The sequence below is a fragment of the Pan paniscus genome, chromosome 13, assembly GCF_029289425.2.
Source record: "Pan paniscus chromosome 13, NHGRI_mPanPan1-v2.0_pri, whole genome shotgun sequence".
NCBI lineage: Eukaryota > Metazoa > Chordata > Mammalia > Primates > Hominidae > Pan > Pan paniscus.
In genome coordinates this window covers 47,317,290-47,387,887 of record NC_073262.2, presented here as the reverse complement: position 1 = coordinate 47,387,887, position 70,598 = coordinate 47,317,290, and the positions used below count along the sequence as shown (strand labels likewise).

The window sequence follows — 70,598 nt, the reverse complement described above, 5'->3', positions numbered from 1 at the left end:
GCATATGAAAAAGTGTTTAACATCATTACTTATTTGAGTAATAAAAATTAAAAACTAGAATGAAATTCCACTATGCAATTAGAATGACTAAAATGGAAAAGATTGGCATCAACAAAGGTTGACAAGGATGTGGAGCAATGGAAACTCTCATCCACTGTCTACACAGGTAAATCAGTTCCAACACTTTGGAAAACTACAAATTTGGTGTAAAGTTAAAATTCACTTTTATATGGCCCAGAAATCGTATTCTTTGGTGTTTACACAAAAGGAATAAAAAGATAGGTCTACAGAGAGAATTTAATGTCAACTTTATTTATAAGTAGGTAAAAACTCAAAAGAACCCTATGTCCAATAACAGGAGAATGGGTAAACAAATTACGGTACATTCATATATGACACAGATTAAAAAAACAGCAAAGGTCCCTTGCTGCTAGCCAGGCCCTGGCCAGGCCCAGCTAGTAGCACCAGCTGTCCTGACCCCTGAAAGGCTCTGGGCCTGGCCTAGGATCTTGTAGCAGCATCTTGGCAGGCAGAGTTGAGCCGGAGGGAGCTCAGAGTTGGAGATGGTGCAGCCTGTAGCAGCCAATGGCACCTCTTCTAGGGAGACTGGACTTAGCCAGCTAGCGTCTGTGAGGAGTCACATGCAATACACACGGTGCCCAACATGAATAGCATGAAACATATATAGCATGTAGTATATGCTGCATATAACATATATAGCATGCATACATGCATAGCATGTAACACACATACATGTGCAACACTAGTACACAATATATACAGCATATATAACACAAGCTGCATGACATGTAACAGACATAGCATGTGTACATGTATGGCATGCAACATGCATAGTAAACAACATGTACACTACATAACTCACAGCATACATATAGAATGCATAACAGACACATGCATGTTTAACATATAACACACAAGCATATAATATGTATGGCAAATAACACACATACTGCATAATAGGTATAACATGTATATAGCGTGCACCACATGCAGCAGACACCATGGATAGCATGTCACAGATATAGCACGTATACATGGATGGCACATACCATGCATAGCATAGAACCTTGGCCTGTGGTTTGTTCTTCCATGAGGAACATCCCCTCCCCTGGTTGGACTGGCCTGAGGGTGGGAATAGCTCTTCCCAGCAGGCATAATTAGGCTTGTTTTGCCCCACCCTTCACCCTCCACCCTTTATTTCCTTCTTGGGACATGGCCTGAATAAGCTGGGATAAAGAAGGGGCCTTTTGTAATGTGGCTGTGAGTGGAGAACAGCCCAGGAGGCTCTTTTCTATACCGGCCCCTGGAGTCACTAGAAGAGGTCACTTGGCTGCACCAGGCCTCTGGCTGCCTTGCAGCCAGGCCCCCAGGCTGAGGGTGTGAAGAAGGCTGGCTTCCTTCTCAGTCCTTCCATGCTTCTGTCAAGGGAGAAGCAACTTGGCAAGAGGGCTTCTGGTGACTGCCCTGAAATCAGGGTGTCTTGGTTTGTGTTCCCCCAGGAGCAGACTCAGCAAGGCTTCAATTGCGGGTGGCTTATTCAGGAGGTCATCTCAGGAACCTCCAGTATGCAAATGGGGAAGTGAGGGAGGACAAAGCAGGCGTCTTATCACGCAGGCTCCACCAGGCAAGTGGGGTCAATCCCTGTGGGGATCTTGGAGACTTATCCTTGTCTGTCATGGAGCCACCAGTTCTCAAGGAGTGATCTACTCCCAGCCCTCATTTTGCAGTACAAAGTTTTGATGAAAAGAGCCTAACTCAGCAGGGTGCAGCGGCTCATGCCTGTAATCCCAGCACTTTGGGAGGCCAAGGCAGGTGGATCACCTGAGGTCAGGAGTTCAAGACCAGCCTGGCCAATATGGTGAAACCCCATCTCTACTAAAAATACAAAAATTAGCTGGGCATGGTGGCAGGCACCTGTAATCCCAGCTACTCGGGAGGCTGAGGCAGGAGAATCACTTGAACCCAGGAGGCAGAAGTTGCAGTGAGCCGAGGTTGCACCATTGCACTCCAGCCCAGGCAACAAGAGCAAAACTCCATCTCAAAAAAAAAAAGAGTCAAACTCTGTAAAATATTTGAAGATATTTATACAAGCAGAGCCAAATATGAGTGACCATGGCCCATGACACAGCCCTCAGGAGGTCCTGAGAGCATGTGCCCAAGGTGGTCAGAGCACAGCTTGGTTTTATACATTTTAGGGAGGCATGAGATATCAATCGAATACATTTAAGAATTACATTGGTTTGCTCCAGAAAGGTGGGACAACTCCAAATGAGGGGGCTTCCAGGCTATAGGTAATTTTTTTTTTTTTTTTTTTTTTTTTTTGAGACGGAGTCTCACTCTGTCACCCAGGCTGGAGTGCCGTGGCTTGATCTTGGCTCACTGCAACCTCTGCCTCCCAGGTTCAAACGATTCTCCTGCCTCAGCCACCGTAGCTGGGATTACAGGTGCCTGCCACCACGTCTGGCTAATTTTTGTATTTTTAGTAGAGATGGGTTTCACCATGTTGGACAGGCTGGTCTCGAACTCCTGGCCTCCAGTGATCCACCTACCCCAGCCTCCCAAAGTGCTGGGATTACAGGCATGAGCCACTGTGCCCAGCCGGCTATAGGTAAATTTAAACATTTTCCGGATGACGATTGGTTGAGTTTGTCTGAAGACCTGGGATCAGTAGAAAGGAATGTCTGGGTTGCCATAAGAGGTGGTGGAGAGCAAAGTTTTACTATGCAAATGAGACTTTTTTTTTTTTTTTTGGAGACAGAGTCTGACTCTGTTGTCCAGGCTGGAGTGCAGCGGCATGATCTCGGCTCGCTGCAACCTCCGCCCCCTGAGTTCAAGCGATTCTCCTGCCTCAGCCTCCTGAGTAGCTGGGATTAAAAGTGTGGACAACCATGCCCAGTTAATCTTTGTATTTTCAGTAGGGATGGGGTTTCACTATGTTGGCCAGGCTGGTCTTGAACTCCTGACCTCAGGTGATCCTCCCGCCTTGGCCTCCCAAAGTCCTGGGATTACAGGCGTGATCCACCACACCCGGCCTGTAAAATGTTTCTTATCAGACTTAAGGTCTGTATTGATGTTAATGCTGGAGAGGCGTAATGAGGTGTGTTCAACCCCACTTGTCCCTTCATGGCCTGAACCAGTCTCTCAGGTTACATTTTAAGAGCCCTGGCTGAGGAGGAAGTTCATTCAGATGGTTGGGGGGCCTTAGAATTTTATTTTTGGTTTACAAAACACATGATCAGGGAGAATAAGTGTTTTACCCACAAAGCTGGAAAGTGGAGGAGCTGGAGGTAGAATTTCCACACATAGGTTCAGGGCTGGAGTGATTGAGGTGAGTGTGAAGGACAGCAGATAAGGGCTGGGCTCAGGCAGTGGGAACATCCACGCGGGGGCCTTTCCTTCCTGACCCATGAGAATGTAGGTAGTGGGCCTGGGGCATCAGCCGTGGTGCCCCTGCTCAGTGCCACCTCCTGGAACTGGCTCCTACCTAACCTGACCCCATATGACGAGGCCCTGCAGTGTGTCAGCCCCGAAGAGAGGGCAGGCCCCCATGCAGGAGAAGCCAGTGCTTAAAAGCTCAAGGTGGCTTTCCAAGGAATAGGTCCCCTAAATGAGCTGAGAAAAGAAGCAAAAAGATTGTGGCAGAGGGAAGATGGTGGCAGTCTGGACTCTTGCCTGATCTCAAACAGATGCCACAGTTCTCCTTGCTGGGGAAAATTGGACATGGTCAGCATGTGAGGAGGGCCTGGCCAGATGGTGGGATGCTGCAGCCATTGTTTATGGCCTCACAGCCACTTTCTCAGTGATGTCAGAAAGGGCCTTCTGAATGGAGCCTCCCTGAATTGACTGAAGGAAATGTGGATGCCTGTCCTGGGTTAAGAATAGGCATGTTCCAGGCTGGGTGCGGTGGCTCATGCCTGTAATCCCAGCACTTTGGGAGGCTGAGGAGGGCGGATCGCCTGAGGCCAAGAGTTTGAGACCAGCCGGGACAACAAGGCAACACCCCGTCTCTACTAAATATACAAAAAATATTAGCTGGGTGTGGTAGCGCATGCCTGCAATCCCAGCTACTCAGGAGACTGAGGCAGGAGAATCGCTTGAACACGGGAGGCAGAGGCTGCAGTGAGCCGAGATCACACTCTAGCCTGGGCAACAAGAGCAAGACTCTGTCTCAAAAACAAAACAAAACAAAACAAAACAAAACAAAACAAAACAAACAAAAAAAACAAACAAACAAAAAAACCAGCCATGTCCTAAAGGTGGGTTGATTAAAATAAAAGTCTTCTAGATAGGAAACTTACACCTCTGGTAATATGGGAATATGGAGTAGACAAGTTTTTCCCTCTGCCTGCTAAGTAAAACTAAAACCTCTGTCCATCATATATATACTCTGAAAGGTGGAGAGAAGACGGGCCAGCTAGGGACCTTGAGACCCAAGGAATGATGTATTAATCCATTCTCATGCTGTGAATAAAGACATACCCAAGATGGGGTCATTTACAAAGGAAAGATGTTTAATTGACTCAGTTCTTCAGGGCTGGGGAGGCCTTAGGAAACTTACAATCATGGCAGAAGGGGTAGCAAACACATCCTTCTTCACATGATGGTAGGAAAGAGAAGTGCTGAGCAAAAGTGGAAAAGCCCCATATATATATATATATATATATATTTTTTTTTTTTTTTTTTTTTTTTTGAGACTGAGTTTCGCTCTTGTTGCCTAGGCTGGAGTGCAATGGCGTGATCTCAGCTCACCACAACCTCCACCTCCCATGTTCAAGTGATTCTGCTGCCTCAGCCTCCCTAGTAGCTGGGATTACAGGCATGTGCCACCATGCCTGACTAATTTTGTATTTTTAGTAGAGACGGGGTTTCTCCATGTTGGTCAGCCTGGTCTCGAACTCCCAACCTCAGGTGATCCACCTGCCTTGGCCTCCCAAAGTGCTGGGATGACAGGCATGAGCCACCGTGCCTGGCCAAGGAAAAGCCCCTTATATTAATAAAACCATCAGATCTCGTGAGAACTCACTATCACAAGAACAGCATGACGGTAACTGCCCCCATGATTAAGTTACCTCCCACTGGGTCCCTCCCACAACACATGGGGATTATGGGAACTACAATTCAAGGTGAGATTTGATGTGGACACAGAGTCAAATCATATCAAATGAAATAGTGGTGAGTCCCTGAGTTTTCTTTTTGGCCTCATGTGTCCCAGACTTGGAGGAGAAGCAGCTGGCAACCCAGAAATGCTCATTGGCATAGAAAAAACAAAAGCCCCAAGAAAGTCTGCTATCTTAGTCCAAAGACCAGGAAAGGTGTAGCTTACCAGAACAGAAAACTCTCAGGCAATAATCATTCTACCCCAGCTGAACACCACAGAAAAATCTGTGGTCCCCCAACCCCCACCAGCAAAGACCAAGGTGAGATCCTAAACTATAACAAAGCACCCCAACGTCTGCTGGGATGGTGTCAGAGAAGGCCAGGTAAGGGGCTGGGACTTCTATCCCCAGTGGCTGGTTATGAGCCCCTCCCAGGTTTCAGTAACATTGAGCCCCTCACCTCAGGTGTCAGGAGAACCAAGCGAGGAACCTGCATCTACACCTGGAAGTGCCGGGACAGCATCAGCACCTCCCCTGTTTCCCTGCCAGAGCCATGTCAGTGACTGGAAGCTGAAACAGAAAGATTCAGTAAGATCCAGAGTCTTATATAGGAAAAATGTCCATATTTCAAGAGAAAATCACTCATCATATCAAGAACCAGGAAAATCTCAAGCTGAATGAAAAAAGACAATCAGTAGATGCCAATACCAAGATGACAGGGATGTTAGAATTATTTGAGAAGTTTGACAATAATTCTTAAAATAGCCATGATAAAAATGCTTCAATGAATAATTACAAGCACTCTTGAAACACAGGATAAAATAGAATGTCTCAGCAAAGAAATAGAAGCTATAAAGAAGAACCAGGCTGGGTGCGGTGGCTCACGTCTGTAATCCCAGTGCTTTGGGAGGCCGGGGCAGGTGGATTGCTTGAGGCCAGGAGTTCGAGACCAGCCTGGGAAATACAGCAAGACCCTGTCTCTACTAAAAATACAAAAATTAGCCAGGTGTGGTGGCACATGCTGGTAGTCCCAGCTTCTTGGGAGGCACGAGAATTGCTTGAAGCTGGGAGACAGGGGTTGCATGAGCCAAGATCATCCCACTGCACTCCAGCTTGCACTACAGAGCAAGACTCTGTTTCTCAAAAAACAAACAAAAACAAACAAACAAACAAGCAAGCAAACAAACAAACTAGAACCAAATGGAAATTTCAGAACTGAAAACACAATGACTGAAGTAAAAATTTCAGCGGATGGTCTCAATAGCAAATGGAGGGGACAGAGGAAAGAACTAATGAACCGATGAACTGGAAGCCAGAACAAAAGGAATTACCCAATCTGAAAACAGAGATAAAAAGCAGATTTAAAAAAATGAGCAGAACCTTGTGGGTCTATAACAAGATCTTACAGTAATGCCATCCAAGTCCTGGAAGGAGAGAAGAAAGAGGGTGGAGCTGGCAAACTATGAGATGAAATAATGGCTGAAAACTTCTCAAATTTGGCAAGAGACATAAACTTATGTATTCAAGAAGCTGAATGAATGCCCAACAGGAGAAGTTCAGAGAAATCCACTCCAACATACATCATAATTAAACTCCTGAAAATGAAAGATAAAAAAAATCTTAATAAGTAGCCAGAGAAAACAATACATTACCCCTAGAGGAAGAAACAACTGAAATGACAGTGTATTTCTCATCAGAAACCATGGAAGCCAGGAGAAAGTGGCATAATTTTTTTTCAAGTGCTGAAAGAAAGGAATTGTCAACCCAAAATCTCATTACTACCCCCGCTCCCCAAATCTTTCAGGAATAAACCAAGACATTCTCAGATGAAGGAAAACCAAGAGAGGTGGTCACGAGCACACCTACCCTGAAAGAGTGGCTAAAGGGAAGTCTCTAAACATGAAAGGAAACAATAAAATAAGGAACCCTGAAACACCAGGAAGGAAGAAAGAACATGGTAAGCGGAAATATGGGTGACTACAATAGGCTTTTCTCTTCTTGAGTTTTCCAAATTGTATCTGATGGTTGAAGCAAAAATTGTAACATTGATGTGGTTCTAAGTGTATGGAGAAGAAGTATTTATTAAGATAATTATAAATGGGGGAGAAAAAAGGGATATAAAAAAGGGAGGTAAGGTTTCTATACTTTACGCAAACTGGTAAAGTGATGACACTAGTAGACCGTGATAAATTGTGTATACTTATGTAATACTAGAGCACCCACTAAAAAAGCTATATCTAGAGATACGTTCAAAAACACTACAGATAAATGAAAATAGAATTCTAAAGAATTGTTCAGCCAAACCACACCAAGGCAAGAAAAAGGAAATAGAAAAATGAAAAAAGAGAGGACAAACAGAAAACAAAATATGAAATGTTAGACTTAAGCCCTACCTAACATGTCAATAATTATATTAAGTGTAAGCGGTGTAAGTACACGAATTAAAAGACAAAAAAAAAATGGATTAAAAAACATGCCCCAATTCTATGTTGCTTACAAGCAACTAACTTCAAATAAAACAATATAGGCTGGCCGGGTGTGGTAGCTTACACCTGTAATCACAGCACTTTGGGAGGCTGAGGCAGAAGGATTGCTTGAGGCCAGGGGTTTGAGACCAGCGTTGGCAATATGGTGAAACCCCATCTCTACAAAAAATGCAAAAATTAGCCAAGTGTAGCAGCATGTGCCTGTGGTCCCACGTACTTGGGAGGCTGAGGTGGGAGGCTGAGGTGGGAGGATCACTTGAGCCCTGGAGGTAGAGGCTGCAGTGAGCTATGATTGTGCCACTGCACTCCAGCCTGGGCGAGAAAACGAGACCATGTCTCAAAAAGCAAAAAACCAACCAAAGAAAACCAACCAACCAAACAAAAAAAACCCAAAACCAACAACAACAAAACAATATAGGCAAGTTGAGAGTAAAAGGATGAAAAATGATATATCATGTGAAGATTAATCAAAAGAAAGCAGGAGTGACAATATTAATATCAGAAGGCAAACTTCAGAGCAAAGACAATTACCAGAGATAGTGTGGGACAGTATATAATGCTAAACTGGTCAAAATCCACCAGGAAGGCATTGTAATTTTAAATGTGTATGCACCAGACAAGACACTTACAAAATATGTGAAACAAAACTGAGAAAAGAGAAATAGATAAATCCACAATTATAGTTAGAATCTTTAATATTCCTCTCTCAAAAATTGATAGAACAGCTAGACAGAAATTGGCAAGGATATAGAAGAATTCAACAATGAACAGACTTAATTGGCATTTGTAAAACACTCCACGCAACAACAGCAGTATATATACCTTCTTTTCAAGTGTCCGTGGAATATATACCAAGACAGACCATATACGGGGTGATAAATCTCAACAAGTTTAAAATAATTGAAATCATACAGAGCATGTTATCTGACCACAATGGAATAAAACTAGAAATCAATAACGGAAAGATAACAGAAAAATCTCCCAACATTTGGGAACTAAACAATGTCATTCTAAGTATTCCATGAGTTAAAGAGGAAGCCTTAAAGTGAAATTTAAACATTGAACTAAGAATAAAAATGTAACATTAAAATTTATAGAAGGCAGCTTAAGCAGTGTTGAGAGGCAAATGTACAGCAAGAAATGTTTCCATTAGAGAAGAGGAAAAGATTCAAAACAAGAATCTAAACTCCCGGACCAGGCGCGGTGGCTTACGCCTGTAATCCCGGCACTTTGGGAGGCCAAGGTGGGTGGATCACCTGAGGTCAGGGGTTCAAGACCAGCCTGGCCAACATAGCCAAACTTTATCTCTACTAAAAATACCAAAAAAAAAAAAAAAAAAAAAAAATTACCTGGGCTTGGTAGTGCGCCTGTAATCCCAGCTACTTGGGAGGCTGAGGCACGAGAATTGCTTGAACCCAGGTGGTGGAGGCTGCAGAGAGCCAAGATCATGCCACAGCACTCCAGCCTGGGGGCAGACCAAGACTCCATCTGAAAAAAATAAAAATCTTAAATAAGAAATCCTGGGCAGTGATCTGATTGGTTCTGCTTGTGTCATGTGCCACAACAAGGCCACAGGGATCGGCCGGGAGGCAGGGCCCTTTCCACCAAGATGTCCCCCTCAGCGTTGCTGGCTCAGTGGACATCCCCTCACCCAGGCAGCGCTGTGTGCAGTGGGGCTGTGGCAGCCGGTCTTGGGGGCTCTTGTGAAAGGGGACAAAACAGATGTGTGGGGGAACAGAGATGTGTTCCCCAGGGGAACCAGGACCGGTGTCACCATTGCTTTATGATTAATCCAGCAACATGGTGTGCAACAGCTTAAAGCCCATGTCCCTCGGCTCCCCTGACTTCATGGCACCTGGCCACCCAGGAGGTGCCAACCAGCCTGGTCCTCTGTCCATGTCCTAGGAGTGCTTGGACCTGACTGTGGGTGCCAGGTCCCTTCCTGTTTTGGGAGCTGGTAGCCTGAGGTAGCCCAGGCTTCTGCACTGACCTCACAGGCAGGCTTGTTCAAATTATGACTTTATTTTGAGACACATAACCACACAGGAAAGTCCAAAGAACAACATGTATCCTTAGTATGTATTTATGCTTTATTATATGTATTTATATTGTTAGTATATACTATTGTTATATAAGATATATACACATTTATATAAGATTCAAATATTTATACATATTAATTAATAGATTTATGAATTTATAAATTTTTATATATAAATGTACCTATCACTCAGAGGTGATGATTGTTCTTCTTGTCTTATTTTCTAATCAAAATATGTAAAGTGTTACAGATAAAGTTGATGTTCCCTTATTCCTCCAGCCTGAGAAGTCCCCATTTTGCAATTTTGAGAAAATTCCTGTCACGAATTTGTGTTTATCTTCCCTTCCATTTTGCTTTTGTTTTTATTTCCAGCTATTTATGTTTTGAATGGGTAATTCATGCATGTTTCATTGTCTTCATCTTTCCTTTCCTTTCTTTCTTTCTTTCTTTTTTCTTTCTTTCTCTCTCTTTTCTTTTCCTTCTCCTCCCCCTCCCCTCCCATTCTTTTCCCTTTCTTTTCTGTGAGACAGGGTCTCATTCTGTTGCCCAGGCTGGAATGAAGTGGCTTGATCTTGGCTCACGACAACCTCCAACTCCTCAGCTCAATTGATACTCCCGCCTCAGCCTCCCAAGCAGCTGGGATTACAGGCATGCAGCACCACTGCTGTCTAATTTTATTTTATTTTTTTGTAGAGACAAGGTCTTGCTATGTTGCCCAGATTGGTCTGGAACTCTTGACTTCAAGCAATCCTCCCGCCTCAGCCTCCCAAAGTGCAGGGATTATAGGTGTGAGCCACTGCATTCGGCCTCATTCACATGTTTCAAAAATCAAAAGGTACAAAAGGAAAAAGCGCCTTTCCCCTCTCTGGGCCTTTTAACACTTCCACATAAATGAAGCCAGGAACAGCAGCAGTGTCTTGAGTAGTTGGTGGAAAGAAGGTGTTGTTACATGGGCTGCAGCGTCCAGCTATGCTCTTTGCAGGAATTTGATCTTTAGTGGCCGGACCATTGTTAGCATTAGGTTCAGTTGAGAGTGACAGAAACCCCAAGCAACAGTGGCCTTAACAAGGTACACATTTCTTTCTTTCTTTTTTTTTTTTAGGCGGAGTCTCACTCTGTTACCCAGCCTGGAGTGCAGTGGTGCAATCTCGGCTTACTGCAACCTCTGCCTCCCGAGTTCAAGCAATTCTCCTGCCTCAGCCTCCTGAGTAGCTGGGACTATAGGCGCCCGCCACCACGCCCAGCTAATTTTTGTAGTTTTAGTAGAGACGGGGTTTTACCATATTGGTCAGGGTCTTAACTCCTGACCTCAGGTGATCCACCTGCCTTGGCCTCCCAAAGTGCTGGGATTACAGATGTGAGCCACTGCACCCGGCCAGAACACACTTATTTCTATTTTACGTGGATAAAGTCTTAAGGTAGGCATCCCAAAGCTATTAGGGTGGTTCCACAATCATCAAGGACCTATCTTGTTGCTCGACCACCCTCACCACATGGCATCTACTTCATGGTCCAACATGGCTGCTTGAGCTCCAGCCATTACATCCTCATTGTAGCCATTCAGTAGGAGAAAGGGAGGAAGTTTCTTCTGTTTCAGGCTTGTCTCCCAAAGCTGCAAGGAACATTTCCTCTTGCAAACTGTTGGCCACAGGGTGTAGTGACAGCACATGTCATTGTAAAGGGGGCTGGGAAGTGTAGTCTTGATCCTGGATGGCTGTGTCACCGCTGATATGTAGTGGTTCTACTACTAAGGAAGGAGGGGAGAACAACTACCAAGGCATAGCTAGCAGGCTCTGCCACGATGCCTGAGTTTCAGATCTTCCAGGTAGAAAAACCCCTGCCCTCATGGAGTGCCCACTGGAAAGGGACCGACTTCAGGCCACTTCCCGAGCGGCACTTCTCGGCAGATCCCAGAAGCAGCAGCCAGGCTGTGCAGGGCCGCTTCCTAAGCAAGCGCGTGAGTCACACAAGCGGCCTTTGTTAGCTCAGCCAGCTCTCCTGGAAGTCCTTCTCCCAGAGCCGAGGGCCCCTTCCAGCTCTTGCTGTGCCTGAGGCATCGTCAGGCGGTGCTGCCCGGAGAGGACGCTGTGCAGCAGTGGGCCCACCCGCTCAGCCCTCATGAGCAACATTGCCTGGTGCTCCCCAGGTTGGGACCCGGGCCTTCGCGGCTTCTGGGGCTGGGCGGGCACCGCGGGGAACAAAGAAGCATTCCTGAGCCTGAGCCACACGGCTCCAGGCTGACTCCCTGGAGTCTTGGAGAGGCTTGTCTTGAATGCCTGGCTTTTTGTTTGAGAAAGAAAAGTGTTTTCCAAAGTCCCCAGGCTTCCTCTTGCATAGAAATCACAGGGCTCCGAGGAGCCACAGAGCAGGGTGGGAGGACAGGGCAGTCAGGACGCCCTGTCGCAGGGGACAGTGAGAAGGTGCAAGGGGTGGGGAAGTCTCGGGGCACAGGTGAAAGGGAAGACACCCCACCTCAGCCCTCCATGGCTGTGGCCTCTGCTGGGACCGGGCGCTGGGAGATGGGCTGTGGCGCCCACCTGGAATCCTGCGAGGGGCGTCTGGCAGGCCTGGCTGGGTGCAGTGCAGTAGACACGGCAGTGGGTGCTCAGACATGGTTGGGGTGTGAGGGGGACCTGGGGCTGAGGTGGGGGCTCAGGGCAGGGCATCCATTAGAGGGGACAGACTGGGCCCCAGAAGGGGTCTCTGTGTCTCGCCCGAGCCAAGAGACTAGACTCTGAGTTCCTGCCGCCCTGGACACCCCTGCAGTGGAGCTGCTGAAGGCAGAAGGTGGCGGTCCTGGCGAGACCAATGATCCCTCTACAAGGTGGGGTGAGGGGGACCATGTGTGAGTGCCCTGTCCCTGCTAGGGGACGAGTGGCTTAACAGGATGTAAGTAGTTTCTTTAAAGAGGCCACGTTTTGGGCAAGTCTGGGCAGTGCTGAATGAATTCAGACCCTCCTCTGGGTCTGCCCCAGGAGCCCAAGTCCCCCCTGAAGCCCGAGGCCCGGGGCTGAGCTGGGAGTGTTGGTGCAGACAGAGCTGGAGGCCAGTGAAAGGCAGCAGGGAGCAGGGCCGGCAGGAGGGAGGCAGACAGGTGTCCTCTCAGCGTGGGGCTGGGAGCAGGATGGCAGGGCCGGGCAGGGCTGCATGGAAAACGGTCATGGCCCTTTGGGGGAAAGAAAGGGGAGAGAGAGGGACAGTGTGTGGGTGTGCCCACAGGAGAGGCTGGGCCCACATGGTTTTGCTGGGCAGCGGCAAGGCAGTGGGTGGGGCCAGGATTCCGTGCTTTCAACAAGTCCCCAGGTGGCTCATTTGTGGTCAGTGTTTTGTCCGCCTTTGTAGGCAGGTGTGGGGCCAGGCCTGGCTCCCCCGATGCAGCCGGATCCTCACAGCAGCCTTTCCATTTCTTTTTTTTTTTTTTTTTTGAGACGAAGTCTGTTGCCAGGCTGGAGTGCAGTGACGTGATCTTGGCTCACTGCAACCTCCGCCTCCTGGGTTCAAGTGATCTCCTGCCTCAGCCTCCCGAGTAGCTGGTATGACAGGCGCCCGCCACCACTCCTGGCTAATTTTTTATATTTTTAGTAGAGATGGGTTTTTGCCATGTTGGCCAGGCTGGTTTCGAACTCCTGGCCTCAGGTGACCCGCCTGCCTCGGCCTCCCAAAGTGCTGATATTACAGGCGTGAGCCACCACACCTGGCCCAGCCTTCCCATGTCACAGAGAAGGAAATGGAGGCACAGGAGCAAACAGCAGCCAGCGGTCCACTTGGAACCCAAGACCTCATCTGACAAAGCGACTCCTGCAGGTTTCTCTGCTGCTGCTGCTACATGTCAGGGGACCCAGACCCAGGCTCTCCCCGCAGGGGTGTCCTTGGAGCCCTGAGGTGAGGCCCTCCTAGGAAGGTGTCCTCATGTCATGAATACACTGTGTGCCCTCCGAGTCCTCCTAGGCTGGAAGCTCCCCGAGTCCAGGTGTACACTCCTAGGAGAGGACTTGGGGCTCCCACCTTTGTGAGGGTGGCCTGAGGATGGGCTCCTCTCTGTGCCACAATGAAGGGGACCAGGGGCCCCAAGCCAGGCACCTAGACCACGTCTAGGTAGGGGTAGTTGGGGCCCAGCTTCCCAAGGAAGAGAACCCAGCGCTGTGTGCAAAGGTGCCCCCAGCTGAGCAGGGTGTGAGGACTGATACTGGCCTGATGGCTTTGGCATGAAGCCCAAGGGGAGCAGTGGGGAGCAGGCCCAACAGGCCCATCCAGGGACAGGGCCGTGGCTGGCCATGGCTGGAGCAACTGGTGTGAAGACAGAACGCCGGGGCAGGAGGGATGAGGCATATGGCGCTGGCCACGAGGCTGGGTGGTAGAGGAGCTGCCTTTGTCCAAACCCACAGGCCCGGGAGCAAGGGCAGATGTGGGTTTCCCTGGCAGGATAGAAGGGGGCAGGGGACCTCGGAGGATCGGGTGAGCCCGACGCTCACAGTGGGGACTCTGTGGCAGTGGGCAGGAAGTGGGGATGAGGGCTGGGCAGGGGGCAGGCCTGAGCCTCCTGAGTCTTTGGCTCAGGTGGACTTCATTTATTTATTTATTTTTTGAGACAGAGACTTGCTCTGTTGCCCAGGCTGGAGTACAATGGCATGATCTCCGCTCACTGCAACCTCTGCCACCTGGGTTCAAGCGATTCTCCTGCCTCAGCCTCTCCAGTAGCTAGGATTACAGGCGCATGCCACCAGGCCCGGCTATATATTTTTGGTTAGAGACAGGGTTTTACCATGTTGGCCAGGCTGGTCTCGAACTCCTGACCTCAAGCGATCTGCCTGCCTCGGCCTCCCAAAGTGCTGGGATTATAGGCGTGAGCCACCGCACCCGGCCTCAGGTGGACTTTAATAAAGTGGCCTTCGGCCAGGTAACAGAACAAGACTCTGTCTTTAAAAACAAAAAAAGGTGGCCTTCAACTCTAAAGAGAAGCAGGAAGAGGAAAACCCCCATTCTGGGTGAGGTATTTTCAGGTCTGATTTCACCTTTGATCATGACACTGGCCCTACAGAGCCCAGTGGTACTATCAGAAGGTGGAGGAAGCTTCCATCTTGGCTCCCCCGAGGGAGAAGCCAGGCTGAGGGCTGGTCCACACCCCAGATAAACCTCCGCATGAAGTGTCCAGGAAGGACTCGGGAGTTCCTCTTGGCGTCTGGCCTCTGCTCCTCCCTTCCGCACTCTACCTAGGCATGAGCAGGTGTTGACGTGGAGTCTGAGACTGGGGTTTTAAGAAGGCAGCTACGTTCTGACTCCTGCCCTACTTGTGCCGTGACCCTCCCAGAAACACCTTGATGACCTTTGTCACTGGGATGGTGGCAGGTAGAAGCCGTGACCCTCCCAGAAACACCCTGGTGACCTTTGTCACTGGGATGGTGGCAGGTACGAGCTGGCAGGTGACCACTATGGCTGGGTTTCCCCAGGGGCTGAGTGGGGAGGCTGGACTTCCCTCATCTGGGGAACAGAGCCACAGGACACCTGGGCTGATGGAAGGTGCCTCACCCGAGGGCCTTCCTACCCAATTTCACCGAATCTGACCACTAGGAAACTGACATCTGTAGTTTTTTTTTTTTTTTTTTTTTTAGGAATCTTGCTCTGTCGCCCAGGCTGGAGTGCAGTGGCGCAATCTCAGCTCACTGCAAGCTCTGCCTCCCGGGTTCATGCCATTCTCCTGCCTCAGCCTCCTGAGTAGCTGAGGCTACAGGTGCCCGCCACCAAGCCCGGCTAATTTTTTGTATTTTTAGTAGAGACGGGGTTTCACCGCGTTAGCCAGGATGGTCTCGATCTCCTGACCTTGTGATCCGCCCGCCTCAGCCTCCCCAAGTGCTGGGATTACAGGTGTGAGCCACCATGCCCGGCCAACATCAGCAGACCTTTTAAGACAACTGGTCTCTACTAGTCAAATATGTCAATCCTAAGAAAGACGGAAAAAAGAAGGGGTAGCTGGGACCCTCTCCTCCATTCAAGGAGACAGGAGAGGCACATGGGGCACTGTGTGGTCCTGGGGCTACGAAATGCTCTGAAGACATCTCTAGGACAACCAGAAGATCTGGATATTGGAAAATACTGTATTGTTATAAAATCTGGGGGGGGGGGTGCTGGGATAACAGGGTTGAGTTTTGTGGCAGAACGTCCTTAGGAGACACGAGCTGATGGATTTAGGAGTGCAGTATTCTGATGATCACAACCTACTTTCAGATGTTTCAGAAAAGCGTGCGCGTGTGTGCGTGTATGAGAAAGTGTGGGCACAGGATAAGAGAAGGTGAAAAATTTAGGCCAAGAGCACGTGGGTGTCCATGAACTATTCCTCCACTCTCTTTGTCATTTGAAATCTTTCAAAATTTCCAAAGACAGGGAGGGAAGAGGTTAATGAGAATGTAACTCAGTGGCACCTGCCTCCCTCTCAACTGGTGTCATCTTCCCAAATACTATCACTAATGATTAATAAACGGTTACTCTTTATGGTGATGACAAAGTCCCATTTTTTCTTTCAGAATGCCTTACTTAATGGGACTTTCCTCACTGAGCCTCCTGCACCTGTGCAAAGCACCCCCGCCCTTGGGACTTGGTGTGAGACCCCACTGGGAGGGGCAGCTATGCCCGCAGAGACCACGGCACACCCGCCACTCCTTGTCAGGGTTTATTTCATCAGCTAACATTCATTCTCGACCTAGACAAAAACAATTAGATGATTATGACTTGCTTTTCCATCATCAACTCATTTTTTTGTATGAATAACCAAAAAATTTCTTCAACACTTTTTTTTAAGAAGCTATAAATAAATAAAGCTTTAAACAATCCTGGGTTCAAGTTAAACAGTTCCAGTTCCCGAAAAGTTCACAGCCTTGTTTTGTGGGCAGTTCTGCTGTTCCTGGCTTCCCCCTCCAGGAGGGGACGTTTGCAGGTCTGGGGGTCCTGGTGACTAAGCTGTTAGCTCCACTGCCTGCCTGTTTCCGTCCTCACAGCCCTGGGAGGGCCCCGGGTGGACAGAGTCCTTACAATTTAGGAGATGCTGCTGGCAAAGGAACTGTTGACCCAAAGCAGGTGGCCTGAATGGGAAGTGCCAGGCTGGACACTTGGGGGCTGAGGGCACTGCCAGCTGCCGCCGCCTCTGGACACCTCAGCCCGGCGCTGGCCCGAGAGGAGACTGCTTTCCAAATGCAGCGAAGAGACTGAGACAAGACCCGTGCTTCCGTGTGAGTTGGGATGCGGGGCATAAGTTAACACATATTCCAATATGTACAAAACAACCTGCGCTCAGGCCCGCGCACCCAGGAAGCCCATGGTGAAGGTGAGTTCACCTTGAGCCAGGCCTCTGGCTGGGTGTCCACCTCCTGCCGGGAAGCCAAGGTGCCCCACGTGGCTTGTGCAAGACCTCACGATCCCCTGAACATGTTCCTCCTCCTCCAAGGAGTGCACCCACCCCCATGTTGAGTGTCCGAGCAGATTCCCATTGACCCTGACCTCCCTTTGAAAGAACCACACCACTAAATCCCCTTGGCACTCGCTTCCTTAGTGTGATGCATCCACCCAGGGAGGTGGCCCTGCGCGGCGCTGGCACGCTGTCCACCCTGCCCTGTTGACCATCCTGTCCTTGGACCCCAAAGTAAAATGAGGCCAGTGTAGGAGGCCTGAGGGTGGGGCCCTTACGCCAGACCTCCAGGGGTAGCAACCTCATCTGACCCCAGCTTCGGCTTCCTGTGCTGCAGAAGGCGCTTGCTCCCAAGCCCGTGGTGACCCACGTCTCCACCCCATGGTGGGGCAACTGTGGTGGCTGAGTGGAAGCTGGGGCAGGAGAGAGGACCCCCACCAACCCCAGCCAGGTGGCCTGCAGAGCCCACTGCCCTACCTCTGAGTCTGCCTGCGGCCTGAGCACACCAATCTGCTCTCTGGGGGATCCAGGGTGCCTGTGTGGGCCCTCCTAGAGACACCAGCTTGGCCTCCTAGGGCATAAGGAATGGACAGGGCACAGGGCACGTGCTTACAATGGATATGCAACATGGCTTTTAGTAGGGCCATTGCAGCCAGTGGGGAAACCTGCGCGGCTGCTGGGAACAGAGCATGGCCAGCCTTTTGCCAGGGGGTGGGGAGCATGGGGAAATGCAAGGAGAGCCAGGGTGGGGAGGGCTGAGTGTCTGTTGTCAGGGAGGCCACCAGAATCTGAAAGCTCGAGTCCCCGTTCCTGGCCATACAGAGCCACTGTGGTCCGAGGGTACGGCTCCTGGGCAGGGCTATGGTCCCATGCTCCAGCCGATGGAAGCCTGATGAACTTAATCCGTACGCTGGTGGGAGCAGTGGTATTTGAGCTCTTGAGTATGTGTTTCGGTGATGGGGCTGGGGCAGCCTGCTAGCAAATCCCAGTGGGTGAGAAAGGAGAACAGAGGCAGGGGAGCCCTCGGTCCCCAGCCCTTCCAGTCTGAGCCAGGCCTGCCTGGATGGTCACCTCCAAGGGCCAGCCGCGGACTCACGCACAAGTGGCAGCATCCCTGGCCAAAGCCTCCCCACTCCTGGGCTGCCAGTTGGCCCACGGAAGGCCGGCAATGCAGCTCGGGCCTACTACCCAAACCCCTCCTTGGTCTGAGGACTGTAGCGAGTGGGTGGGGCCTGAACATCAGCTTTGGCCTCCTGACCCAAAGCATGAAGCAGGACCATGGGCCAGAGAGGGGAGCAGGCTTCCTGGGGGCTGGACTCGAGTCTTCTCTGCCTCAGATGGGGTGGGCCCTGACTTTGAGGGAGCTACAGATGGGTGAGCTAGGGGCTCCCCAGGCCTCGGGGCATTGGGGGCAGCCAGAAGAGGAGGGGCTATGGGATGGCCTGGAGCTGGGGCAGTTGCCAGAAGCTGGTCTCACTCCTAGTAGCCCGGACAGAGGAGCTAAGAGCGAGTGCTGTGTGCATAGTTGGTGAGGGACACACTCCCGGCCTGGCAGGTCCACTTTCTGCTGTCCTCGTCTCTCGCGCAAACCTTCAGTTTTTGCGATAAATCCAAGGAGGCCAGGAGAGCAGCTCCAGGCACAACACCTGCTCTGGAGGCCCTGCCCTGACCATGGCATCCTTCGAGCACGCTTTCCTCTGACCCACTGGGCTGCACCTGTTGATTCCTCAAGCCCCCATCCCTGCCCAGCCCCACTACGTCCCTGCTCTGTTTTTTTTCAGGACGCAGCTACCTCTGTGGAGCAGGTTTGGGATGCTCATCCCTTGACAGTCTTGGGTGGACCTGTTGTCTGTCCTGTTTTATCCCCCACACCCCCCAAGAGGCCTCCCCGTGGCCACCACCGCCACTACCACTTCTCAATGATGTGGCTCATGTAGTCCTCGGTGGGCACGCGGCCCGGCTCGTCGGCGTCCTCCCGCGGCAGCGCCTCCTTGGCCCGGTGCAGCAGACGCTCCTCGCGGCTCCTCAGGCGCTGCTCCCTGCGCTCCAGCTGCCGCTTGTACTGGTAGCGCTGCTGGAAGAGGTCCTTGGCGTAGTCATACAGCTGCATGTCCAGGTCGTTGAGCTCCTCGATGCGCCGGATGGTGTCCTCATCCACCTCCACGCCGCCCGCCCGCGTGCTGTTGTACTGCATGAAGGGCCGGATGAACTTGAGGTTGAACGTCCGCTCGAACAGGTACTGCGTCTTGCGCTGGAACTCGGTCAGGCCGAAGAAGGCCATGCCCCGCAGGTTCTTCTTGGCGCTCTCGAGCAGCAGCTGGGCCCGCTTGCCCTCGGGGATGAAGGACAGGTTGTAGCAGCCCACCAGGCTCAGGTCGGCCAGCATGCGCACCTGGCGGTTGTTGGCCAGGTTGTACGGGCAGTCCATGAACTCCTGTAGCGTGCAGCCCGACCAGTCCGTGCCCTCGTAGCAGGGCGGCAGCTCCTCAGGCGTGGGCGTGCGCCCATCACACATGTGCAACGACGTCTTCCACGTGGCACCCCTCTGCACATGCCGCCACTCGCTCAGGTAGCGGGACACGGGGTCTCGTAGCAGGGTGATGTAGTAGAACTTCCTGCAAGGAGACGGGGAGAGGAGGTGAGGGCTGTGACGCAGCATGAGGGGGGCTACCAGGGCTGCTCTGAGTCAAAGTCCCCACTACAGGAGTTTGGGCTTCGCCTCTAATGCCAACCAACTCCTGCACTTAGCTCTCAGTCGTTTCAAAACCCGGTATCAGAGATGCCAAGGAGCATGCCACGGTCACATGGCTACCCAGGATGACCACCACAGTGCCCTGCAGCGCCTGGCCTGGCTCCTCTGGAGGGACAACCTGACTTTTTCCTGCTGGTGGGTGGAGCCGCCAATACCGCATCCAGGGAGGTCGCAGAGCCACAGCCGCCTGAGGCCAGCAGTCTTCACCAGCTGTTTACAGCCTGGGCATGGTGCCACCCAAAGAGCCACTCAGCAGGAACAGAAGGTGGGCAGGGGCCAGCGAGGGTCACCTCCAGTCCCAGTCCCAGGGTCCTGCCAAGGCCTGGTGGTGGTTGGGGGGGGGGGGTGCCCAGCGGACCAGCCAGCCCAGGACCCCAAAGGAAGCCATGACGTATACACCAACTCTACTTGCTGGGTTGTCCCCCAAGACACCAACGCATTGCACAGTATGTAACGGTGCGTGCACAAGGGAGAAACAACCCAAGGAAGGCTCCACCTCCCACCCTCCCCTGCGCGGCAGGAGCCCAGCATGAAGCATGTCCTTGCCAGGCTTGCTATGACGCTGGGCTGGAGGCGTCAGGACACTGGACAGGTGGGTAAAACGTGGTGGCGGCTGTGGATATGCCCGGTGTGTGTGTGTGGGGTCAGCCCCGGGGGAGGCTGCAGTCATTCTTAGAGGGCTCCTCCTCCTGGCTCCTGTCCACGCTGGGGTGGGTGGGCTTCAGGCCAAGTAGAACCAGGGCCGGGCAGGCAGCCTAGGAGCCCACAGGGCCCCTCACTGCCCGGGGGAGCAGCTCCAGAAGCGCCCTGACCCCCCCGCCAGGATTCCCCAGATGGCAACATGGAAGTGTACCCACACTGCTCCCCTCCTCCCCTCACACTGCCCTGGGCAGGGGCGGGGGTGGGGGGCATGGGGGGACCCCGGGGAGCACAAAGCGCTTCTTGGTGTCCGCTGGCAATTGCCTGATCTGACCGCACACCTCCCTGCAGGGAGGGAGGCACAGTGCCTGGCAAGTGGTGCGGTGCCACTGCAGGCCACCCCCGCCTATGAGGACATGTCAGAAAGCCCCAGGGGTGGCAGCTCTGAAGCAGGCGGGGTAGCCAGTGATGGCTCCAGGGGCAGGCAGCAAGGCCAGCACTACTGCATGCAGACTGCCGAGGAAGGGACAGGCAGCTGTCGTCCGCCCAGTGTTTTCTGTGGCCTGGCAGGCTCAGACCCTGCCCTGGAGGAGCTCTCAGCAGATGGGGTGGAGGAAGGACCCAGCAGGACTGAGCTGACGACCCCAGGGTCAGGCACAGCTGGTCTCCAGGGGGCAGATAAGCTGTGGGCAGCAGGGGCGAGAGCAGGCCTCAGTTTCCCTGCTCCAGGCTCCCACTTCACACATCCCAAGGCACACCTGGCCCTCCCCAAGCACCCTGCACCCACAGCCTGCCTGGTACCACCCATCCGTGCTGATGGCAGCAGCTCCTGGGCACTCGGGGCCTCAAGGGCCAGAGGGCGGGACCTTCTTCAGGTAGCAGGTGAGACAAACGTTTTAGAAACAAAAATGACCAAGGGCCAGGGAGTAAGGGCCCGAGGCGGCCGGGGCAGGCTTCTGTCTCCTGCCTCAGGCTCACGAGGCCCTGACTGCTCAGAAGAGGCTATCCATGTCCTTCCTAGCTGACCCTGTGTCCAGGGGAGGCATAGGGCCGCATGGACCTCCGCTCCCCACTCCTGTGGGGCCGTGACCAAATGGATGGAGACAGGCCAGTGTGGCGGGTTTCTTCTGAACACAAAAAACCACAGTGTGATGCGTCCACCAACAGAGAGGCTTGCCCTCCTAGCCCCAGCCAATGACCCTGTGAGTTACAGCCACAAGGACTCTGGCCCCAAGGGTGACTCTGAGGGCAAGGACACGCTGTGCACAGTGCAGCAGGCCCCATCTGGGAAACACAAATGGCTCAGTTCCTCTCCCATTTTCAGCGCCTCGGCCCATAGGCGGGTCCTTCAGCCCCAGCCCCACACCCATTCAGGGACCATCCCCTGCAGCCCGAGGCATGCCTCCATCATGAGCTCCTCTGCCCATGGCCCAGAGAGGGTGTGTGACTTGCCCAGGGCCACAGAGTCATGACACTGGCCAGGGTCTGTGCTAGCTGACTGGAAGACCTGCAGAGCAAGCTGCCCTGTGCCTGGTTAGCAGCGGGGACAGATCCCGTCAGAGGCCCAAGCATGCAAGGGCTTGGCACCCTGCAGATGGGGTCTCCCATGGTGTAGCCTGTGCCTGTGTGTGTATCGTGCAGGCTCCAGAAGACGCTGATGAGCCTTAGAGCCTCCTGGTCATGTCTGGAGCCACCTAGCCAGCGCTGGGCCTAATGACTGAGGGAGCAGGCAGAAGTGGTGTGAGGCCCCTCGGTGGAAGGGCTGCTTCTGGGCGGGTGGAGGGTCCGGGTCACCTGCCTGGCTCCCACCTGGGAATGCATGCAGGCACCAGGCCTCGATCCAGCCTGTTCCTGGACAAGGGCCCTGGCTCCTCAGCTCTGGGGGTGCAGAACACAGGGAAATGCGAGGGAGGGAGCACAAAGCGGGGAGCTCGTGGCCAGGCTGTGAAGTGTTTCTGCTCAGTTCTGTCTGCCCCTGCTGTCAAAGCCTCCAGCTTCATGGCAGGACAGACTCTACCTGCCCTCACCCTCCTGCTCACAGTGGGCGGCTGCAGCCCCAGAAGAGGCAGCACTCAAAGCTGGGGCTGCCACCTGCCACAATCCTGGCCTGCAGTGACGGGTGGGCACGAGGGCCCCGATGGACCCCTGAGGGCTTTCCCCTCCTGGGAGGAACTCATTCCTCAGCCGCACACAGTGGTCTGACCACACCGTGGGTCTTGGCAGCCAAGCTCGAGCGGCTGCCACTAGGGCACATAACTGCAAATGCCAGGTCAGCACCAGAGTGCAGAGGGATGGAGGTGAAGCCGGCACCTTGGGAAGGGCCAGGACATGGTCTACACCAACCCCATACCCAGGTCCCCTGAGCGTTCAGATGGCCCCTGGCCACCTGAAGGCAGGAGCCTGGTGGTGAGGGCAGCCATGGGCCACAGCCACAAGGCTCCCTTCTCTAAGTCCCTTCTCCCTGGCAGCGACGTTTCTGAATGACAGCCTCCTCACCCCTGCAAAGCTCAGGGCCTCTGCCGTGGAGGGGCTGGAGCGTCTACCTGCTGCCCTCCCGATGTGGCCTGGTGCCCCCTCCCCTCCCCAGCACCGTCACGGTCTGCAGGTAGGAGCACACGGGTATATCACCCCTGGTCTCTGCATGGGCCATGCCCTTCACTGGAATGCCAGCGTGAGTGACCGCCCCTTGGTCAGACCTCTCCACCTTTAAGACCCAGCTCAAAAAGATAAGCGGTTGCCAGTGCAGGAGTGCGAGAAGAGCCCAGAGCACCCAGCAGGCACATGTGGTATGCACAGTGGCCCGGCTCTAGTAGCCCCAGATGGCACGCGACCTACTGACCATCACGGGTGGGGGTGGCAGCAGGCTCAGTTACCACGTGTCCGACGGCAGCATCCTCTCGACGGGACACAGCTGAGGGGAACAAAGGCCTCTCTGCCTGCGCCTGCAGGGGCAGTGTCTTGAGGGGACAGTGAGACCCCAGGGCAACTGAGGCAGAGTTGGGGGCCAGAGACAGGGAGGAGAGGAGAGGGCTCGATTTTCTGGGTCCAGCCATTGAAATGACTCGGGTTTTTTGTGTGTCAGCCACTTAGAGAAGCCGTGAGCAATTTACTCTTTGGTTTCTGAAAAAGCTGGGAGGGTGAGCTGCTGAAGACAGACACTCATTTGAAAGCCATCTAAGTCTGGGGCCCTCAGAGCACTGGAGGGGAAGCTTTCTCCTTTACTGCCCCAGGCCTGGCTCTCTCCTCTGCCAAGGCCTTCTGTGCACAGGAGGTCTAGCAGGCACCAACAGGGGCAACGGCAGGGGAAAGGGGCACCTGAGCCAGCGAAAACCGTCATGGTCCCTGGAATGACCAAGCCTGTCAGCCTCACCTGTCCTTCCTGCGCCCATGTCCCACATAACCCTTCTGGACCAAGGCCTCCCGCTGCAGGGACAGCTGCTGGGGAACCACACCAGGGAGGCGGGTGTGTGCAAAGATATTAGCAGTGCTGGCCCAGCGGCTCTGCATCTTGTAATAAAATGGCGCAACGGACACTGCGCCTGGGGGAGCCTTAGGAGCTGACCGAGGCCCCTGCCCTAAGGCCCAATGGCTTACGCTGTCCCCACGGCTCCCTGTGCACCTTCTCTGCTCAGAACATTGCCATGCCCTGGGTCCCCTGGTTCTGTCCCCTAGACACGGCCTGTGGTATAGACAAAGGGCCAGCCAGACTCTAGAAGCTGCCTGTGAGGCCAGCAGTCAAATGTGGGTGTTCCTGCCCCTTTCTGCAGATGTGACAGCTGATCCAGGCAGGGTGACCTGCCCTTGGCCACCGTCCAGTTCCTACCTACACCTGCCTGAACGGTATGGAAGCCACTATCTGGCACGCCCCTCCATAGCCGGTGGGACTCTTTAGGAGCCAGAGGCGCCCAGTCCCATGCCCAACACGCAAAGCCCTCCCCTCCCCTCTGCCTTGTCCCCTTCCCTCTGCCAAACACTGCAGGCACTGCTGGCCACAGGCACGTCCTGGCCATCCTCTGGCCTGGTGCCCCAGCTGCGCCTCGCCCTGTCCCACCTCCTGTGCTCCGTCCTCTTTCCTCCATTGCATGCATTGCCAGACGCATCTGCTGTTTACTCTCCAGTCTGTCATCTGCCAAAAGGCGGGGTGGAGGTGTCAAACAGAAGCAGGAAGAGGGCGGGGTGTGGCGAGGTACAGAGGACTCCCCAAATGGCCCACCCCAGATCTAGGCAGCTCTCTGACATGTGCTCTCTGGAGGTGCCAAGGGGGCGGCTCACGGCTCAGAGGTTTGAGGAATGGTCTGCACACTCACGGTGGTCCCCAGCCCCTGCCCTCAGGAGCCCAGGCTCATCTAATCCCTGCCTCGCACCCCCTGCTGAAGGGTCTGTGCCCCAGAGCAGTCTTCCCTGCACTGACACCTGGGACCCCACAAAGCAGGGGCTTTGTGCCTATCACTATCCAGCAGGGTCTATCCATTCAGGTGCTCCAAGTGCCTGCCAGCAAGGCTTCCAGAAAGAGGGGAGAGAGAAAATAGAGGAGATGATGACAGAAATAACCAGAATTGGAGTACCTCATTCACGGAGACTGAAATGGCTGACCAAGTGCTGAGCAAATGAATGTGGGGAATGAACAGGGGACTAAAAAGTTGACCCTTGAAGCATCTGGACAAGAAAAACAATACATAAATGGCATGCTTCTCCATTGCAATGCCGTATGTTAGAAACCATTGGAGCACGGTCTTCAAAAGGCAGAAGGAAAATGACCAATTCAATCTCATACCCAGCCAAACTATCAATCAAGTATGGACAGTAGAGATGTGTTCAGACATACAAAGACTTAGGAAATTTACCTTCTGTGAATCTTATTTTAGGAAGATCCTGGAGTAGGCATCTCATTTAGCAAAAAAGGAAAAGAAAAAACAAAACAAACAAACAAACAAACAAACAAACTTGGAAGCCAGGAGCTCCAACCCAGGGGACGGTTCCAGGATGTCAGCAAAACATCCCACTGGGCCTGTCAGGAGCAGGGAGACAGAAGCTCTAGGAAAAAAGGGGCAAAGGCCAGGCGTGGTGACTCACACCTGTAATCCCAACACTTTGGGAGGCCGAGGTGGGTGGATCACTTGAGGTCAGGAGTTTGAGACTAGCCTGGCCAATGGTGGCAAAACCCCATCTCTACTAAAAATACAAAAATTAGCCGGGAGTGGTGGCACATGTCTGTGTTCCCAGCTACTTGGGAGGTTGAGGCAGGAGAATCACTTGAATGCAGGAGATAGAGGCTGCAGTGAGCTGAGATTGCATCTGGGTGACAGAGCGAGACTCCGTCTCAAAAAAAAAAAAAAAAGGAGTTGGGGTGGAGGAGGAATGGACAGATGGCCTGACACAACTGAGCATTTGGTGGGAAAAAATGAATGGTAGGTGTGTGGCAGATTCTGGAATCATTTGGAAAAAATTAATCCATGAAGATAGAAAATAAAGCAAGTAAAAAGACAAGGCAATCATTAATTCCAGGAAAAACAAAAAGTTATATAGAAAAGAAAATGAAGTACACTACTTGCCTCAGCGGTAAATGACGGTTTTGAAGGCATCATCATGTAAACAGTGATTACTGATTTAATAAAAACGTGAGTTTTAACTGTATGTGGATGATGGGTGGGGTGAGGACAGACTGTGTGAGGGTGTAAGAACGCTTCACCTTCATCTATCGAAACAAAGTAAACAGAGAATATCTAAATCAATAAATTAAGAAATAGCACTATACGTTATTTAGAAATATGAAGGTAAACACCGGAAGTATACTGAGAAAGCCACAAACGGTTGTCTGGAGAGGTTGGAAAGAGAAAGCGGATCTGCTGGCTTTCATCATAAGCCAACTGGAACTACCTGTTTTTAAGTATGTGTATGAATTACTTTAAAAAAATTAAAAGTAAAAGAAAACAACAAGGAAACTGACCAACAAAGTGTATGGAAAGAGGCTCCACTGCATCAGTTACCAAGGCAGAGGCACAGGAAGCCACAGGCAATACCAGGAGAGCAGTGGGAAGGCAAAGCCGGGCAGCAGCAAGAGTAGGCATGAATGCAGGACGATCCTCCTACCATCTGCTTACGGATGTGAACGAGACGGTGAGAACAGTCATCTCCAAGTGTCTTCACTGGAAAGCAGAAGGTACACATTCCCCAAGATGTGGTCAGTCCTCTCCCAGATGCACATCGCAGAGGAACCTTGCTGTTCACACCAGGAGGTGTTGGGGAGGCTGCAGCAGCATTCTGGTAACAGTGCCAAATGCCCACGACGGTGGCGTGCTCACCTCCACGGTGGCGTGCTCACCTCCATGGTGGCGTGCTCACCTCCACGGTGGCGTGCTCACCTCCACGGTGGCATACTCCACTCAGCAATAAAAATGAACAAATGGTAGCTACTCACACCACCATGGGAAAGGTGACGAAGAAGGCACTGCACATCAGGACTGGATTATGATGGTAACGTGTATTTTATCAAGTTCTCAAAAACAAACAAATCCCCAGAAAACACTATTCAGGGATACACATATACATGTTGAAATTATTATTATTATTGAGACAGTCTCGCTCTGTTGCCCAGGCTGGAGTGCAGTGGTGTGATCTTGGCTCACTGCAACCTCCACCTCCTGGGTTCAATCAATTCTCCCGCCTCAGCCTCCCGAGTAGCTGGGATTACTCGTGGTGGCGTGGAACACCACGTCCGGCTAATTTTTTCGTATTTTTAGTAGAGATGGGATTTCACCATGTTGGCCAGGCTGGTCTTGAACTCCTGACCTCAGGTGATTAGCCTGCCTCGGCCTCCCAAAGTGTTGGGATGACAGGCGTGAGCCACTGAGCCCGGCCGTTTTTTTAAAAAAGTGATGAGCTGAAACAGGAAAATTCAAGTCAGAGGCTAGCCCTGGGGTGTGGGGCTGGGATGGCGCTGGGTGCTCACAGTGGCTTACGTGGTGCTGATCAAGTCCTCATGCCTCCGGTGAGCAGCTGGGGGTATAGGTGTTCACTGTTATCCTATGTACATTATGCAAGTTCTTTTGTATGTCCCAAACACTTCGTGTGAATAAAAGTTTAAAGAAAGGAAGAAAGACAAATTGAGACTCTAGAAGGCAGCCTGAGGCCCAGCTGGCCTTCCAGGTGAACCAGTCTTGTCAAGCCAGAGCCTCCGTCCCCAGAGCTCCCCGCCAGTCTCTACCCTTTGCTCTGCTTGCAACCCCCTGCTACCTCCAGGCCCAGCAGATTCCAGGCGTCTTCAGCACTTCCTCTCCCCTCTCCTCCCCTCCTACGAGCTAAGCTGCTGCGGTGAGCAAGACAGGCTCCACAAAAGGGGTGGAGGGCCCCTGTGGGTATCAGTGAAGGAGGACCACCTCAAGGGTGGCCGGTTTCCAGGGCAGTGGGGGTTGCCCTGAGGTTTAGTAACTAACCATGAATTAATGAGTCTGAATGCTCCGTGGCCACACTGGAAGGAACCACAGGTCCTGCCCAGCCCAAGCATCCGGCTGGTGGTTGGTTCACCGTCCAGGAGTAGGAGTGCCTTGGGGATGCAAACAGGGCCACTTCTCCCCTAAGGGATCTCCCTCATCGCTGCCAACCTGATGCGGGAGGCTGGGGACCCTGCCCAGTGACTTTGCTGGCAAATGAGGTTCTTTCAGGGTGGCAAACCTCTGGCCTCTTCTGTGAGCACAGCCCTAAGCTGCGGTCCTGCTGCATGGCCCCCACAGCACCCTGACATCCATAGCAGATCTCTGTGGACACCTATACGTGCCATGTACTGGGACAGACTCAGGGCTCCCAGCGTTCACCCCTGAATGGGGCACACACTGGTCACTTGAGGGTGACGGGGAGACCCTGTCCGCACCACTGGCTGCTCACTACCACCATCCAGTCAGTGAGCAGCAGCTGTGATGTGTGGCCATCCCCGAGGCGCCCTATCTGCACTGGGGGTCACCTGTGTCTGTGCAGCCGGCCTACGTCCCTCCCTCTCACAAGTAGTGGGAGGGGTCAGCCCCTGAGACCCTCTGTGGGTAACAGGGCAGCTTCTCCGAGGAGGGTGAGGACATGGCCAGTGAGGCTAAGGCACACAAGCAGGGCCAGACCAAGGAGGGTCCGGTTCACTCTATAGGAAAACGAGGTTGGATGAGTAATGGCCTTGAGTGTGAAACTCACATGGATTTCACAGATGAAGCATGAAACATCAAAGAACTCGAAATGCGCTATGAAATAATTCTAGTCTGCACGAACTGCAGCTTCTTGTGAAAAGCCCACAGAATGATCGCCTGGATCATGCACTTCGGCATTTAATTATGCTTGGTTTAATGCCTTCTGTGACCTGAAGCTGTTCTGACATTTTTCTGGGCACTGGTTTAGTGTGCCTCACAATCAGGTAAGATCTAGGCACTGCTGTCAGGGCGTGGCCAGTTCTAAAGTCCAGAGTCTGGATTCTTACAGGACAAACTTAGAACTGGCCTGGGAGCCCCACTCAAACATAGAGCACCCCAGGGAAAATCCTGCAGGTACAGCCCATGAGCTCTGAGTGCCTTCCAGGCAGGAGGGCGGGGCAGGCAGGCACCAGCTGAGGCCAGCATCAACCAGGCCGGGCACTGCAGCCCATGGTGCCTGTCCCTCACTCCTCCAGTGGGTCATGCCCATGGCTGCAGGTGGCTTCATTTTGTCTCCTCTGCCTTCGAGTGCTGATCTGACCCAAACTCATGCCTGCATCTTCTTATTGCTGACTCTGCCTTCCGGAAGCTCAGGACTCCAGCCAGAAATGAGACTTCAAACCTGGTTCAGGGCATGTGGGAAGTCTGGGGCGGGCGAAGGAGGGGCACAGGAGACTGGAGCCTGGTGAGGGGCTGGTGCAGTAACTCCACCTCTGGGAAGGTGCTGGCCCTGGAGGGAAGGGCTGAGACATGACAGGGCTGCCTCAGAGGGTGTGCACTGGAGTGTGAGCTGTCACAGGGAGTCATGGCCAGGCAGGCGGAGGCCGACGGCAGGCACACAGTGGATGGTCCTGCGGCTCACGGCGGGGGTGCTGACAAGACCTGAAGATGTGGAGAAAGGCCTGCACCAACCCCTGGAGCTGACTGTGGGGTTCCACGAGCAAGGGTCTATCCCCCTCCAATGTGCAGGACAACAGCACTCTGTGGTCATGGTTTTGTAAGATATATACATGTTCAGAAAAAACACCACCCAGGACAGGAATGGACTACTCAGTGGCTGTCTCAGCAGTGAGATAATGAATTTTTTTCAACGTTTTACTATAAAAATGTTTGAACTGACAGGAGTTGAGAGTTCGGTGAAAACCCATAAGCCTAAATGTGACCATAACATTTTCTTTATATATTTCTATATTGTCTGTAATTAAACATTACATAAACAACCTAATAGGAAATATGACCCAAGAAGAAATGATTTATAAGAAATAATGTAATGAAGATCACAAAAGCCTCCCCGCTGCCTGGGACAGGGTGTAGGGTGCAAAGGGGCCATTAGACGGGGCCGGCCGCGCCAGTCCTGCTTGCACTGCATTTGTTCAGGGTGAGCCCTGTCCTCAGGCCCCTCCCCTCCCATGCCCGAAGCTGATGGGGGTGGGTTCCACGAAACAAGGGTCTAACCCACAAGTTTCTAGACTCAGACCCTGAAACAATGGCAATTTTTATACCAGTGCCAACAGAGGGGAAGCTCCCTAATTGTGGGTGAGGACGCTGTCATTTAGGGTCAGAATGACAGAACTTTATTTATTTATTTTTTTTAAGAAATACTGTTGCATTACTTCTGACTCAGTTACTGAAAGAAAATGAATGGTTTTCCGTGGCTCAGAGGAAGAGTCCTTGGGGGGCCGGCTTCAGCGAAACAACAAGCATGCCTGTCACATTCCAGCCCCCAAGGACAAGGACATGGCGTGGTGAGGGAAGCTCTGAGAGGGGCTCTATTCCAATGGTGTGCTTTGATCTCCCAGGGACCAGGGGTCCCACCATGAGGACAGAGGCCACACCATGAAGGTTGCACCTCAGTGATTAGTTTTAAAAACCCTACTCCAGGTCAGGCACGGTGACGCACACCACCAGGTAGTCCCAGCTACCTGGAGGCTGAGGTGGGAGGATCACTTGAGCTCAGGATCAGGAGTTCAAGGCTGCAGTGAGCTGTGATTGTGCCACTGCACTCCAGCCTGGGCAACAGAGCGAGACTTTGTCTCTCAACAGAACAAAACCTGGACTCCAAGGGCACCAGAAATTCAGAGAGGCAACCTGGGAGAACATTCCTCTGAGGACCGCGCGAGCACCCGGCCACACTCAGCGACAGCACCTGCTTCCCCAGCCTACCCTGACTGCCGGCCTTGCCCCAGACCCATGGGACACCACAGGGTACCAGGATGGCTCTCTCTGGAAAGCGACCGGGCCTCACTGAGGCCTGGATCCTCATCACAGGAAGGAAACGAGAACCTTCAGGAGAACGTCAAAGCTGGGAGCTCACGGCATAACACACCACCGTCACCCTCATCAGCACTGCCTGCTGCCAACCCCACCAGGGGCCCCCGGTGCCCATGCCTCTGACAGCACCAAGCAGTCCGGCTTCTGCCCAGTTTGTTAGAAAAAGTGGAAGTCTGATTTTGGCTCCAAGTCCCACTGTGGGGTGGAAGCCGCTGAGCGCCCCACTTGGGGCGGGTGGCTGCCTCCTCTTTCCTGTGGCAGGAAGCAGCTCTCAGGCGCAGCTCTCCAGGGCCACAAGGCCGGGCTGGCTGTCCATGGTGTCATTCCTTCTGAGAGGGGGCACCTGCAGGTCCAGGAGGGCAGGGGGTTGGGAGACAGCCCAGAGGAGACGACCCGCTCCCAGGAGGCACAGGCATGTGAGCCACTGCCTGAGAGGGAATGGCTTCCCCACCGCTCTGGTGTGACACCTGTGCTGGTGTGTCTGCACCTGACCCAGTGCCGCAGCACCAGGCCTGGCTTGGCCCAAGGGCAGGCAGCCCCTCCCCTCTGCCTGCAGAAAAACCCAGATCATCAAGTTCTGAGCTGGCGGCAGCAGGCTGGGGAGCCCCTCTACAAATGCAACACAGAAAATGCTGGGCTAAGGCTGTCCCTTCTCGGTGACGTCTGTAGAAGAGTAGTCAGATTTTTTTTTTTCATTAACTCAATCTGCTTCCAAACATACCCAGGTCTGGAGAGAGGCCCCATGACATCAGTGGTCAGGTGCTGTGTAGGCACAGGGGGCAGTCCTCACCCATGTGCTTTCTGGGAAGGCTGTGCTGCCCACACCCCTTCCAGAGAGCCCCCTCTTGCCTCGGGACACACACAGGGCAGGCAGAGCCTGCAGCTGATGGGACCTTTGGCAGGACACCCGGATGGACAGGTGAGGCTGACCCAACCCCAGGGAGCCCCTCACCAGTGACCTGACAGCCTGGGCGTGTCCCAGCTGGAGAGATGAGGAAGCAACACCAGAGAGACCAAGGCCACTCACCCCCTCAAGCATGGGCTGGGCTTGGAGCTGGGTCAGCTGAGATCCAGCCTCAGCCCAGCCCCTTGGCAGGAAGGGAGCAGCAGGGCTGAGGCCCATCTCCCTGCCCTGCCCCCTCTGGCAGACGGAGGCACCTGGGTCTGGACAGGACTGGCCAGCTGGTGCCTGCTGGCCTCATGACGCTGCTTCTGCTCTGCCTACCTCTAGCAAAGTGTGGCATAGGGGGTGGGGGCGCCTCCTTGGCTCACCCAGGGGAGCTGAATTCTTACGGATGGGTGGAAAGGCAGTCCAGGTGGTACAGGGCTCTGTGCTCATGTGGCCCTCAAGAGACAGGCTTAGAAAACAGTGCAGAAAGTCCCTGAGGAGGAAGACGCCCAGGAGATGATGTGCAGCCAGGTGTGGCTGTGTGACTGTCCGGCCATCAGGATGTCCTTAGAGACAGCCTTCTTTGCCCTGTTTTCCTGCTGCTGACCGGAAAGCGGATGTGACCACGGAGCACCAGCAGTCACCTTGGACCATGAGGCAGAAGCCCCACTTCGTAGAGTGAAGAGAAAGAGCCTGGGTTCTTGGTGTTTCCTTGGCGTTCCACCAGCCTGGTCTGCTTATGCTGGGCTCCCTTCCAAAGGGAGGGAAATAAAAAATAAACTGCTGCCCCGTTTTGGCCTCTGAACCTAATCCATCTATTCAGGGAGATACACCAGGGACCTGAATGAGATGACAGGGTGGGCTCCCGGGCGGGGCCAGGAGGGCCTGGCAGCAGCCTGGGCTCAGGAGTAACTGAATTATTAATTTGCTGAACTCCTGGCGCTTTACCCAGTCACCCCATAGGCATGAATTATTCTCATTCTGCAGATGAGGAAACTGAGACCCAGAGAGGTTCAATAACTAGCCCAGGCCACATGGCTGGTCAGGGCAGCACTGGGATTGGAGCCCATGTCCACCTGGACCCAGGCTGTGACTGACTGAAGAGAACTATTCACCTGCTGAGCCACAGCCTCCAGGCTGGAAGGGCAGGCTGACCTTGCCAGTCCCCGGAGGCTAGGCAGATACAATGGCCTGGCAATGCTGCTCAGGACGCCCTGCTGACTACTGCCCAAACCATGGCCAGGGTGGTGTTTTCTGACTAGGAACAAAAATCACAGCCCGTTTCCTTAGAGCACAGTGCATCAGTGAAGAGTCAGAGTGGTCTGCATAAAGAAAAAACCACCTTTAGCCCTGCAGTGAAGACGCGGCAGTACCGGGCTGAACCACTTTAAACAGAAACTGCGGCTGTCCAGCAGCACCAGAGGGACAGAGCCGAAGCCCTGGACTCTGGCCCAACCTGGTGGTACCTCGCTGTGGGTCGCTGGGCGGGCCTTCCTCTGGCCTCCTGGACAGGGTCTCTCTGGTCCCTCACAGCCCTACCCAGCCCCCACCGGCCCACAGCAGATGGTTGAAAACGCTGCGGGTGCAGAGCTGGGCTGCGGCCTGAGGAGCTGAGGGCAGCTCCGCCAGCATCCTAATGACACTGCCAGCCCCTGCTGGGAAGCCAGATGGGCAGAGACCCCGAGGCAGAAGGGCATGTCGGGGGCAGGCCTGTGTGTCCCTGCAAGGCAGGAAGTGGCAGGGTGGGGACAAGGCTGCTTGAGCCCCACCTCTGTGCCTCTGCAACTGCCCCAGCCCCTTCCTGCTCCCGCCAACCGGTGGAGGCCTGGAATCCAGGGAAGACGCCTGTGCCTGCCAGGATCTCCTACCTGGAGGGGAGCTGGGCACTGCGGAGGAGCAGAGGGCCCAGCCTGGAAGCCTGAGCGTGCCCAGGGCGCACAGCCCAGCCCAGCATGTTGGGCTCCAGGTGCTGCAGGCCACAGCTCCTAACACAGGCGGTGCTGACCGCCCCACATCTGGGGCCTCTGGACCTCAGGGAACCAGACACCTTGGGGAGGGGCTCACGGATTCCATCCTCACTGCCAGGGGGCTGTCATCTCCACTTTGACTCACTCAGCTCCACCTCCAAAGTCACCTCTCCAGCAAATAAAAACAGCTGTCCTATTCAGATCCAAGCACCTGGCTCCAGGCCCACAGCTGTGTGTCCTGGGCAGGCCACCCCTGCGAGCCCACTTTCCTGCAGTTGAAAAAGGCCAGGACTCTCTGGCTCCCCAACACAGTGCTGGGGCAGTGTCCCCCGAGCCCAGGGTGACTGCTTAGGGGCTCCGGGGCACTGCACAGAAATCCACTCACAGCAGGGGTCACTGCAGGCCTCTGTCACTGCAACAGCTCCCAGTCTGGACAGAGGGGCCCTGGTAGGTTTCCAGCCCCAGGGCTCAGCAGTGCTCACATCTCTGTCTCCCTACTGGCCTAGTTCTTCCTTGGTGGCAGGGACCCCAAATGACGGGGAGCAATCCCAGTGACCCCCTGGCAAAGGACATGGTGGTTTAGGAGTTACTGTGCAGCTATGCTGTGAGACGGTCTGCTCCACTTGGAGCAGCCAGGGAGGTGTCCATGGAGGAGGTGAGCCCGGGCCAGGTCTCTCAGGTGAGGTGGTGGCCTCCAGCAGTGCCACTTACACCTGGAACTCTGTGACAGCTGGAGGTTGTTGGGCCCCATGTCCTGGTCCTTGTGAGCATGCCTTCTGCAGCCTCGGCCTCCCCCTCGCCCCTCCCTCCCCCATTACAGGGATGGCAGGGGTGGGCTTTGGCCAGGCTGCTGGAGTGTGGGTCGACCCCTGTGGGTGAGGTGCCTGCTGGCAGGAAGTCCTCAGCTCCCTCCTGAGGAAGATGCAGGGAGCTCTTGGGGGCTTCCTGAGTTCTAGAGCTATCGCCACTCCTGCCGAAACATCTCTCCCACTGCAAGCCTGGGTTAAAATGCAACTGACTCCTGGGACTGTGGAGATTTGGATATAAAAATGGCAAAAATGGGCCCCACAGCTGTAAATCCCACATTCCAGGTCAAGAAACAGAGGCTGGTGGCCCTTTCACCTGCCGAGGGACACAGGCCTGGACGGAGCTGGAGCAGGGGGGCTGAGTCAGACCCACGGGGCAGCCCCACACCCTCACCCCACTTCCAGGGCCCCACAGCCACCCTCCTGCCGGCCCTGTTCCCGGGGGCTTTCCTGCAAGGATGTAGCTTCCTGGCTGGACCCTGCTGTCAGGCTCCCGCAGCCAACTCTGCAACTAGGTGCTCAGACAGGGCAGGGGCACCCGGCTTAGGCATCTCGGCTCCACCCTCCGATGGCCCGTGCCCAGGTTGCCAACACAGGCACCTGGTCCCCTCATCCACAGGCGGCCCCCCACCCTAGGGGCCTTCTCTTGCCTCCCTCCCACCTGTTGCCACCTGTCCCCAGTCACACAAGGCCCCAAGTCTCTGCCATCCCTCCCACATTACACCCATGGGCACACACCAGCCTGTGCCCCAGCTACTCATCCCTTCGTCCCAGGTGCTGTGCACACAGCAACGCCTACCACACTGTGGAGGTGACATCGTCCCTCTTTTTTTTTTTTTGAGATGGAGTCTTGCTTTGTCGCCCAGGCTGGAATGCAGTGGCGTGATCTTGGTCACCGCAACCTTTGCCTCCTGGGCTCAAGCAATTCTCCTGCCTCAGCCTTCTGAGGCTAAGGCTCCATGATACCCAGCTAATTTTTGTATTTTTAGTAGAGATGGGGTTTTGCCATGTTGGCCAAGCTGGTCTTGAACTCCTGACTTCAGGTGATCCACCTGCCTCAGCCTCCCAAAGTGCTGGGATTATAGGCGTGAGCCACTGTACCCAGCCCCATCGTCCCTCTTAACGGGGCTGACTGAGCCCCTGAGAGGTTGTGACTTTCCCAGGGCCAGAGCCAGAAACGGAGAGGGGTCCCACGGCTGCAGCCCCCCACCCCCCACCTGGTGGTTTGGGCCTAAATGCTGAGCTCAGTTTTTCTGGACCTGCCAGTGCTCCTCCTTGGAGGCTTCCAGGATGTCATCACTGTGGCCCCGCTGGCAGGCCTGGTGCCCGGGCCTCACCAGAGCACCCTGTGCTGCGACCCGACCTCTGGCCTCCAGGAAACAGGCGGCATGCCAGAGAAAACGCGCTGATGGAGTGCCTACTGCGTGCTCTAGGTCACCGACCACCAGCCAGGCCCTGGGGCAGCAGTCCCCATCTAGCCTGTTTCCCAGTAAGGGAAATGAGTGTTCCACGCTCTCTGGGTTCTACCCTTCTTCTTTGTGGCCTCCCAGCCAGGGGTCTGGTGGAGGTCTGACTCCTCTGTCCCGTGCCCTTGGATGTGGTATGGAGGAGGGGAGAACAAGGCAGTCCCCAGGTTCTGGGCGCACCCCACTCCCTACGTGGGAAGGGCAGGTGGCTCCCTCTCTGGCCTGCCCTGGTGGCAGGGTCCACAGACCCCACTGGGGCCCAACAACGTGAGGCCCTGCCTTGCCCTGCACTGGGCGCCTGTGTACCCAGTCTCCCAAGGCCTTGTCCTACCTCACAGCCAAGCTGCTCACCTGGATGCCTGCCACTACGGCCCAGCTCTGCTACCCTAAGGACTCAGCTGCACTGTGCAGGGAAGGTTCTAGGACCAGGGGAAACCTTGGGGGATGGGCAGGGCTGTCTGCCCAGCACCTGGGCCAGTGAGGCTCGAGGAAAGGCCCGTCTGTGGCACCCCTGCCTCTGCCTCCACCCTGCCAGGCTGACTCCTGCCTGGGGGTCCATACACTGTCTCCCTTCCCATGGTGGGTGTCCCTGCCTGCCAGTTACTGCTCCCAGCTGGCTCGGACAACCATCCCCATGGGCCAGGGCCTTTCTCCACTGATGGGTGGTACTGGGAGCTGTGGGCCTCCACCCCACCCTCAGGCCGGCAGTGGGACAGGTGCCGTCTGCCCCAAAATAGCTCTGTCCGGCAAGGAGGCTGAGGAATTGGATGAGACAGCCAGAGGGGACACAGGTCCCAGTGCAAGATGGATGAACAGGTGGGATTCCTGCTCTGCCAGCTGTCCTGTGTGGCCTGGGGACAGTCACCCTGGCCCCTGAGCCCCAGGGACTGTCTCCATAAAACATGTAGACAGAAAGCCACTTCCCAGACTGGCAATCTGGTGTGTGGCATATGTAGGGAGACTTAGAGCCTACAGCACCCTGCAGGGGTGAGGGCTCATCCAGCCCAGGACAGGCATGGGGGACCCCAGCAGGTGCAGCAGATGTGAGCTGTGTGATCTCACCTTGTCACAGTCCCTGTCACATCCAACCTGCCATTCCTATTCCTCCCTCCCAGGGGGAATCTATCGTGGCCGAGGTCTGCAGGCTGGAGCCAGGGTCCTGCTCTCACAGCATCCTGCAGGGCCAGGAACATAGACACTAAAGACCCAGGCAAGCAAGCGCCAGGGAAGGGTGGGTCAGGGGGCCTCATCAGACTCCAGGTCAGGAGCTTGGAGGACGAGGAGGAGCAGGCCTGGCAAGGGGGCTGGGGGCTGAATTCCAGACAAACCTGCAGAGCAGCAGAGGACAGGCAGGAGGCCGGGGAGGGCCCCTGGGAGCTTGCACTGCACGCCAAGGCTTTGCAGGCCATCCAAATGCACGGGTTGGTCAGAAGAGGAAATGAGTTCATGGTTTCAAGGACAGGACACTGCTATTAAATGGTGGGAAAAAGGAAAACTTCTGACCTTGTGTCAAAATACTGACTTGTTAAAAAATAAAAAACAAAAGGCTTTATTAGCATAGGTTTAGGAAATACCTCCTCAGCCCCTTCCCTAACAACGTCTGCAAGCGGGTGAAAATCTGTGCTGGCTTTACAAACAAGGTCAGCAAAGGTTTCAGAAAACAGAGCAGGCTGCTGGCCACGATACGCCTTGCCCCCTGCAAAGCTGTGCCCACCCAGATAGAGAAACCAAGGCCCCACCTGGGTGCCTGGGGAACAGCGTCCCCCAAAGCAGGAGGCCCCTCTGAATGCCTCCTAGGAGCCTGAGACTCCCACCTTCCCCTTGGGGTGGTCGGGGAGCAAGTGACCAGGAAGCAGATGCCCCACACTGGGGGAAGCCCAAAGCTTTTCCTTCAAAGCCCCCTGACCTGCATGATCTCATTGCGCCCTGACAAGGAACCCTCTGGGGCAGGGGGTGGCTTAGCCATCAGGTGGACAAACACTGTGGGGTGCCGTGCAGGCCACATCCGCCACACCTCCACAAAGGCACTGATGGGAAGGAAGCACCCAACCCCTCCTGGTCCCAGGAATGGTCACTCCCATTCCTGACCAGGGCAGTCCCCCTGCAAGAGCACCTCAGTGGATATATCCAGGGCCCAGGGCACTCCCCCAAAGAAGGTGCAGGTGAGGCCCCTTCCCCTGAGATGCACTTCGCAGCTGTGGGCAGGGACAGCTGCCCCCCTACTCAGTGAAGGTGAACGAGACCCCCAGCAGGTCCCCTGACGGGCTGCTTCTCCAACAGCACTGAAGTGGGGGTGCACAGAGAACTGGGCAGAGGGCTGGGATGTGAGGCTCAGGACCGCCTCCACCTAGCAGGTGTCAGGTAAGGCTGTGACTTCTGGAGGTCCTAGAAGTCACCCCCAGGGTAGGGGCCACAAGAGGAGGTGCTGACAATGTCCTCCCAGCAGGGCCAGCTAGAGACGCCGGGTCCAGGGGTGCTCTGTACCAGCTCTCTTCAATGAGGGGAGAACAGGCGGGTGGCTTTCTGGGAGCTTGACCCCGTCCAAAAGCCCAGCATGGCTGTGAGCAGCCCGGGCCCAGATGCTGCTGACTGGACACCTGGAATGGGGGGCTCTGCCGAGGTCTTCCATGAGCAGAAGGGGTGAGGACCACCTCCTCACCTGTGTCCCACTGCCCTTCAGACTCTCCTGCCTGCTGCTCCAAGGCAGGGCTCCAGCAAGGCCATGAGGGCCCTGTGGGGCTGCTCGCCAGGCATGAAGGCTGCCCATTCATATTTCACGCCTGCCCGCCTGGCACTTTCTGGCTTCTGACACTGGCAGGCGAGATGTCACTTATGCCTGAACGCACACACTCATACCTTGGGGTCAGGAGAAGGTGACAGTGCCCTGCTTCTTCACAGGGCACGCAGTCGAGCAGCAGGGCAGCTGACTAGGGGCGGGCTGGCTCGGCCTGAGACCTGTCTCCAGAGACATGGCCTCCTCTTGTCCTGGCCAAGAGCTCTGGGGCTCACTCGTTCTGCTTCTAGGCCTTCTGCTGAGGCTATTGCGGGGACTCACATGGCACCTCCTCTTCCTTACAGCCTGTAACTACACATCCACCATGGCTGCTTGGGCCCACCAAGAGAGACGCGGAGGCCCGAGAGGGAGGCTGGAGGCAGCGTCAGGTCCTGCCGGGGTGTGCAGTATTTGTACCCTGCTATGAAACTGTCCCTGCCAGGTGAGAAAGTGCTCAGGGCCCTGAGGCCAGCCAGCACGACTTGATGCCTACGCCCGGTGACTCCATGGCAGTAGAAAAGCACAGCCCTTCTGGGGACTCTGCATGAACACAGAAGCTCATTTCTGCGTGCACAATGGGCAAAAGAGCCACATCAGAGCTTGTGGGTACAGCCTGATGCCAACTCTGGAAAACACATCAACTGGAGAGATGGAGCAGAAATGCAACCCGCGCCAGGTGCCCTGGGCCTAGTGCCCTGGGCCATTTTTTCTTTTACTTTTTCTGTATTTTTCCAATTTTATATAACCATGCATGTATTAGAAAACAAACAAACAAAACGATAATGTACACAATCTAATCTGACTTTCTCACAGGAGGTAGGAGAGTCAGGGAGGCCTGGGAGGCTCGGGGCCTCCCCAGCAGCCTCTCAGGACATTGCCAAAGCCACAGGATCATCACCAGTAATCAGCCTTTCTCGGGGTCAGGAGGGCGAGAGCTCATCTGAGGATCACTGGGGGTGTCCCTGGGACCCCTCCAGGCTCCACCTCCTGCTGACCCCGCAGCTGGTGGCAGGCGCCATGCCCCACAGCAACTCATCTCAGGGTCCGAGGCAAAGTCCTCCTGGTTCTCACCCACGACCCCACAGAGCCTCTCTGCAGCGAAGAGGGGCTGACACCTGCTCCCTCAACCCCCGAATCCATATAAACACAGAGGGGGCCGCGGAGAGATGGCCTTGCATGCTCTTGAATGTAGACTATTCTTCCCCAGACAGGGAAATTCAGAGCCTAAACAGCCCACCCCAGAGATAAGCCATTCTGTGCCCAAGCTAACTGCAGCATCCAACTCTATACTCCCATGGCCCTGGCTCTACTTACAAGGAGGGCGACAGCTCTGGGTGATGCACTGAGAAAGCTGTCACCTGAGCAGTGACCCTGGGGACTCGGGAATGCTGACTCTTCCAGCACCAGCCATTTTATGGCCCCCCATCAAACACTTCTGTGGTTGGTGCCTCCAAAAAATGTTAGGGCCCAGCAGGCATTTGCTCATTTTATTCCTGCAACCCCGGTACGGTCGCCACTATTAGATCCCCCTGCAGATGGGCAAATGGAGACTCAGAGATCCTTCTGCAGCCAAAGTCTCCCAGATACCAGAGGTGTCTGACTTCACAGGCCACAAGGCATGTCTGCTGCTCACCCACCTGCACAGTCCCTGAGATGAGCAGCACCAGGCTCCCAGGGGAACCCGGCACACCATTGGCAGCACCAGAAAACAGGTCTCCAGCTTGCTAAGGGATCTGCCATCCAGCAGCTGTGTGGCCCTGACAGTTCCCCAAGGAATGCATCTGTCATCTGTTTCCTCCTTGCACAAGACAAGACAATATGCCTCCTGGAGGTCACAGCATGACGCTCGGCATGAGGATGGGCCCACACCAGCTGGCAGGGAAAGAGAGGAAGCTGCCGGAACAGACTTACCTGCTTTCAGCAACCACAGGTCAGAGGCACCAGGAGAACATGTAAGAGACAGAGAGAGGATAGCTGTCAGTCAAATTATTTGTATAAAATGTCCAAATATAAGTCACAAATAGCCTGATAATCTCAAAAAGCAAAAATCAAAGCAGTAGTTAAAAATCTTCCTAAAATATTGAGGAAATGCCTGCAGCTTACATTCAAATGATTCTACTAAAATGCAAAAGCATGTATATAACTACATATATAAATATACATGTAAGTACACATGTATTTACAGATATACATAAATGTAAACAGCAAGTGAGAGCACCCACTCACAAGCACAAATATTGCAAAATGTTAACAAGCAGTGGGTCTCGGTGAAAGGTATGAGGTTCACTTCACTACCATTTCAACGACTTTGTAAGTTTGACATTTTTCAAGATAAAAAGTTAGGGGGAAAATTCCTACAAAGAAAGTGCTGGGCTATTTCTACCAAATTTTTTTTTTTTTTTTTTTTTGAGATGGAGTCTTGCTCTTTCGCCCAGGCTGGAGTGCAGTGGCCCGATCTCAGCTCACTGCAAGCTCCGCCTCCTGGGTTCACGCCATTCTCCTGCCTCAGCCTCCCGAGTAGCTGGGACTACAGGCGCCCGCCACCACGCCCGGCTAATTTTTTCTATTTTTAGTAGAGACGGGGTTTCACCGTGTTAGCTAGGATGGTCTCGATCTCCTGACCTCGTGATCCGCCCGCCTCGGCCTCCCAAAGTGCTGGGATTACAGGCGTGAGCCACCGCGCCCGGCCTCTACCAAATTTTAAAAGAACCAGATTTTTGTAAGCAAACCCTCCTAGACAAGAGTAAAGCAATGGACACTCCCAATTCATTCTATGAGGCCAACATAAACCTAATACCGAAGTTGGACAAATGCACAAGAGAGGAAAATTGCAGCCTGGTGGACACATCTGCTAAGCTCAGAGTTCAAATATAGATACAAAAATTCCTGAACAAAAATCTTATCAAATCCAACCCAACTGAGCATATAAAAGATATTACACTACAACCGTACTTAGTAACTCCAGGTATGCAAGGATGGCTTAACAGGAGAAAATCCATACATGTGACTCATCACAGCAACAGACTATAGAGCTCCGTAAATGTGTAAGAAGCATCTGCTAAAAACACTATTCATAATAAAAACTCTCAGGAAACTAGGAATAGAAGTCCCTTAATTTGGCCAGGCGTGGTAGCTCACACTTGTAATCCCAGCACTTTGGGAGGCTGAGGCAGGTGGATGACTTGAGGTCAGGAGTTCAAGACCAGCCTTGCCAACATGGCGAAACACCGTCTCTACTAAAAATACAAAAAAAAAAAAAAAAAAAAAAAAAATTTAGCATGCATGGTGGCACGCACCTATAAAGAGGCTGAGGCATAAGAATCACTTGAACCCAGGAAGTGGAGGTTGCAGTGAGCGGAGATCGTGTCATAGCACTCCAGCCAGGGCAAAAGAGTGAAACTGTCTCAAATTAAAAAAAAAATGTTCCTTAATTTGATAAAGTATCCCCAAAACCTAGAGCAAGCATGGTCCCCAAGGGGAAGAGTCAGATGCATTCCCTCTAAGATCATGAATAAGACAAAGATGTCCACTCTCTCTAAGGCAATTCTGCAGGTACTGGGGATCTCAGCTGACACAATAAAACAAGGAGGAACTAGGGACCTAACTGTCCCAGTAGAGTCCCCTTGCCTGTCCTTGTCTTTACTGAGTACCCCGTGCAGGCATTACTAGGCTGGGGGCTTCACACACCCTCTCAGACAGCCGGAGTCCCGGCATGGGGGAGGGCTACTTTTCTTGCCCACTGCCCTTGCTCTGGGTCCAGAGCACCCCATAGTTAAGGCTGTGGGTTTGCGCTCAGTGAGGTGTGAGTCCTGGAGGTGTGAGGTGGCCATGGCACTGGAGTGGCAGAAGGAAGCAGTAGCCTCCTCAGTCTGGATCCTCACTGTGTCTCTTGGGGGCTAGACCTCTGGCAGGGAGGGCCCCAGGCACTGGGTGAGCTCAGAAGGTGCGTCAGCGGGAGCAGCTGGCTTCTAAATGAGCTCAGCAGGGCCTGAGGGAAAGCCCCTGGCTGCAGGACCTGGGTCCTCCACAGGCTGACGCCATGCCTGGGGCAAGGTGGACCTCAAGGGAGCCAGGGCACAGGCTGTGTGCCTCACCTGGCCTGGCCTCTCCAGCCTGGGGCTCTTGTTGCCTCATACCAGTCCTGCTGCTTTCCATCACTTGGCCCCTCCTCTTTCCACGGGGAGGCCCTGGACAGACCTCACGGAGGCAACCCAGCAAGGATGTGGCTAACAGCTGTGCAGGGGCGCCGGCGGGCATCTGTCCACAGGCTCTTCCCCAAGGGCATACACAGGCTTCCCTATAGGTGCTTCTTGCCCTCCATTCCTTCCGTCCAACACCCTCCCTGCTCAGGGCTGACAGGCTCCTCTGAATGCACACTCTTCTCAGCGCCAGGGGAGACCCTGCCAAGCTCCTCCATCCTAGGGTGGCTGTGTGGGGAAGGGTCCAGCTCAGGAGAAGGCCCCTGGATGCCAGGAGAGGGGCCTGGATGGAGCCGGCAGGGGAGGTGGCACAGGACAACAGTGAGGAGGGTGAACTGAGGCCGGGGGGGCTGGGCCCAGCAAGAGTGCCAGGGATTCCTGGCCCTGCCCAGCTCTAGGCCCTCCCAGTGCCACAGAGACCACCTGGTGAAGGTGTGGGGAGAGGGATCCCCAGAGGGTCCATGCCAGGCAGTCTGGGCCTGCTCACACCATGTGTGTCCTTCCATAGGGCCCACGCCTGGCAGGACCCTGGCTTGGAGCGGCTTTAACTGTGGCTGGGCTCCTGAGGAGGTAAGGTGGTCCCTGTACTCCAGGCCCAGCTACCCACCCAACACCTTCTCAGGGCAGGGACGCCCACACCAGTCTGGACACAGAACAACCCGGGGCGAGACACGTACTGGAGAAGACTGTGCTCCTCACCCCGGCGCTCTGGGACCTTGCTTCCCAGAAGCTGGAAGGAACCAGCCAGGCATCCCGGCGAGGATGTGGAGGGTGGTGGAGGGCCCACCCCTGCCTCAGGGAGGGCGGCCAGGCTCACAGGGAGGCTGTGGCATGTGGGCATGTGAGTGGGCAGGGACAGCCCAGCAAGGACTGTGGGAAGCTGGGAGGGCAGTGCCCCGTGCAGTGGCTCCAGATTCAGGGTATTCAGTGTGCAGCAGGCCAGGGCAAATGGCACGGGGGGGAATGGGGCGGAGGGGAGGGGCGGTGACTCACAAGGCCATGGGGGCGGGCAGAGGAACAAGGGCAGCAGGAAGGGCAGGCAGGGGTGCTATCAGCTGACAGGCTCCTGCTGGAAAAGACGGCTCGACTCACAGGAGGGCACCTGAGACATGGGGTGTGGGGGAGGGCAGCAGACGGCGAGAGCCCAGGCAGGCCTCCCACTTGTCAGCCTCCCCAACTCTGTTGCCACTCCTACTGCAAAAGAGCCCTGGAGACCACCCTGGGTCTGGGGTCCTTGGCGTGGCTGCAGCCCCCCGCCACCCACAGCCTGTGTGGTTCCACCCATGGGCCTGGTGGAGCTGGTCCCTGCTCTGCTCCGCCACACCAGGCCTCCCTCCTCAAAGGCTGGGCCTTGCTCTGCATGCAGTGGGGCCCAAACCAGCCAGGCACTCCGGTGTCCCACCCGCACACCCTGTCTCCTGCGGAAGGGCACCGCTCCCAGGCACAGCCCGCTCTGAGCCAGGGGCATGTCACATAATATGGCGCTTTTCTCCTCTTCTGGCCTGGCTCCCCATAAGCCTGCCCAAGGGCCAGCCTGGGCCTGGGCAGAGCAAGGCCTGGGAATGGCTAAGGCTTTGAGGCCTGGAATGAAGCATGACCGTCACTCCCTAAAGCCATGAGTAAAGCTAGTCTGAGGAGTAACTGTGGCGGCTGCCACCACCTGCTGGGCACTTTCCTTGCAAACACTGGGGTGGCTCCAGATTTCCCAGAAACCACCATTCCTCATACCCCAGGACGGGAGGGCACCTTCGAAGTTGGAAGGAGAGCAGCAGCAGACCATGGTCCGAGGGGCGCTTCCCGGGGCCACAGCTTTGGGGGATGTTTAGCAAAACCAGGGGCTGGTGTGGCCTGGAGGGCCCGGAGTCAGAGGAGGAACATGCTCTTAGTCCTGTGGTCAGCCTCTAAGTGTGGAATGGCCATGCTGAGCCAGGCAGAAGCTGACCTAGTCCTGCTGAACATCCCAGGGCAATGGTTTCACCACAGGTTGGGGGTCCATGCTGAGACCACGCTGCAGGGACACAGGGGCACCATGTGGGTCCCGAAGCCAGTAGGCTTGGCTCTGTACCTCCTTGAGGGCAGGGCCCTGCCCTCTCCTCTCTGCACCTGCCCTGCTGGCCCAGACCCTCTGCTGGAAACCTGCCCCAAACTCCATGAAGCACTGTCCTTCACATCACAGCTTCTGAGCCTGGACTTGACAGCCTCCTCCTGAGACCCCACATGGCTCTTCTGTCATACACGCCCTGTGCCCGGCCCTGGCACTGTGCTCTGGATGGCCTGCACCAGGCTAGTGACAATTCACTGACTCTACTGCATCAGAGGGGGCACAGGGCGGGGTGGGCTGTGATGGAGGGCCCCGGGCCCTGCCCATGAAGTGCCGCAGTCCCCGAGGGAGGGGAGGGCTCTCCTTGCTAGTGCTTGGGTCTTCCTTTGTTCTCAGCCTGTCTACTGGGTAGGTGGGACTTGCCACCTTTAGAAACTTGTTCACCCTGGGGCAGCCTGTCAGAGTCAAGAGGCGCTGGCTGTCCTTAAGATGACACCAGTTTCAATAGGTTGGTGGCCCAGGTAGGATGGAGACGCTGTCACACTCCCACCTGGGAGCTGCGGCCCCTCTGAGGACAAGTGCTCTGGAGCCTGGAGAGCTGGGAGAAGAAGGTGGGCTACTGGGCAGTAAAGAGGCTCCACCGCAAAGAAGGGAGGCGTGTGTGTGTGTGTGTGTGTGTGTGTGGAGGGGGAGACAAAAGAGGTCTTCGGACCACCCTCCCACACCCAGGCTCTGGGATTTCCTGGCTGTGGCCCACAAGGTACAGGGGTGTCAGCCTGCGTGGGCAGGCCCTGGAGCCTCCTGCTTCCTGAAACTCCTTCCTTCAGGCACATTTGTGCTGATTCTCCATGGACACAGCCCTAGCCCCCCCAGAGAGGCTCCAAGAGGAACAAGGAAAATAAGAAGCAGTTGCCAGGATACCCAAGGCTCAGTGGGCCCCATGACCTACTCCAACCCACCTCCCCCTCTTGGTTTTCCTGTGTGGCAAGGCAGAAATGCAGGAGTCTGAAGGCAGAGGGGTCTGGATGTGCCCAGTGAGGAACCAGCAACCGAGTGACCATGCGCAGATCCAGTGCCCTCTGAGTCCTGCGTCCCTCTGTCCTGAAGGGCTACTGTGAACACCGTGAGATGTTGCCGGCTGATGGCACAGGCAGCATCCTTGCTGCCTCCCCTGTGCTGGGCACACCCATACTGGCTCATTTGGTTCTCTCCTCACTCCAGGGCAATGGGTACCATTCTTCTCTCCACTTCAGGGCAGGGGGTACCACTCCTCTCCGTTTATAGTTGAAGAGTCAGGCACAGTGAGGTGAAGGCCCTTGCTCAGGGCCACACAGCTAGGCAGCTGCCTGGGTGTCCACACCCTTGACTGCCAGGGCTTGTGACTAGGCTCCCAGCGCATGCTGGGACCTGAGAGGCTCTCCTGGGACTAACACAAATCTTTCCCAAACTTTTCCAAAAATCTGAAGTGAAAAGAATACTTCCTAACTCATTCTATGAGGTCAGTATTATCCTGATATCAAAGCCCGACAAAGATATAACAAGAAAATTACACACTGATGTCCTTTATAAATACTGATGAAAATATCCTCAGCAAAATACTTGCAAATTGAATTGAACAGCATATAAAAATGATTATGTATCATGACCAAGTGAGATTTATCCCTAGAATGAAAGGATGGTTCAAAATATGAAAATCAATGTAGTATGCCACATTAACAGAATGAAGGAAAAAAAAAAACGATCATCTCAACTGATGCAGAAACATCATTTGACAAAATTCAATGCACCTGCATAATAAAAACTTTCAACAAACTAGAACCAGAAGGAAACTACCTCAGTGTAATAAAGGCCATTGCTATGGACTGAATGTGTGTGTTCCACCAAAACTCATGTTGAAGTCCTAATCTCCAACGTGATGGCATTTGAAGGTGGCGACTCTGAGAGGTAATTAGGTCATGGGGTGGAGCCATAATGAATGGGACCAGTGGCTTCATAAGAAAAGACATGAGAGATGATTTCTTCTCTCTTGGCCATGGGAGATGCAGGGGATACAAGACAGGCAACAAGCCCTCACCAGTTCCATATCTGCTGGCTCCTTCATCTGGGACTTGGGTCTCAAGAACTGTGAGAAATAAACACTTGCTGCTTGAGCCACCCAGGCTATAGTATTTGTTATAGAGGCTGAGCTAAGACAGCCAGATATGAAAAACTCACAGTTAACATCATATTCAATGGTGAAACACCAAAAGCTTTCCTCTACATTGGGAACAAGGCAAAGATGTCTACTTTTGCCACAGCTATTCATCAGAGTACTGGAAGTTCTAGCCTGAGCAATTAGGTAAGAAAAATAAGTAAAAGGTATTCAGATTGGAAAGAAAAAAGGAAAGTTATCTCTCTTCTCAGATGACATAATCTTATATGTAGATAATGCTAAAGAATCCACTTCCACACACAAAAACCTGTTAGAGCTAATAAACTAACTTAACAATGTTGTTAAAGTAAAAATTAAAAGAAATCAGTTGCATTTCTATTCACTAGCAACAAACAATACAAGAAGGAAATTAACAAAACAATTATGTTTTTGATGGCATCAGAAAGTGTAAAATATTTAGGAGGAGACTTAACCAATGAAGTGAAATACTTGTAAACTAAAAACTACAAAACACTGATGAAAGAAATTAAAGACAACCCCAGTAAATGGAAAATCATCCCATGTCCATGAACTGAAAGACCTACTATCATTAAGATGTAAATACTACTCATGTAATCTACAGATTTAATGAAATCCCTATCACAACCCCAACAGTATTTGCTGCATAAATAGAGTAACTTAACCTAAAATTCATATGAAATTTCAAGGGATTTTGAATAGCTAAAGTACTTGACAAAAAAGAATGGCTCATGTCTGTAATCCCAGCACTTTGGGAGGCCAATGAGGGAGGATTGTTTGAGCCTGGGAGGTTAAGGCTGCAGTGAGCCAGGTTCACATCACTGCACCTTAGCCTGGATGACAAAGCGAGACCCTGTCTCAAAAACAAACAAAAAAAACCCCAAACCAAAACAAATACAAAACAAAGTTGGACTCCCATTTCCTGATTTCAAAACTTAACTACAAAGCTATGGTAGTCAAATCAGTGTGGTACTGTCATAAAGATAGGCATATAGACCAATGGAATACGATAAAGAGCCCAGAAATCAACCCTTGCATATATGGTCAAATGGTGCCAAGACCATTCAATGGGGAAAACACACTCTTTTCAACAAATGGTGCTGGGGAAACTGGATTTCCACATGTAAAAGAAGGAAATTGGACCCTTATCTAACATTATACATAGAAATTAACTCAAAATGGATTAATGACCAATGGTAAGACCTAAAACTGTCAACTCTTAGAACACAGGAAAAAAGCTTTATGATACTAGATTTGGCAATGATCTCTTGAATATGACATCAAAACACAGGCAACAAAAGAAAAGCTAGATTAATTGGGCTTCATCAAAATTAAAAACGTTTAGGCTGGGCATGGTGGCTTATGCCTATAATTCTAGCACTTTGGGAGGCCGAGGTGGGTGATCCACCTGACCATGAGGTCAGGAGTTCGAGACCAGCCTGACCAACATGGAGAAACCCCGTCTCTACTAAAAATACAGAAATTAGCTGGGCGTGGTGGCACATGCCTGTAATCCCAGCGACTCAGGAGGCTGAGGCACGAGAATCGCTTGAACCTGGGAAGCGGAGGTTGCGGTGAGCCGAGATGACACCATTGCACTACAGCCTGGGCAACAAGAGTGAAACTCTGTTTCAAAAACAAAACAAAACAAAAAATTGAAAATATTTGTGCATCAAAGGATAGTATCAACAGAGTGAAACGCAACCCACAGAATGGAAGAAAATATTTGTAAATCATATATCTGATAAGAGATTAATATCCAGAATATATAAAGAACTCCTATAACTTAACAACTCAATTAAAAAATGTGCGACATTTGAGTAGACATTTCCCCAAAGAAGACAGACCAATGGCCAACAAGCAGATATAAGATGAACATCGCTAGCCATTAGGGAAATGCAAATCAATACCACAATGAGATTCCACTTCACATCCATCAGACTGGCTATTATCAAAAAACAGGAAGAAATGTTAGCAAGGATGTAGAGAAACTGGAACCCTTCTGCAGTGCTGGTGGGAAGGTAAAATGGTACAGCTACTGTAGAAAGCAGTATGGTGGTTTCTCAAAAAAAATGAGATACAGAATTACCATATGATCTAGCAATTCCTCTTTTAGATATATTCCCAAACAATCTAAAAGCAGAGACTTAAACAGATATTTGTACACCCATGTTCCCAGCAGCATCATTCACAATAGCAAGAAGGGAGCAGCCAAGAGTCCACTGACAGATGAAGGGATGATGAGCAAAATATGGTACATACAGATGATGGAGTATTACTCAGCCCTAAAAAGGAAGGCGATTCTGACACAGGATAAAATATGGATGAACCTTAAAGACATTATGCTAAGCCAGTCGTGAAAAGACAGTATCATATAATTCCACTTAAATCCGCTATCTAGAGTAGCCAAATTCATAGTCAGGAAGTAGGATGGACGGCGTGAGAGGCTGGAGGGAGGGGAATGAGGAGTTCGTGTTTAATGGGGTCAGAGCTCAGTTTGGGAAGATGAAAAAGTTCTGGAGACGGATGACGGTGATGACTGTACAATGTGAATGTACTTCATGCCACTGAACTGTACACTCAAAAATGGTTAGAATGGTAAATTTTATGTTATGCATACTTCACCACAATAAAAAACAAAAAAAGGCTTTCCCACAATGAGTGTCCTCAAGAGCCAAGTCCCGACAGCTTCTCAGGAGGGAAAGCAGCACTTCCCTGGGCGCGGCCACCCTGGGCCCACCAGTGGGGCTGGCCCAGGCCTAACCCACCCCTCACTCCCTCTCCCTCCTGCATGAGTGTGTGGGGTACTCCTCGGCTCTCGGAATGAGAGGACCAAAGGCCAAGGGCACCAGAATCGGCCTCGGATGGGGCAGAAACACACCTGGACGTGGCCCAGGGCCGAGGTGTGACCTAGCCAAGGACCCAGTTTCTGTTCTTTGTAGGGACAGAGCAGGCTTCGCAAGTGCCTGCCTCCTGCCATGCAGCAGAGAGCACACAGCTCCCTCCTTGCTCTGCACCACAACTCCCCGATGCACCCCAACAGCATGGGAGGTGGTGTTCTGCTCTCCTGTCCTCCAAAGGAGCAAACTGAGGCCACAGCTGCACCCTCGGACACAGGCCCATCAGCAGGAGTGAGCCCTCCGCCCTGGCCGGCCCACTCTTAGCAAACTATAAGAGGTCAACACAACACAGATTGCAAATTATGCTGCTGAGGCTCTGCTGGCCCCAGTCTCAGTGTGACATGTGGGAAGACTGAGTGGATGGCAGGTCACGCCCTATCCTCCAGACCCCTACCCTGGACACCCCAGGCCCAATGAGGAAGAGCCACAGCAGCGGCTGAAGGCACACTGAGGCCCAGCCCCATGTGGTGGATGAGGAAACTGAAGCAGAGAGCTCACAAGCCGGTGAGGAGCCCAGTGGATCTCTGTCTTTGAAGGCCACGCATGACCTGTGCCAGGCCCCTGGCAGAAAGCTGGGGCACAGAGGGTAATCACACTGGGCCAGGCCTGCCTGGAAGGACCCCAGCTGGCGGAGAGACAGAGGCACACAGGGTAGGGAGCTGTGGCTGAGAGGCTCATAACCCCTCCCCCATCCCGGCCCTGCTAACACAGCCCATCTGCCAGGCGGAGGCTGGGGGTGCAGGCGAGGGCGGCAGACCCCTGGGCTCTGAGCAGACGGAGGAAACACAGCTTGTGGCAGCACAAACACCAGCACCAGCAAGGCAGGGTGGCTCTGGTGGGCAGAGAGCTACCCCACCTCCAGGCCGGGGTCTTGCCAGCCGCTTCCCATCAGCACTCAGGTTGTCTTGTGAAGCCCAGGCTGGGGCAGCATGGAGAGTCAGGCCTGGACCCGGGTGACACTGCTTATACTTCTGAATTCACCAAACCAAGGACCCCAGCGGCTTCCTCTGTAAAATGGGGGGCTTCTCCAAAGTTCCAAGCACACTCCAAGCTCCTGCAACCAGAACTACAGGCCCATCCCCAACCCACGGCATTAAGCTGAGGGCATAGCTGGCATGGACGAGGCTGTGCAGGAGGCCCACACAGCGGAGCCTGCCCTCCGGAGAGGGCCTGCAGCCCCAGGACACAGCTACCATCCCTACCTGGACCCTGGCAGGGATGGGACACTGGAAAAGAGGGGGGGACCACCCACCCTCTCCCGAACCAGCGCCGCCTTGGGCCATGCTGGTGACCAGGTGTGGCTTCCACAGTATGCCTGCCCCCAGCCCTGCACCTGGGCCACGTCAAGGGGGCCGTGTGTTCGCGGAGGTGTCTACCTGGGGTGCTGTGTGCACGGGGGTATCTCTGGGTTCTTGGGCCCTGAAGCTGAGCAGCTCCAGTCCCTCTCCCAGCAAGTAGGGAGAGACAGCTGGGACCCCCATAGGACTGTCTGTCTAGCACCTGTTGTAATTAATCTCTTCGGGGGAGGCTATAACAACTAAGGGCAGGGTGGGTGGACCACCTTGAGTTACGCAGGTGGAGGACGAGGATGCCCAGGACTGGGCCCAACTTCTGCCCGGCAGCATCACCTGGCCACACCCAGGGCCCCTGCCATGCCAGCTGCGCCCACAGTCAATCCATGAGATGCCTAGGGCAGACCCTCCTCCCAGCTGCTCTGGGCATGTCTCACCCTCCAGAGCAGCTAGTCCCACACCCCGTCTGAGACTCCGCCAGTATCTTTCTCAAGGGAGAGCCGCCACCGTGTGCTGTGTGTGGTGGGGGTGGGTGCAATGGCACATGCCTAAGAAATGAGTGCCTCTGTCATTGTCATTAGCTGGGGAGGGCAAAAGAAAGGAATGGGAGCCCTGGGTCACAAAGTTTGAGGAGTCTGGGCTTTTGGGTGCTTGGGTACATGCAGCAACAGCCTCCTGAATGGTCTATAGAAACCAGCCTTCCCTCCCTCTGTGAGGGGCAGGGGTTTCTGGGGGCTGCGTAGCTCTAGCCGCCCCTCTGTGTTGGACTGGGGTCGCCGGGGGCTGCATGGCTCTAGCCACTCCTCTGTGAGGGGCAGGGGTTCCTGGGGGCTGCGTAGCTCTAGCCACCCCTCTGTGTGAGGCAGGGCTGCATGGCTCCTGTACCCCTCTGTGTTGGGCAGAGATCCCCAGGGGCTGCATGGCTCCTGCGCCCTGTGTGTCAGGCAGGGGTTCCCAGGGGCCATGTGGCTCCAGGCTACCCTTCCTGTGTCTGCAATGACAGCAGATCGTCTTTGGAAAAGCATCTCCTCTAATATCCTGGGACCATTCCAAAGACTTCTGAGGGCTCAGGATGGAAGAAAAGCCCAGCTCAGAGTGGAAAATTGCTCAGCTCTTAAAGGGACCAGTGGGAAGGAATTTCAAATACGAAGAAACATCCCCAAGTGCCAACCACTTGTAAGGAAAAAAGGAATTCTTGTTCCAGAATGTTTCTGAGTCACCACTGGCGCCAAAGCATGAGCTACTGCCGGGGATGTGTGTATATGAGCGTGAGCGTGCGTGTGTGGGAGAGCGTGCGTGCTTTGTCAGCCCCTGGTCAACCCTGGGAGTTCTCCAGCCTCTCACCCTCAGGGGCACATGTGTGCTGGTTTGAAGCTTGCAGCTGATCCCGCCCGCTGGGCCCAGCCTCCATGGGGTCCCCGGCACTCATGGACATCGGGCAGCATGTGTTCCTGGGCCCCACTGGCTCATGCAGGCATCATGGCTGCCAGACAGTCAGGGACACCATGCTGGCCGGTGTCTCCCTAGTGGGAACAGCTCAGAGGCTCCAGCTTGGCCTGAGGGGAGGGAAGGCAGAGGACTGGGCTCTCCATGGTGCCGCCAGCTCCTCTCCCTGGATAAAGTCATGCCCCAATGAGAAGACATTCCCGCCAGAGCCCTGAAGCCAGTCCTATCCCTCAGGACACCCTGAGGCAGTAGGTGTCACTGCTCAGTGTGACCAGAGTGGAGGTTGTGCATGGGGACTTCCGGCCAGGTGCTGCGCTCCAAGCTGGCGCTGCTGCCTCAGGGAGTCTGAGAGGTGTAACTAGGGGAGGATACCTGGTCTCAGGCCCCATGACTCACTGGCCACCTGCTAAACTGGGGACCTTGAGGTCAAAGAATGCCATGGGCAGCACACATGGGTCAGGCTGAGCTGGGGCTGTGCAGCCAAGGCTGGCGTGCATGTGTGTCTGCATGTTTACTGATGTGTACGTGGTGTGTTCATGTGTGGGAGTGCATGTGTGGGACTCTCTCACTAAGCATCCAGCTGAAGACACTCCCATCTGATCCACTCCCTCCCAGCCCCAGCCCTGTGACCATCTGCAGCTCCTCTAGGTGTAGGGCTAGCGGTTCCCCAAGGGTGGACCCAGTCCTCTCTTGGGGCCCAGCAATGGCTCTGCACGCAGGTGCTGGTGACTGAGTGGCTCCTTGACATGGTGGCTCCCTCCCAAACCCCCTGCTACTCCTGTGCCTGGTGGCTGGCTCCCCTCCCCTCACTCCCTCAAGCTGCACTTGGGATGCTCCCCACCAAGCCCCTGCCACCACGGGGCTTCAAGGCATTTCCTGATTCAGGCCCAGCCCTTGAGGCTAGGTCTCCCATTGTGGCTAGGTCTTCCATTCCAACGGCTCTGTGGTGGGGCCTCTTCCGCAACGGCCCCCATCTGAGTCCACCCTCCCAAGGCCTCTTTTGGGAAGACAGCTGGCCAGTTCCCTGCTCTGTACAGGGCAAGGCCTGGCCTCTCAGCTGCTCCAGCCTCTTCTCCCCCGACCGCCTGCCCTTGAGGTCCTTGCTCACGGCATCTTCTGCCTGCAACGCCCTCCTGTCCTCACCCCTCCCTGTGTGTTCCTCCAAAGTGCTGACCACATGTTTCTCTGGTCCCCCACAGTCTAAACCCCAGGAGCCAGGCCCACACATCCGACCTGCTGCCCATTCCCAGGAGGAAATGCCAGGCTTTTCTGGGGCCTGGGCCTGCCCCACCCCTGATGCCCAAGGGCGAGGCACACAGCCAGGACACCTCCACTCTCGACGTTCTCTGAAAGGATGCCCCAAGATGCAGACCAAACATGCAGCCAAGAGGTGCTTTGCAGCATCACAGAGGACAGTAAAGGCAAGGCCAGGAGGGCATGTGAAGTGCCCAGGGACACGGGGCCATGCAGAGGAGCTGGGAGCAGGCTGACCCTGACCCTAACAGCACAACACCCATGGGGCCACCCTGAGGGCTGAGGACAGCTCTATGTAGTGCCTCTGTGCTTGAGAACAAGTTCTAGAATCAGCATGCACTACTGTTACAGTAAGAACAAAACCGAAGAGAAGTACCTAAAACGTAGTTTCCAGATCTAGCACCCAATCATGCAAAACCCTGAGCTTAAAGTCCCACCTGCACACGCACCTGTCTGGGCCCAGATGCTCCTCCATACATGGTGGGGGGACACTGGCTGGCCAACCCCGTCAAGTGGGCACTTGCCACCTGTTGGCCAACATCCTTCTGCTTCATGACATCCAGCCTGCCTGCTAAAGGGGACATCTGGGAGGTGCCTAGAAATAAATGGCTGAGGCTCCCTTGGGAGAACGCTACTGCAGCCCAGTGTGGGTGCCCAGGTCCTCACCCAAAGGCCACTGTGGTGGCTACTTTTAGGTGTCAACTTCACTGGGTTAAAAGACACCAAGATTGCTGGTAAAGCTTTGTTTCTGGGTATGTCTGTGATTGGCATTTGAATGGGTGGATTGAGAAAAGAAGACTGACTTCTCCAGCGTGAGCAGAGATCTTCCAATCTACCGCACGCCTCAACAGAACAGGAAGGTGGAGGAAGGGTGAATCTCCTCTCTCTTCTGGAGCTGGGACACTCATCTTCTTGCCCTTGGACATCAGAACTCCAGGTTCTTGGGCCTTTGGGCTCTGGGACCTAACACCACAGCCCCCAGGTTCTCAGGCCTTTGGCCTTGGACTAAGCCTGCTCGCTGGCTTCTCTGGTTCTCCAGCTTGCAGATGGCAGATCTCGGGTCATCTTAGTCTCCCTAATTGCATAAGCCTATTCCCCCAATAAATCCTCTTTCACCTGTCTCTATATATCCTATAAGTTCTGTCCCTCTGGAGAACCCTAATATAGCTCCCCCTCCCCGACCCCTACGCTGGGGGATGCTGCCAGCCATGCTCGTCCTCTTGAAGTGTGTCCGAGTCTTTAGAAACCGGGTCTCCCCGTGTGGGTGCTCCCCAGGGACAGAGATGGTGCATGGTACAGGCCTGGTGAGAGGAGGGCCTCTAGCCCCTCAGGACCAGGACCACTGCCTGGGCACTAAGCTGTCTTTGGCTAAGGGGCAGGAGGACGAAACAAGTACCTGTCACAGACTGTAAGGCCCTGGCATCCCTTGGAGGCTGCCTTGCTAACGGACAGCTGCACAGGACTCCAGAAAGGTCCCTGGGCTGGCTGGTGCAAACCCTGGCCCTCCCCGTCTGGCTGGTGACCTCTGCCCGTGGGTCCCCTCTCGGGAGAGCCCAGCACTGCAGCAATGCACACAGCCGCTGTAGTCAGATGCTGGCCAAAAACCCTCTGCCACTGGGAAGATATGGAGGCACCCATGTACCAGAGAACAGTGACAGTGACACTGTGTCCCATCAGAGTGCTCACAGCAGTGTCGCACAGCAGTGGCAGCCCTCACTGGGTCAGTGAGAGGACCCACCCTGGAGCACTCAGCATCTCATGACACTCAGGAATGGCTACCTTCCTCTCCTGCAGCTGGGCTGGGCTGCACTGGGGAGGGCGGGTGACTGAGCACCCACACACACTTGCAGGCCATCATCCCCTGGCTCTGTGGCAACCCATGGAACACGGTCCCCAGGGCCTTCCTGGTGGCCCAGGGCAGTGCCTGTGATCTGTGTGGAATGCACAGGGTCAGTGTCATGCAGGAGGCAGCTCCCTGCTATGAGGGCCTCCTAAGCTCTCCATTCTGGATTCTCCAGCCTTTGCTGGCCTGACCCATTGCCTGCCTGGGTCCCCATTTGACCCACCTGCTGAAGGATGGGGGTTTGCTCCTGTCCTGGAACAGCCACACCAATCCCACTACCTGCCTTTTACCCACTTGGCTGAAACCTGACACCCCTCTACTTTGTAAGAATGATGTTCTCTGCTGGGAACGTTGCCAGCCCAGCTTCCAGGAAAGCAGAGTAACAAACCCCTCCTTGCTGGGCCTGGCTTCCCGGTGGGCCTGCTTGGACAGTTTTAAAGCATGACTTGGGAGGCCTGAACTTTTGCAGGGTTCAGGACGTGTGCCGACAAGCGGCCCTGCCTGGACTTGCGTGAGCTAAACCAACTGCTCAGACCTGCTCACCTTCCTGCCTGCCAGGAGGGAACAGAGGCAGAAGAGGAGGGGCCGAGCCCCTCCAACCGGGAGCCCTGGGGTCTGCGGTGGGCGGGAAGGAAGGAGGCTGTGGCAAGGGTTGGAGCCCGGCTGGCTAAGGCCCTTGTTCTCCAGGCAGAGCTGGAACCCACTCTCACTCTGGGGCCTACCTTCTCCCCGGCTTAGTGCCTGGGCAGGGCCTCTCCTTACGGGTGACATCACAACCCTCTCAACTCCCCCGGGAGACCATCTGCTCTGCCTGCCCTTGATCCTCTCAGGGGAGCTGAAGCATCACACCTGGTGACGGCTGCTTCCAGCAGGCCACTCATTCAGCTGGACCTTGAGGAGGGTGGGCCAGCAGTCCCTCAGGACCTGCCCAGGGTCCCTGCACCATCCTGGACTCCCTGGTGAGCCCACCTGCTCGCAGAGCAGCTGCGTTACCCTCCCAGAGGCAGGCACTGTGGCGGACATGAGCCACACGCCTGGCTCCCCACTCTGGGGAGTGACCTGCCTGCGACTTGTCACTGGGAGGAGTTTGGGGGAAATCCTGGAGGCACAGGCCTGTGTGTGAATCCCAGCTCTGCCACCGGTGACCTTAGTTGATGAGTTATTTAGGCTCTTTGAGTCTCAGTTTACTCATCTGCAAAACAGCGCCCCTGACAATGAGGCCTGAATGAGACTGTCACAGCCCCTCCCTGCTCCCAGACTGCACCCTCGGGACAGGAATGCCCTCCTTTGTGCCTCCGCTCCTCAGCAGGGCTACCACGCTGGTGTCACTCCACAGGAGAGTGCCTTCCCTGGCTTTCCCTCCATCAACTGTGGTCGGGCTGGAGAACGTGGCTGCACCGCTGCGAAGATTTCTCTGCCAGGGAATGTGGACCAGGATTCCAGGGAGAACGCAGCTGCACACTCCACAGCCTGGCTCCCTGCTCCAGGACGACACCCCCACCCCACCCTGGCCACGATGACGCAAACAGAAAACCTCAGTGCTTACAGATCCCGATCTCCCACGGTCACCAATGCTCTAGAGAGGTAAATATTTACACAGGAGCCTCTAAAGCTCATAACTCAGAGGGGAGATGTTCCCCCTGCCACCTAGGGGCTGCAAACATTTGTTCCTGCAAGCCCTGCAGCAGAAGGCGCTTTCTAATTCTCAGGTGGATGGTGATGTGTAGGCCCTTCTGTCCTAAGCCAGTGGGGGCACGGCAGCAGGGGTACTGCAAATATGGGGCTGGGGTCACATGGGGTGGGGGCACATTCCAAGGCTGGGATGATGAGGGGGCTACCACCCCCATGCTCCTTTCCGAGGGGGTGCGAAAAGCTTTATCCATAGAGCAGTGCCCCACAGGGACAGCCCTGGGTGCACCCGCAGCAGACGGTGCCCAAGGGGCCTGGGGAGTGAGGGCAGGGCCAGGCACCAGGCTGGAGGCACAGACAGCAGTGTCGTCACTGTCATGGGGGGAGGCTGAGGCACAGGGCGTGGACATCCAGCTCCTTGGCCGGGCTTGGGGGGTGACACAGGCAGGCTTCCCTCTGGGAAACGCCCACCCAGATTTTCACTGGGAGTTGGGGTGGGGGGGCCCTGTGACTTCAGAGCCATGGGTTCCAGGCTCTGGTTTTAGGTGGTTTTAGTTGGGTTTCCTTCCAACTCAATCTCAAAGGGACTCCAATACATGCGGCAAAATCGCTGTGAGGGGGCCCTGGTACGTGAGGAACTGTCTGCTTGTCTGGCCTTCCTGGGCTCAGGGTTGTGCAGGTGCCACCGTGGGCACTGCTGAGGATCTCCAGAGAAGGCCCTGGGGGGTGCATGCTGCAGGGAGGATGCTGGTCAGCTGCCATCTGTCCACCCGCTCACACTAACAAGCCCCCGGCTGAGCTCTCACCACCAGCAGGGTCCCATGGGGTTCAGAGGTCAGCAGGCATACCTCTTCTTGGCATGTGACTCAGCTGGAGGATGGGATGTACCTGGGCCAGCCTGGCCCTACCTGGTGCAGGCACCGGGATGCCACAGGCCCAAGTCCACACATGGAGAAATGACGAACAGGAGGAGAGAAGCGGGGAGCATGCTACCCATGGAACCTGGCACCAGGACACATAAAGAACGCTTACGAACCAATACACGAAGCACAAACAGCCCTGTAGGGGAAAACAGGCCAAAGACATGAACAGGTCGGTGGAAGAGACCTCACTGACCGATAAACACATGGTAAGATGCTATCTCTCTGCCATGGGGAAACATGCACTAAGAGCACAGAGGTCCCATTTCCTGGCTCCTGGCCTGGCAGAAATGAGCCAAGAGTGCCCGCCCAAACAATCGGGAACCACGGGCACAGCATGGTGGTGAGGAGAACCTCCCTCTGACACAATCCTAGGGACACACAGGGACCATGAGCGAGCACCGTGGCCGCACCTGGACTGTGATGGCCAAAGTGAAATGCTCCCCGCAGCTGCATTAGAACCGAGCAGAGATCCGTCTGGACTACCTTGATGTTAAGTCCAGCAGTCAATGAATTAAACATGCATGTCAGGGACCAACAGGGATAAATCTCAAAACAAGGCTGAGTGAAGACGGCAAGTTGCAGAAGGTCAAGCAGAGTTTGATAAGGGTTCTGGAAAGTTAGTAACATCAAAACAGCACTGTGTATCATTTAAGGAATACACACATCTACAGCGAAAGCATAAACACAAGGGCAGGAAACACGTGAAACGCAGGGCAGCGGTGCTGAGCGAGGCTGCAGGGAGGCAGGGGTGGGGTGGAGCACAGTGCATGGGGTCTTCACCTGCGAGCCGCACCCAGCTGAGCCTGCAGTGGGAACAGAGGTGAAACTCCACAAGGCTCCCCAGTTACACCCCCGGAGATACCATGTAGGGGGTGATAGCAGCTGGTGGGGTCTAGGGAAGGGAGGAACCACTGCATCCAAGGAACAAGGCCTGGGCCCTCAGCCAGGCGAGCCTCTGTGCAGGGCCAGCATCACGTGGCATCCACCCCTTCCTCCTCTTGACCCTGAGTTCCTCTTGGTTGGGTCTCGAGGTTCTCAGATGGCTGGGGGTGGGGTCAGGCTGCCACCCACAGGGTCTCACGACCTGGGCACCAGGACAGATGTGCACAGTCTCTACATCCTGGCTGCTGGCCAGAGAGGGCCAGAGCTTTCTGGAGATCCTGGTAGAGACAGCCTTTTGTCAAATGGGCACAGTCAGGAAGGCACTGGGTGGTCCCAAGGCCATAGCCCAAGGTGAGCAGGAGACCCCCACAGCCAAAACACAGCATGCTCCAGGTCATCACCTTGGAAGGCCAGTGATGACACTTGGTGATGTCCCAGATAACAGGACCCAACCTGCACAGACTTCAGCTGCTTTGAGGGAAGCTCCCTGCAAACCAACCAATTCATGGAGTGAGAACAAGAGCTGACTTCCTAGCTGGCTCTGGAGGTCTCTTCCCTGTCTCCAGGACAGATGGGTCAGATTCTAGCCTCTTATAGTACAGAGGCCACAGTGGAACTGTGGGTAGAATTCCAACTGTCTACCTCCTGCACAGGCACTATGAGTATGCCCATTTTACAGATGGGGAGCCTGAGCTGCAGAAGCCTGTGAGATGCAAAGCCAGGATTTGGCCCAGCTGGTCTGACTGCAAGCCTGGGGCCTCTCTTTTGCTCTGCTGACACCCCTGGTATGGTCCCGGGGTTCCCCAGCCCCGAGATGGGTCTTGGCCAGCCTTACCTGCCCTCCTTGTTGCTGGGTTACACATAGAACCTTCTGTCCTAGTTTGCTGTGGAGGGTGAAGGATAGTGTGGAGCTTACAGAGTGGACTCTCATCTCCTACCACTCCATGAGGTGGGAAAAGAAAATGAGGTTGAATGTTCCCAACTTCTCCAGGCAGGAATGGGGCCAGAGCTAGAATGCAAACTGGGCTGGCCCCAGAGATGTCCACCTGATACAGCTTCTGAGCAGTGGCCTGGGCTGACCAGTGGAGAGCCCCTCCTAGGGAACAGCTGTGATCCTGGACAAGGACCAGGCCTGCCCCAGCAGGAGGCCCTGTCACAGGGAGATAACAGGCCCCTGCCCCTGCTCATGACCACCGGGGGCGGTCACCCACGGCCACTGACCTCTGTGGCCTTCAAGGCTTCGTAAACAATTAACTCCAGAGTTTCAATCTCTCCAGTTTGTATCTTTCCAGACAATTAGTGATTTGCTCTGATGGCCCTCCTGTTGGGCCTTTTAACGTTCTGTGTGTAAATAATCCTAGGCAGCTGTGCTGGTCACGTGTGGCCTTCAAAGGCAGGCCAGGTGCAGGCTGTCGGGAGCTGCCTCTCACTGAAGCCCTGGCCCCGCGGTCAGTCTCCCCGCGGCACGCGGACAGCTGGTGACGGCTCGCTCTCCAGATGAGGAACTGGGCCTGCACTAGGCTGCAGAATGCTAAGGGGTTATGAGTGGCCATGGCTCCCATAAGACATGGACACAGTCCGGGGCTGAGGGATCATGCGGTCACCAGGGTCACAGTTAATAAGTCACTGGTTCCTCTACAGAACCAAATGTTAGACTGCCACCCCCCTTTTAGAGATGGGAAGACTGAGGCTCAGACAGGTATCTATCTGGGCCCATGAGACCCACCGGCTCCAGCCACAAGGTAGGAGGGGCTGCCCAGGGCACTCCTCTCTTCCTTGGACTCCCAGCAGAGCTTTCCAGAAGCCCACCCAACACACAGCCCAGGGCCTGAGCAGGCAGCTGAGTCCCTATGGATTCCCTGCCCTCCACTGCAGCCTCAGCGCCTGGTCTGCACAGAGAGGACCCAAGAGCTCCCGAGGTGGCCCCGTGGAACTTGCGGCGTGTCACCCCCACAGGCACCCCCCCGCAGTGAGCTGGGCCCCAGCCCCAGCCCCAGACCACACACTGTGTGAGTCAAGGAATCAAGGACCAACAGTGGGGTGGGTGTGAGGCCCCAAAGGTCCTGAGTCCTAGAGGGAGTTCAGGGCAGAGGCACCGCGGCAGCAGAAGGCCACAAGCTGGTGGGGACAGGTGCAAATCCTTAGCGCAGCTCCCAGCACCCACAGAGCTGGCTCAGGAGCAACTGGTGGCATGGAGGGGGAGAGCTGTCCTGGATGGTTTTTGCTCCATGGTCAAGGAAAACAGCCCCATCTTCACACCACAGCTGGGGTAGGATGTATGTGGTCTCTGGTGGCTGGACATCCTCCCTCTGCCCATCTGCGGATCCTAAATGTCCTCTAACAGCCTCCACCCTGGGTTGGGTGGTCTGAGATCAGCACTTGAACACTCCTGTGTGGGCGTGTATCTGCCACGTTTTTCCAAAACAACATCCCTTGCAAGCTGGGGACTTGGGACAATGCCCTGTCAGGAAAGGGGCACTTTCAGGAAAGGAACAAAGAGATTAGGCCACAAGTCCCACAGTCAGAAAGCAATTGGCCTGCTTGCAGGGGCCCCTCTCCACTCATGCCGTCCCATCTCCACTGCCCCCACTTGCTGTGAGTGGCAGGGTCTCGGATGATGTGTCTGAAACCCAACTGTGCTTTCTGAGCGCTGCTTCCACTCCACACCCCTGCTCATCCTGCGAAACCCTGTGTGTGGGAGGCTTCTCCACTCCCTCAGGGCACTGCAGCCCACACCTCTTGCTACCACCAGCTCACTGTCATTTGGCTGGAGCAACCTCATCCCCTAGGTCTAGGACTATTTTTTTCAGCATAACATACCCCACCCAAACCCAAAACAGACAGCAAATCTTCACAGAGCCAACTGAGTTTCTGAGAAGGCAAGAACAGTCCTAAGAGATGAAAACCTTCTTGCAAACAAAATGTCACCTCACCTATAAATACTGCTGTGGAGTGGGCCTCAAGGAGAGGAGAGCAGGTGCCAGTGAGTGTCCAGGTGGCTGCAGAGAAGTGCCCGAAAAGTGCTGGCAGGGGATGGCCCGAGTCTGCCTCCCGCCTGAATCATGCAGCCCTTCCAGTGGGGCTCCCCTCTGACTGGGCCCCACATGCTACCACTCAGTAACTGCTCCCCAGAGCTCGGCTTCTCATGCTCTTCCCGCCTCAAACCCAAAAGACCCACCACACGCTACCACCAAGCGGGGATTGAGCCCAGTCCTGCTGCCTCCGTGATGCTTGAGGTCTGACCTAGAAACACCCCACAGTCTTTCATAGAGGGGGAATGCAGCCCCACAAAATGCCATGTGGGATGGTGATGGCACCCAGAGAGGGAAGCTGAGGGGCTGGGGAGACTCCTGGGTTTCCCATCTCCTCACCCTCCAGCATTCACTGGGGCAGAGCAAGGACACTGGAGCAGAGGGATGGCCTAGACCCACCTGCACCCACACAGGCTCACAGCACTGCCTCCTGCAGGGCTGATCCTCCCTGGGCCGGTGGTGGCATCGGTGGTGCAGGACCAGAGGAGTACCTGAAAACAGCCCAATCTTATGGGGGAGGTGGCAGAAGGGGTGGCCACACTGCGCCAGGAGCCAAGCACCGCCATGGGCAGTCTCTGCTGCCAGGGGCCGACTCTCAGGCAGCCTTGCCAGCACTACCTTTGCAGAGCCCAGAGCCCAGGCATGATGCCTGTCCTTCTGCTCTGAGTGAAGGCTGCCAGATGTCTTCCAGTAAACGCAACGACACAGGCCTACATGTGAAACTGCCCATGTCTGCCCAGGTCTCAGAAGCCCTAGTGTTCTACATCTGGCTGGTCTAGGCCAGCGGCAATCGCCCCCACCTGCAGACAGCCTTCCATGCGCATGCAGGGGTTGCTGGGAGCAGAGGGCTGGGTGCGGCATATAGCCTTCAGGACAGACAGACAGATGTCCACATGCTAGCTCCTGGCCCTCCAGGCTGAGGGACTGACACATTCTCCACCTTCTCTGGGGCCTGACTTCCTTGTGTGGAAAATGGGGCTGCTCTTCATATACTTGTCTTGGGGGAGTGTTGGGTCCAAACAAGATGACCCATTCCAAGTGCCTGCTAAGTGTGCAGGGGACAAGAGTCACCCTGCCAGCCTCTCTACATGCCCCCATGGCTTGTCACGCCTGTTCCTCATAGAGGCGGAATTCAGTCCCGCAAAATGCCACATGGGATGGTGATGGGCACCCAGAGAGGGTGCACCCCAGGCCCCTGGGAGCTGCACCCCTCTCCCAGCAGGGGTGAAACTCAGCCACCTGTGAGCAGGTGGCGACATGTGGGTGACTGGGCATGGCTGCTCCCAAGTGCCCTACATAGATGGGCCACCCCAAGGGTGTACTCATTGGGCAAGGCTTTGCAATAAAAACCATAAGATTAGCACTTTTCGGTGATTTAAGAGAATAAATTAAAAAAAAAATTCACAATAGGCTGGCGCGGTGGCTCACATCTGTCATCCCAGCACTTTGGCAGGCGAAGTCGGGCAGATCACCTGAGGTCCCGAGTTCGAGACTAGCCTGGCCAACATGGTGAAACCCCGTCTCTACTAAAAATATAAAAAAAATTAGCGAACTGTAGTGACGGGCACCTGTAATCCCAGCTACGTGGGAGGCTGAGGTCGGACAATCGCTTGAAACCGGTAGGCAGAGGTTGCAGTGAGCTGAGATCGTGCCATCATTGTCCAGACTGCACTGGACAGAGTGAGACTCCATCTCAAAAAAAAAAAATTCACATGCTATTCAGTACCAATGAGCGTGCCACTGACATGGGTGCTCACAGACCACAGGTGGGAGCATACCAGGAGTGGGTGTTCTGAAGAGGAAGGTAACATTTGTACCAAGAGCAGTAAAACATTCAGACTATTCAACTCAGAAATTCCACTCCTAGGAATCTCCAGAGGAAATCAGAGCTATGCAGAACATTTACACACAAGGAGCAGTCCTGCAGCAGTCCCCACAGAGTACAGAATGAGCAACCTGTGCACTCACCCACTGCCAACCAGCGGTGGCACACTCAGAGCGGAGCAGCTGCAGCCACTCAAATATTAAGTTTTTAATGACAACAGACAACATTTATGGTGAAATTTATATGATGGCTTCAATTACAGTGGAAAAACCATGCATGGGGAATGGATGATTTTCCTTTTCTCCCTCTGCCTCATACTTTCCTCCCACTCATCTACCAAACAATCATTATAACCACAACAAAGGGGAGTGTGAGAGCAAAAGCCTCCAACTCCCTGAAGGACGACAAGACCAGGCCCCTTCTCCTCCTCCCTCCTGGGCCCTGGAGGACGCCAGACCCAAGGTGGCCACTCCCCTGTGTGGCAGCCAGAACTCCTGCTGAGAAAGAAACCTGGATTCCCCGGCCCTAGGGACCAAGGTGGGCACTGCACTCTCTGGGACCGGGCTCTCTGATCCAGGAGCAGGAGTCCCCAGGCCCCAGTTTTATGCGTGAAGTGCCTAGGACAGGAAGCTGTGGCTTGAAGACCACCAGAGCAGCATGGCAGAAATGATCCCCCAAGCTAGAGGACCATCTAAAACGATCCTGTCACCCAACCATTCGTAAGTTTGCCTTATCATGTGTTTGCTTAAAAAAAAAAAAAAAGGATTTTTAAATCTATTTTTAGTGAAAATCTAGGAGCATCTTGACCACAGATTCCCTTCTCATCTTAACCAAAGGCCTCTCTAGGCAATGCAGGCACAGTGACACCCCCAGCCTGGTCCCCAGGTCCTGTTCATTGGCCCCAGTCACATGCTCTGGGTAACATCTGTCCCCATCACAGCAGATGAGGGTTTCTCCCTTGATCTCAAAGAAGAAAGCGATTATGAAGGTAAGGTGGAAACTGTCGTGTGCCACAGAAACAAAGGCTCTCATCCAAGCCCACCCCTACCTGGTCTGCCCCACCAAGGAGTCCCCAGGTTCTCAGGGAACACCATGACACTCAAGGCTGACTCCGTGAACCTGAGTCACAGGGAAAGGGCAGGGACAGAGCCCAGATCCTGCAGAGCCCAGGAAAAAAAAAATTCCCACGGTGCCAGCATGAGGGCAGTGCCAAGGTGGCACGGTGTCAGATGGGACAGCAGTCGAGGCGCCTAAGGCAACAGGGGAGCCTAGGAACAGAAAGCCAGGGAAGACTTCCTGGAGGAAGGGGCATCTGAGCAGACTGAAGGGAGGGGAGGAGCAGGCAGAAAAGTGGGAGAGGAGAGCAGGCACACCAGGTGGACGGCACACAGGTCCAGCACCAGGCGGATTTCTGGAGTCTGAGAAGGCTTCAGGATCACGGAGGGCAGGTCAAAGGCGAGGCTGCGGGCTCCTGCGCCATCCCTCCAGCAAGGAAGCACAGGTCTCTGCAGGGCAACGTCACAGAGGCTGCGAGCCCACTAAGGGCTCCAGAGAGGCCCTGGTGCAGAGAGGATGTGAGCTGGTCCCGGGTTCGCGGCCAAGGTGGCCCAGATGCCACACTTGGGCTCCAGATGCCCTCCGTGGCCCCAAATGAAGCCTACATGATTTCAGGGACATTTCCAGGGTGGCCCGGGCAAGACCTTGACCATGCCTGCTCTTGCGTTGCCTTCAGGCAGACGGGAAGAGGAAGGAGGGAGGTTCTGGCTCTGGAGCACCATCTGGACCCTCTGAGTGACAGCGGAGTGTGGGGTGCTGAGACATTCTAACCGAGGGGTCCCTGGAATGGCTGGCCATTTGGCTGCTGCCTGGGGATGGCCACACCTCTTTAAGGCCAGCCAGCAAACGTCCTTCCAGTGGAGTCTTACAAGCACCCTGGCTGATGTCGGCAGATGAGGCAGCCCCCATGGTGAACACGGGACTAAAGAGGGACCCGCCAATGCTCTGCTCACTCTTGTTCCTTTCTACCAAGGCAGCCAAGCACTAACAGCCACTAGAAGTTCCAAACCATATTCCAGGAAGACATCAAAAACCTGTCCATCTCCATGGATGCCCAGCTCAGAGCAGCCCAGGCTGATGCTGTGCAATGGGGAGGCTGGCAGCCGGGAAGAGCCCCACCTCTCTTACGCGCACCACAGGCCCACTGAGACCCTCCCAAACCGCAGCAGGGAATGGCAGGGGCTTGGTGGAGAGGTTCCAGGAGCCAGCCTTGGGCAGGGAGGCAGGCAGAGACAGAAGGAAAAGAGAGTCTCAGTCCCCAGAGAACACGGAGATGGCAGTGCAGAGCCAGAGTGAAGACATCGCAGGAGGGCCAGGGTGACACCTGAGTCTCCTGACACCAAGCCCACTTAACACCAGGCACTCCAGCAGGGATGGGCACTGCCCCTGATAGAGAGTTGCTGGGTCCCTGGGCAGATGGGGGAAGTGCATCCCAACCGCCACAGCACAACAGCTTAGCCCAGCTCCAGCCTGGGCCAGAAGACTCAGGTGGCGGGGCAGCGCTCAGCAGGTGGACCTCAGTGCAGCTTGGCCCTGCGAGCACAAAGGCAAGATTACCTTGGCCTCCTGATGAAGCTCATTAAAAAAGCAATCTACCTAGTGCCTGCAACAGAACTGAAGGGAGTGGAGGCGGAGAAGAGGGACTCGGAGGGTGGGGTGCTGTCACCTGCCGGGTGGCACAACCCACTTCCAGAGTGGGTGGCAGAGGGGGCCTCCTGATGGCCCTGGAAGCCCCTCCCAACCCTGCCGCATGCTGCTGAGCTAGCAATTTCTAGGCTGGCAGCCCACCTCTGCCAGAGGCATCTGCGTTTTCCATTCTTGCTCCACACATGCTCCCTGGGCAGGGGGAGCCGGGCCTTCCTGGTGTAGCACCTGGGGCCCCATCGGCCCCACCTGGTCCTCCCACTCTCATGGACAAACTCCAGAGAAAGGAGGCCAAGGCTCTTCACCCTGGGGACCCACAGGCGTGCGGGGCTGCAGGAAGAGCATCCTGGTTGCAATCTAAGGCTGAGGTGGCCTCTGCTGAGCAGGCTTGTTTCAAAAGCTCCGGCTTCTTGGCGGCCCGAAGCTTCCACGCAATCCTCTTAGGCTGCCGAGCTAAGTCCCTCTGGCAAAGGGGGTGACCCCCATCCTTGCACCCCCCACAGGTAGGGAGGCGTCTGTTGGTATTGGTCAGTGACCAACTCTGGGAGCCTACTGCTCTGACTGGCGGAAGGGTGGGTGGGGGCATGGCTGTGGTCCCAGGCACAGCTGAGCCTAGCACAGAGAAGCTGGACCAGGGTTAGGGGGGCCCGGCAGCAGGAACGTGCATCTGTGCAGAGCAGACTAAGTGCTGGGCCGGAAGCACTCCTTCAGGGTCCCTAGACAGGCAGCTCTGTGACCGCCAAGTGTAGAATGTGGCTGTAAGAGGCTCAGAACATCACCTCCCAGGCTGGGAGCTGCAGTGTGTGTGTGTGTGTGTGTGTGTGGGTGTGTGTGTGTGTACAGTTGGGGGAGGGGGGAGAAAGAAAAGTGGGAAGATGCCCCTCCAACTCTAGGACCCCAATTTCCTGACAGCCTGAGAAAGACCACAGAGCAAGGATTGAGGTCTGTGCAGGGGAGCAGTGTCTCGGACTCTGCTCAGCTCCAGGCTGGCTGGACCTTCCAGGCTCCCCAGGCACACCTGAGAGCCTACAGCCTCTGGACCCAAGAGTGCCAGCCAACACGCCTACAACCGCCCAGCCTCCTACCACCAGCCTGTCTGCAAATTCAGTCCTAAGGCAAATTTGGAAGAGAAACAAAAGGCAGACAAGAAGCCCTGCTCCTGGCCCTTCCCAGCCCAGACTTTGGGGAGAAAGGCCCCGCAGGGCATCCCTGCAGGACGAATGGGCACCAACAGGAACAGGAGGAAAATAACCCCAACTTTAACTGCTGGAAACCCAGCAGCACCCCAGGTTCCCCTACAAACGGCTTCCCAGAAGAGCTGCCCCGGCACCCCTCCCATGCTCTGTGTCCTCACGCAGCTCAGCTCTGACATGGGGCTGGGGGACCCCGGAGAAGGGGTGTGGCAGCACAGGTTCCCTGGACCAGCTCAACTACCCCCAACCTGGCTGGTAGCTTCCTGGGGAAGGTGGTCCCCCATCGGGTGGCTTTTGTTCCTCTCTCCAGGCAAGCCTGTGCCTGGAAGAATTCGGCTGGCAGGCCCCACTGGGAGGACAGGCGGTACTGCCTCCTCCCCGCCCCCAGCCCCAGGTCAACAGGGCCTTTGTTCTACCTGCACACACCGGCAGGCAGGCGGGCAGAGCCAGCCCCCTTCCCTGGCAGCTCCCCCACCCTCTGAAGGCAGGCACTCCAGGCACAGGGGCGGCACCTCACTACTCTCACTTCCACTTTTGGGACCACAGCACCGAAGCGGCACGGGGAAGCCAACACTCCAGGTAGGCCACGCACACACCCAGAAGCCCGCGTCCCCAAGTCCGGCGGGCCAGACCTCACGGCGCACAGCAGGTAAGGTGGCCCGAGGGCAGCGGGCGGGGACCCTGGAGAAAACCCGGGCGCTGCGCAGTCAAGCCGGCAGTAGGGCAGCACAAGGCAAGGAAGAGAGTGAGAGCGAGGTCAGAAAGCGCGGTGACAGCCGGCTCAACCAGAGGAGCTGGGAGCTTCGGGCGCTCGGCAGGTCGGGAGGGGTGCCGGCGAGTGGGGGCCCCCAAGAGGGCAGAAGGGGGTAGGGAAGGCAGGGCCGACCCAGTACAGCACGGCGGGCATACGGCCCGGCCTCGGGGGCGCAGCTGCGCGAGGATCCCGCCGCCCGGGCGCTCACCTGGGCGTGCGCAGCGCGGCGGAGTCGCGGCGGTCCAGCACGCCGGGCACGCAGTTGGTGAGCTCGGTCCAGTCGGCGTGCAGCCCGCAGCTCCAGCCGGTGGAGAAGCGGGAGAAGAGCCAAGTCTCGCGGCGGTTGGGCCGGTAGCAGGTGCACTTCTTCTGGCCGGGCCGGCAGTCGCACGGCACCTCGAGGCGTACGTTCTGCACGAGGTGGCGGCCGAAGGTGGTGCCGCCCGTCTTCTGGATGTGCAGGAAGACGATCACGTCGTCGCCCTTCATGTCGAAGCGCAGCGAGCGCTCCAGCTCGCGGACCGGGAAGTAGTACTTCTTCTCGTAGTGGGGGTCGGGCGTGGGGAACAGGTCCAGGTCGTCGGGCGGCGCGCGGCCGCCGGGCGCGCCCAGGCTCAGTCCTGGGCCCGCGTACTGGTACAAGATGAGCATGAAGCACACCGAGCCCGCCACCACCAGCACGAACTTGCTGGCGCGCTCAACCATGGTCCTGCCGCCGGCGCGCCGCCGCCGCATGTGTCACCATCGCCGGGGCCCGGGCGCGGGGCGCGGGGCCTGGGAGGGCAGGAGGCGCGGGCGCAGCTGCCTCCGCCGCCGCCCGCGCTCCGGCCCGGCCCGGCTACTCGGCGCCCAGGCCGCCGGCAGCGGCGCGGGCCCCGACCCTCCGCGGTGCCATGGCTGCTCCCCGCCCGGCCCCGGCTCCCCGGGCCCGACGCCCGACTCCGCTCCCGCTCGGCCCCGCTCCCGGCCCCGGCCAGCACAGCGCTCTCCGCGCCCCCAGCACCAGCCCGCTCCGCTCCACTCCGCGCCGAGAACGCTCTGCGCCGCCCCGCGCGCCGCCGCGTCTCCGCAGTCCGCCGCCGCCGCCCCGCCCCGGTCCGCCCCTGGCCCGCCCCCGTGGCGTCTCTTGCCGTCGCCGCCCGCGCCGATCTTCGGCCCCGCCTCCGGAGTGCCGGGGTTCGCCGCGGGTGCTGGGCGCGGGACCTGGGTCTGCTGCGGTGGCGAGGCCGCTAGCAGGCGGGCAGCCAGCAACTGGGAAGTGATTCCGCCCTCAGGGGAGTGGGGGACCAACCGGCAGTGCGGAGCCGAGGCGTGGGAGACTCTCCTGGCGGGGGCCGCGGTGAGGGGGCGCGGCGGCTGGCGCCTCTGGAGCCTGGGTCCGTAACCCCTCCTCCCCAAGTCCCAGCCGCCCACGTCCCCGCAGCCCGCGCGGGAGGAAAGGCCTTGACCTTGCACGCTGGGGCGCTGAAGTTAGACGCTAGCCTACTGGACTGCACTTCCAGGGACCAGGGCGGCGGGGGCCGCCCACCACCAGGACCGAGAGGGAAAGCGAGGCTTTCCTTTCCTGCTCGACCCCCTCACCCCTGCGGCTGGCTTTGGGACAGTGCCCCGCAGCCCCGCATTGAAGAGATGTTGGGCTGTCTGCAGAGGCCTGCGGAGCGGCTTTATGGCTTCCTCCTTGTTTGAAAGGAATATCAGACGAGGTGCATTTTCCCCCATCCATGTTTATTATACTCCAATGAAA

At 55.2% G+C, this 70,598-nt stretch overlaps 1 protein-coding gene across 1 annotated transcript; it reads right to left on the bottom strand.

Moving 5' to 3' along the window:
* Positions 1 to 13,047: 13,047 nt before the first annotated feature.
* HS6ST1 (heparan sulfate 6-O-sulfotransferase 1) lies at positions 13,048 to 69,906 on the bottom strand. Its single transcript, XM_034954203.3, has 2 exons — positions 69,063 to 69,906; positions 13,048 to 19,655 (listed from the first exon to the last, which is right to left on the bottom strand). Exons 1-2 carry the CDS (start codon positions 69,587 to 69,589, stop codon positions 18,947 to 18,949), a joined length of 1,236 nt encoding a protein of 411 aa, XP_034810094.1. The 5' UTR covers positions 69,590 to 69,906; the 3' UTR covers positions 13,048 to 18,946.
* Between the last annotated feature and the right edge of the window lie 692 nt (positions 69,907 to 70,598).

Excerpts from the sequence above, each read along its gene's own strand:
- HS6ST1 (XM_034954203.3), bottom strand. The coding sequence starts at position 69,589 with ATGCGGCGGCGGCGCGCCGGCGGCAGGACCATGGTTGAGCGCGCCAGC. Across the intron at positions 19,656-69,062 it reads GCCGCGCTGCGCACGCCCAG|GAAGTTCTACTACATCACCC; the intron begins GTGAGCGCCCGG and ends GTCTCCTTGCAG.